This window comes from Danio aesculapii, chromosome 3 (assembly GCF_903798145.1).
Source record: "Danio aesculapii chromosome 3, fDanAes4.1, whole genome shotgun sequence".
NCBI lineage: Eukaryota > Metazoa > Chordata > Actinopteri > Cypriniformes > Danionidae > Danio > Danio aesculapii.
The window spans coordinates 46,108,234-46,180,322 of NC_079437.1; the positions used below are offsets into that span (position 1 = coordinate 46,108,234).

Sequence of the window (72,089 nt, forward strand, 5' to 3'; positions counted from 1 at the left end):
AAATATGCAAATTAGTTGTCTTCGCTCAGTCATACCGAATCAGACCTACTCCAATCAGATAACCAGTGCAGCAGACCCTACACAGAGGCAATTGTCTTGGATTAATGGTCATCGGTGTGACAGTCTTTGGAATTTTGAGAGTCAATCTGAGAGTGAATTCATTCAAATTCTGAATGTATTATAACAGGGTTGCCAACTCGCATGCATGTGGCATCAGGGACACTAGACGCTTTCAAGCTCTGTATTACGCTCTCATGCTCAAATTCACTCAAAAATGAAAATTCTGCCATGATTTATTCAGCCTTTACTTCAGCCTTTCAAATCTTTATGAGTTACTTTTTTTCTGATAATTCTTTTGAAAAAATTTGGAAACCTGCAACCATTGACTTCCACAGTATTTGTTTTGTCTACTATTGAAGTCAACGGTGGTTACAGGTTTTCATCTTCCTTCAAAATATCTTGTGTTTATCAGGAGAAAAACCACTTGAGAATGAGTAAACAGTATTTTTTGAGGCGGGGGGAAGGGGTTAAACCTCATGTGGTTTTAAACTACACGTTTCTTTCTTTGGTTGAATACAAAACAAGATATTTTAAAGAATGTTGGTTGCTGGCACCCATTAACTTCCATAGCAGAAAGAAATTTCTCTCTACCAGGAATTTTTAAAACGCCTTAGGGAAAATAAAGTAAGAACATTGTTCTTCATTGTAATTTTTCAGTGAAGAAACCCATTAAGTAATTTTAGCCACTGATTTCTTTAAGTACAATTTTTTTTGGCATCTTTGTGCATGATTACTACTGTCTGACATTTGCAAATACATTTAAAATGAGTTTGTGGGACTCTTTAATTATTATTAAATTTTATAATAATCAGTTAAGTGGTATTTGTACAAGTTAGCATTTTTTAGCCTATATTTTGCTAAAAAGTTATAATAGTTGGTGTAGGAAGAGGAACACAGTAAACATAGTAAAGGTAAAATTTTCTCCATTTTAGATCATTTTTTTGAATGCCACAATCAGATGTTTTCTTGTGTACTGTTGGTACTGTAAATTGTATTGAAAATTTTGGAAATGAGCTGCTGTGTCTGTTTCTTTCATTTAAACATTATTTTCAGCACAACTTTGTCACATCTGTACTTGATCTAGGTCACACCTAAATATGTGGAAAGTGTGAGGGGAACCAATTGCTTCTTATACATTTGAAATAGTAAACTTGAGTTTGCAAAAGACTCGAAATGTGAATGGTCAGTAAAGCTTTCATTGTAGAGCGAGAATGATGTCAATCGCAACCTTTTAGAGTGCACCACACCTGCGGAGTAAGGTTTACTGTTGGAAGTGGAAAAGCAAGCCTGATCAAAGTGACCCATACATGATCGTACTGTATTGTGCCACTTAACAGAAATGAGGCATTATTTAAAAGGGTCATGATCTGGCTTTTTCAAAAAAATATATTTTGTAATGTTTTCTAAGGCCCATTCAAAATGAAATAATAATAATAAAAATAATTTTAAATTGCTGTCCTGTTTTAGAGTGGCACTGTGACTTAGTGGTTAGCGCTGTTGCCTCACAGCAAGAAGGTCGCAGGTTCGAGTCCCGGCTGGGTCAGTTGGCATTTCTGTGTGGAGTTTGCATGTTCTCCTCGCTTTTGCATGGGTTTTCTTCGGGTGTTCCGGTTTCCCCCACAGTCCAAAGACATGCGCTATAACTGAATAAACTAAATTAGCCGAAGTGTTTGTTTGTGAATAAGAGTGTATGGGTGTTTCTCAGTACTGGGTTGCAGCTGGAAGGGCATCCACTGTTTAAAACATATGCTGGATAAGTTGTTGGTTCATTCCGCTGTGGTGACCCATGATTAAGAAAGGGACTAAGCTGAAAAGAAAATGAATGAATGAATGTCCTGTTTTGAGTCCCTCTAACCTGAACACACAGTTTGAATGGGTGAATTGAATTGAAGACTTGAAAGTAAATGCCCCCATTGCAATTGGCTGTCAATTTGCATATTTAACTCCCCCTTTTTTTTATTCGAAAGCACAGCTATGTCTTTAAATCCAAGTTTAAAACAGATGAATATTCAGATATTCAGTACATATCAAATGATCTGTAATCTCAAAGCAGTAATGACCACATCATGAAAACCATTACTCACACTTGTATGGTGTGACAGTCCTGTCAGATCCAATATAAATCAGCACAGCATCTTTCAATCTCCGCTTTTAGACTTTCAGAAAATACTGCATCAAAGTGTGCCATGTTTATAGATGCACATCATCTAGTCACCATTGGAGCATTTTTTCAGGTTTCTTTTTAAAATATTTAATACATTTATTATATTACTTACTAATTTACTAACAGTACTGCAGTGTGAACTAGTGGGCAGAGCTGAACAGGCACAGATGTAAAAGCAGGTGCTGATCATCTTTTGTTGAGTTTAGACAAAATGGGCCCTATCATACACCCGGCGCAATGTGGCGCAAGGTGCAACGCAAATGTCATTTGCTAGTTTCAGCTCGACGCAAGTGTCATTTTGACGTTTTGCACCGCGTTGTTAAAATAGCAAATGCATTTGCACTCATATGTGCACCCTTAGGCGTTCTGGTCTAAAAAAGGAGTTATGCTAAGGCGCATTGCTGGCGCGTTGCTATTTTGAGGAACTAAAATAAACTGCACAATAGTTTATTCGTTTGTTGGAAATTAGAACTGAGTTTAGAAATAGTTTTGAAATAAATCTTTGCGCTTATCAAAAGAAATTAATTATGTAGGCTAATGGATGTCCGTGTGTACAACACGTTTCCTTATGTTTATGTCATGGTGAAAGAGTGACAGATCCGTTTATGTTATAGCCGTTTATATATTATTATGCCATTTTTTGGCGAGTGTGTTTGTTATTGTTTGGCTTACAGAGAATGACAATGGCTTACAGAGGCTTACAATGAAGTTATTGTATTATTATAGTTTTCCTTTTTCGGCTATGTATTTAAAAATGGCACTTCTTGTGCTATTGTTTCTGAATCTTGTTGTACACGCAAGTGATGATTCTCTGTAAGCGTGTTTGGCTGGTTAATGTTATTTTATATTTCATAGAGCACAACATTTTTCTAAATTCCCTGCTCGCTTCCATGTTGTTTGTGTGTTTCTATGGCAAAAGGCAGCAGGACTACTGGAACCCAGAGCATTGCATGTTAGAGTGAAAACCATAGAATGTAAAAGTGAAAACTGATTTTCATTCAGACAATTTGAAGTACACAAAAACTACAAATAAACTACACACTCGAGTTAATCGATAAAATCTATTTATCACTCAGCCCTAGCTAATGGTCTAATCTGATTCAGTGATCTATGCTAAGCTAGAGTGGTCACAGCAGACCTGGAGATTGGCAGAATGGATTAAAAAAACAGTAAAACTCAAGTACTTAACTGTAAGCGAGTTGTAAAATGAGCCAAAAAAGTGGAGTGTTACTTTTAACAAGAAAATTTTGAGTTCTAAAACTTCAAGCATATTTTTGTAATGCATAAAAACCCCATTTTATGACAAAATATAAAAGAAATTTTGATTTCCAAGTCACTGACCTCTTATATAACACATTATATTGCTTAAGCTGTGTCCTAAATGGCACACTATACACTATGCACTTTCACACTCAACAGCATAATATATGTATGTAGTGTCGTCACAAATGGAACACTAATGTATATTTACTAAGCGAAAGTTCAAACTGTTTCCCTTATGATGTTTGACAGTTGCTAAATTAGTGAAATAAATGACCAAAGTACCAAATAATACCTGCCATTAGTAAAACCGCATTCACCATCGGGAGGTTGTATAATCACTCTCATAGGAGAATTTTGCTTTCACAATCCAAAATAAATAAAGTTATCCAATATGAGCGCCCGAAAGCTCGACTCATTTCGCTATGTGGGCAAAGCTGCCGTCACTGAGTGCATGAAATCTCCAACATTACACACTTCACTTTACACTATTTATACTACAAAATGGCGTAGAATGGTGCATAAGTATGCAATTTGGGACGCAGCTTTAGTGAAAAATCAACAAGAACTCAGTATAAAGGCCAGGAAATTAAAACCAGAAAAGAAGAATTTGGAATAAAAATGTTTATTCATTTAATAATTCAGAACTATATTAATACGATTTACTGGGTTTTATTTACCAAAAACCTCTTTGTTCATGAAGGAGTGTCAGGCCACATTCATCCTGCCATATCACACTTGGATAAAGCTTATGTAGTAAAAAACTAAGGCACTTCGCTGTTCACAAAGACACTCGGTATCTTTCAGCTTTCTAAAAATCACTTTGGAGTTAGGCATTTTAATAACGTTCACTTAGTAAAAACTCACGTCTGTTAACATACACTCATTATCATCTTTTCAGGCTTAAAACCTTTCAACTAGCCGGTTTGTAGTAGTTTCAGTCTATAGTGTTATGTCCTAATGGAGTTTTATCTTTTATTCTGTTGGCTTTAGTGTTTGGGTATTTGTTCCGCTCATGTTGGAAGTGCACATTGTATTCTGCTGCCATCAAATCAGAAAAATGCATTAAAATAATAATTCACTCGTACTGCCTATTGCATATTGGGTATATGGTTTGCCTTTCTCAACACAGCTTGTGCTTTCTAGTAGGCTACCGAATCAAAGACGCCTCATCAGATGTAATATTATTCTTTTAAACAATGGTAATGTCTAAATACTAGATGAACAAATCAGTGTGGTTTCTGCTGCATTGCGGTAACACTGTGTGTGTGTTCACAGATTAGGAGAAGACCAGGTTGGTTCAGACTAACTTCTCTCCTGTGTCTAAAGGGAAATCCTGCCTTCTTCAAATGCATTGTACAGCTCCTCGTTGACAAGCTCATAACGCCCCGCTCTGGAGTTTAGGAAGTAGATCTGGTCAGTTGTGAGCCGTGGATCGTATCCTTCCCTTTGCAGTCTGGTCTTCTGGATTTTAAACGTTCCTGTGAACAGGCAAGAGTTGGAAATCTAAATAGGCTTGTTTTTGCTACAGAAAATAAACAATTGTGAAGTTTTATCTCCCATATAACCTAATTTTCGTTCAAGATTTGATCTCTTTATAGTTTTATCTACACTTCTAACTTTCTAGAACTAGTTTCTTTTTAGAATTGTGAGTTTCAATAAAAGGAAATGACATTTTTGGTCTGAACTGCAAGAAAACTTGAAGCACAAGAAATAAACTCACAAAAAGTCAGAATTCAGAGATAAACTAAGAACTGTAAAATGCAAACTCAGATTAATAAAACCTAAAATTAGAATGATCAAATATAAACTCAGTATGAATACATATTCAGAATCGTAAAGTATAAATGCAAACTCAGAACTGAGGAATAATGTTTAAACTAAGAATGACAAAATCGAAGCTTAGAATTGTGATTTGCAAATAAATAAGTTTCATGATGTATGTTTTCAGAAAATATCAGATTTAACCCTTTTGAATCGTTCAAAAGTACTACCTCTTTGTTATGGTCAGGATGAAAACATCCACTAAATTAATCTGCTGCAAAAATGTATCAGATAAATATGTTATTCTTTTTTTCCATAAATCTGTTAATCTACCTTAGTCCTGGGATCCATTCTTCGTAGCTTGCTTAAATGATTTAAGATGATTTTGCAGATCCTGGATCTAAATCTTGATAACTGATCCCTGTCTAATTTGGTGCTTCAAGTTCACGAAAGTGTCGGGATGAACCGATCTAAGATTTGCTGCGCGTGTTGTCAAGGACAGATCTATCGATCCACGAAATCATGATCGGCAATGCACCTATTGGCTTACAGTTCAGCAGCGTAATGACATCTGATTAATATTTAATTATCCATGTGAGCAAAATTATATAAAATTCACAGTAAACGGTTTTTTAAATATGATACGCAATAACTTGTGTGTAAGTGTAAGCTCCAGGCTTTACACTTTCATGTGTCAAGAATTTTAGCAATTTATTTTGTTTTACATTTTAGATAGGATTTTCTTTACTATAGTAGGCTAGGCCCATTGTAGTTTTTTAATCGGCGTAAGGAATTTAAATTAATTTTGCATCAAAAAAAGCATTTTGATATCTGAAAAGGTGTCTGCAACTTTTGCAAAGCATCAAATCACTGGCATATTAACTGTAAAACATGTGCATGACTGCATAAATTATTATTCCTTTATAAAAAACAAACAAACAAAAAACAGTTGAACATTGTGCATGTCTATTATCTTACAGAAATTGTACTAAAGCTTACCTTTAAATAATACGTGTTTGTATCTAAAAAATCCATATTAATAAAAGTTCTTTTTAATCCCTTTTGGGGAGAACCACTGCATTTTTGTACTTTTATTAACTACGTTTTTATTTAATAAGGTATTTATATTTTTTTTTAAGCTTTTAAGCCTGCTACCGAGCAGGTTTGAGCAACTAGAACTGTTGCTATGACAACAACTCTCAGATGAGTTTTGAAGAACGAAACAATCCTGGATCATGTCAAATTGTCAATAACCAAATAGAGCTAATTGAGTAATCCATGTACGAAGAACGGACCCCTAATCAAAAGCACTAAATGTTTTTTTTTTTTTTTTTCACTTTTTAATTGCCAAGTTTATAAATGATGTCACTGATTTGGAAAAAAACCCCACAAAAAATGACTTACTTTCTATATAAAAGGTAATTGTGGACTGGGCATATATTGTACCTTTTATTAATCTGTCTTAGACATGTGAAAGATTAGTTACAACACTGGCTTTGATGCTTTCTTCAGTTTTGTGCAGTATCAGATTTAAAAATGTTCTCCCTCATTTACCATTTGTGGCTGTTTTTGCTTCATTGACTTCCATTATAATGACATTTTTTGATTGCAAAGCCATGACACCATATAATTATGCATTCTTGATTGTTGGTAGTTTTCCCTGTTGGGAAGTGGTACAATTTGTCATTTTTACTGTTGATCATCATTTGGCACCATTAACCCTTTAGATGGCATTTATATGGAGTATGACAGCAAATTACGGTGTGCGTGTGGGTGTAAGTGAGACCTTTGCGCACCTCAGACCTTAATGCATCTTGATGAGAAAATCTAAATATGCACCTCACCTCTCAGAGCTACAATACATTTTAAGGCCTTTTTTAATACAATTTACATACAATTTAAGACCTCATGACCATTTTAGGTTTCAACGGTAACATTAGTGACATTTTAGCTTACCTTATATACACTAAATACTGATTGTAAGAAACACTATTCTTACAGTATAATAAATAAAAATGCTAATCCAGCAGGCTGCCCCTATAGACAAAATTACAGAATACACAACACTTGGGGGAACGGGGAAAAGTCAATATGGCAAATAAAGCCCCACCTTCTAGTACAGGAGCCAATCATCGATCGCTAATAGACTATGATTCTGATGATGATGACTAATGATAGTGAGATGGCTCAGACCAGAAGTGAGTTTCAGCAGATTTTGATGAATTCAAATGTTTAGAAATGAACCTAAAAAAAACTGTTGTTGGTTTAATTTTATTGATGATTCCTGATATGAAATTTAATTGCAAGTTTGGCAAGCAATTTTGGAGAATTTGATGTTTTGCCATTCAAACAGATTGTCCGAGAGGTGTTTTAAAGATGGCCGCATAAAGTAACTTGCCTCAAAGGGACTTTGAATAGCAAGAATATCAGCATTGCCTTAATTACTACAGTAAACAAAGCAACGTGATGTTAAACCTAGTGGGATTTTATCTATTAAACTTTATCATACAACTACACATTGTATAATTCAAAATTTTATTTTTAACGACTTTTAAGGGCCTTTATTTTCTCTGAATTGGTTCATCAATTTTTGATACTTTTTAAAGACCCGCGGACACCCTGGTATCAGATGTAAGAGGAAGAAGACCATCATTATCATTTCTAAAACTTTGGTACAAGTAAAGTTCTTTCTCATGTTGCTTGCTGCTCTTATTATCAAATGACCAGGAGAAGGGCAACCAAGTGTTTAAATCCACTTATCTTGTTTTTGTTTAGTCTGTACTTCTCACCATCAAAAGGCAGCTGGTACATAAACACAGGCAGTATGTTTTTGTTTACTCCATGTAGCTGAGGTGCTTATTTGGATTTTTTCAGATGTATAAAGGTAACTGTGCAAAGGTCACCTCTCATACTTACACTCACATTCAAATATGCTGTTATACTCCATGTAAAAGCCAAACACACAGCTTTTTTTGTACAGCCATATCTAAAGGGTTGATGGTGCCAATGATGATCCAAAATTACAAATATTACCTCTTATCAACAGGGAAAACCACCGACAATCAAGAATGTATAGTTATATGCTGTCGGCTTTGCAATCAAAAATGCCATTATAACAGAGGTCAATCGGGCAAATACAGCCACCAACAGTAAATGAGGGAGAAAAATTTAAATCTGATGCTGCACAAAAACAAATAATGTACAGTATCAAAGCCAATGTTATTTCAAATGTCCAAGACTGTGATAAAAGGTTAAAAAATATCCAGTCCACAATCACTTTTTATATTAAAAATAAGTAATTAATTTGGAAGCTAAGGTGTGAAAACATATAGTGGTTTTGATTAGGACTGAGGTTGAGTAACAGTTTATGCAAAACAATTTGAAAAATACATTTATCGGAGCAATTTAATTCTGTAGATGTTTTCATCGCGAGCATAACAGAAGGGTAGTAATTTTGCCCACAGTGTATTGTTGAGTTTTTGAAAATTTTCACAGCATTTTCCCAAAATATGGGTCAAAATAAGACTTGTCACCAAAAATCATAAAATTTATGAAAAAAAATGTGAATTTCATGAAAATCGTTGTAAGTTGTGCCCAAATAAAGGCTCAACTGCACCTCATAGTGGATGAAAACTTCACTAACATAACATAAGGGTCGAAGTCTATAAATTGTGGGATATAAATAATTTAAAAAAATAAATAATGTTAGAGCTTCAAAATTTAAATTAAAAACTGAAAAATTGGAAGCAAGCATGGAAGTCAATACTGCACAATATAAATGTTACGTTCCGTGTTGGACCTGGTTATTTTGGTTGTGTTTTTGTGATTTGCAGAGCCTGGTGATTAGTGGATGGGTCATCTCACCTGAGAACCATTATGTGCACTGTATAAAGACCCCCACATTTGACGTGAGAAAGGAGCTCAATTAGCCAGACCCTCCAGCCGTTTTGATAATAGTCGTATTGATAATTTTATTTTGGATCATGAGCTCAGTTCACTACCATGGACAGGGTGTTCATCACTGACTTCCATTTATACTGACTTTGGTTGCTTTAAATATGTTTTGTTAAAGGTGCAGTAGTTGATCTGCCAGAATGCTAGCATTAGCATAATAGCTTAGAAATTTTACGACCCTCCCCTGCTATCCAAAACCACGCCTCCTTAAGTCATGAACGAGCGAACGCACACTGATGTCATTCAACAGTTAGACACTCTATAGAGACACGCACTTTATCAAGCGTAGTTGTTGACAGGTCAGCGGGTGCAGGAATTATATTTCTCCAAAACTGTGTCACAGGCTGTCACTGTTCAAAAATGAACAAATGTGTGACTGTTAATCAAACTTTACCTCAGTAAAGCTGGCTAGGCGGAAGAGCACATTTACTTATATTTTGTTATTAAACTAAATAAAAATTAGATCAGAAAAAAGCAGTGCTAAAAACAGAAATATCCTGTCATCTTTTTACATTACTCTTATGTTTACGTTACCAAGATAATGAAAGACTTTTCATTTTCAATTGTGCTCGCTTTCATCTCCTTTTTCACTTTAAAAGGGCACCTAGGTTAGCCCTTTTTTCAGATTTAATATAAGTGTTTTGTGTCTCCAGAATGTGTCTGTAAAGTTTCAGCTCAAAACACCCATCAGATTTTTCATTATACCTTTTGCAAGATTCTATTTTATACATTTTTGACCTAGGGGGCTGTTTTGTCGTACTGTGCCTTTAAGGCTAGTCCTCCCCGCCCACCGTTTCTACGTGCCTTTCTACGTGCCTTAATCTCCTCACTTGCCTGCGTCAGACAACAGACAGACATGAAGGAAGCAGATCTCACGTAGCATTTGTGAGAAATACTACAGTAAGAACTTTACCAATGAGTATTTGTTGTGCAGTTGGATCAATGAGTCACACAAAGTTCATGCTCGCACACACAGATACACGCGTGCACACACACACACCGCAGCGGACACATACACAGACAGACAGAGCGCCCGTTTAGCTTTGCACTTTTTTGCACGCAAATGTGACAGGATACAGGTTAATATCCACTGCTGTATGGATATCTGTTATGTTAATGTACAAAATAAACCTGATTTAACGTCCACAAACCAGGATTGAAGTGTCTTCCTTTATAATTGTTCTGACACGTTGCTGTCTGATGAAGTAAAGCTGAAGTAAATTGCTGTACTTCATTACACACGTGCACTGTTTTAAAAACATTTTAAACATGTGAAACTTACTCTTGATTACATTTGATGATGAATGATGATCCTAGCAAACTGAACAGACCTTTTATTCCCGGTTGCTTTGCGCACGTCTGGTCTTGTTGATATGATTATACACGTGACTACTGGGACATGTTAATACGCACAGCTGTCAATCAATTCGGTGGGCGGGGGACCGCATTCCTATGTAAAGTTGCGGTTGGTCTGAAAACCGCTCCAATTGGTCCACCGTTTTTATGTTGCTAAATTGAAAAAAAAGGACTGGGTGTGTTTATATCACCCCAATATGATGGCCTATACACCATACCTGCACATATGTCTGTCCAAACAGCTTGAAAAGTAGATTTTTCACCATAGGTGCCAGCTAAACGAAGCTTAGGTCTATTTACCCGACTATATTATCGATCCTGTAAAAGGTACTCCATGAACTTGAAAATAGCCAATCTTTTGCTGGATGTTTTCAGTGGCTGAAAAACACTTCCTGGCATATAAACCCATTCATAAATAAGAACACAAACTACATCAGCTTTGCATGGCTTAAAGAGTTTTAAGACATACCTGTCTAAAACAAATACTTCAGCCGTGGTGTCATCTTTCAGATCGTTGTTTTGAACTGCATAACGTCATTGCCCTCCAGCATGCAAAAGTAATTACGATATTGATTCAGGGTTTAGAAAAAAGTTTTGATTCTGCATTTTTGGCAGATGCCCTTTCAGAAACAATCTTACTTTTCATGCATACAAGGACACGTTGGTCTTTCAGATACAAGTTCAGGTTGATGCAGAGTTTGCATGATGTCTCTCTGTCAGCCATAGATCTGTGCTTCACATGTACGCATGAGTGACGTATCTGTTCGCTTAAAGAGGCTGTGCAGAAATTCAAATGTAAATTTGTTGACAGACAGTTTGAGATACCTGTCATAATTGAGTTTTTTGTCGGTCCGACAATATTTAACTGGATGAACATTTTTTAGCTTTATGCCTTACCCCCCATAAACACATTTAAAATCATTTACTTTAATCATTACTATTGGAATGTGAAGAGACTTTCATCCAGCACAACAAAACATGTTTCTGAAGACAATCACCTACTGCACCTTTAATTATGTCGTTTGCTAATAAATCATTTTTCTTTATGATTTACCTAGTCTTCATTGTCTCTCTTATGTTTAATTTTTGAGCCGCTTGTAACACTAACTTTTTTGTAAATACATTTTGTATAGAAGCACAAAATCTAAGCTCAGAATTCCAAGATACAAACTAAGAATAGCAAAAAAAATTAAGAATTACAAAATCTAAATTTACTTGAAGATAGACTTAGAATTGAGATATAAACTCACAATTGCAAAATATAACATCAACATTGAAACAGAATTCATAATAAGCTACTTATTTCTTCTTCTTATTATTATTCCATTGTGATGTGATTAGACATCCAAAAAAATCAGCTTACAGCACACATTATTTTTGAATTATTAAAATTTGTAAACCATAATTGTACACAAACTGCCAATATGGTTTTGCTCATCAACAATACAATTTTTGAGCATTAAAGCAAACAAATGACTGAATCAGTTGTAAATTGATTCTTTAAATCCGACTATTTGAACAGATTTATGTAATTTATAAAATTAAATTAAACTAATAAGTAGAGCTGCACAATTAATCGGAAAAAAGATTGCGATCTCGATTCGACCCCCTAGACGATCTTCATCCAGCATTTCTTTGATTCTGCCAATCATATTTTTAAGTTCAGGAAAAAAGGCGGCTGCACGAGTCTTTTCATTGTTTCACATACGTTGCTCAGCGACATGGACACCTCCAAATGATGTTGAAAGAGTCACATACTGCATTTATAAGGTATAATTCACCTAAAAATGTCATTTTTGTCTTCATATAATGATGTATACGCGGCCGGATTATCACATGTGACATGAGCTGCTGACCGTGAGCTGTTATCACAGAGAGGGTGGGTGCGCAACCTACTTAATGATGCGCGTCTACTTTAGTAAACAGAACCTGCATAGGCTGTGAGTAACAGGTAATAAAGTTGTAAATAATATTCAGTTTGTGGCACAGAGTGATCGTTTGAGAGCCACGCGCGAAGTATGAACAGCACTTAGCAGTGAAAATGAAACCGAAAGCATGCACATCATTTAATGATCATATCGCATTTTAGAGTTATGATTGCAACAAGCATTTGATATGTTTTTTCTTTCATAGCGAACACACAGTTGTGCATGAAAATAAATGTTTAGTATCAGTATAACTACTCCAGCCTATATAATGTTGATTTTACCACTGAATTAAATGGTCTAATAATGTTGTCTATGACAGATGGCAAGCATAGGCCTATATCTCAAACATAGATCAACATCAGAATTATTATAAGTAGAATAGAATTATTTATAGAAACCAGTAGACCTACACATAATATTATTATTGTTGTTTTACTATATGTTTGAGAAAAAACAATAATAGCAGACTCATATTAAGCTTTATTTTACATCTACAGAATCGCGAGAAAATCGTGATCTTTATTTTAAGCAAAAATAAATAAATAAATCTCGATTCTCATATTAGACAGAATCGTGCAGCTCTACTAATAAGATAGATTATCATAAATTATATTAGAATATCATAATTACTAAATTAAATAAGAGATGGCAATTAATCATCTCTTCAATGTTCTCATATTCACAATTTGTGAGAGAGGGAGATTTTTAATAACTATAATGCATCTATACTCATTATATCACCCAAACATATTACAATGCTGAACAACGTTATCTTACCGGTGGTATCTACACATGGGGAGATGCGTAGAAATATTGGCCGCGCATATGGAGGAAGAGCTTGCTGAACCTCTTTTAGGAAAGAATTACAGTTAAAGCTTCCAGTCGAGTCAGCGATGGCAGCCATTCCTGCTTTTCCCTCCACACCTGTACAAACACACACACATGACCAGGTTTATGAGGACTCAGAGGTTTACACTTTTGAATTATAGAGTAATACTTCATTTGTTTCACCTGGTACGTTTACTCCAAACACTGCCACATCAGTCTGTCCCAACAGGCCACTCAGCGTTCCCTCTACTTCAGTGGTGGACACGTTCTCTCCTTTCCAACGAAACGTGTCTCCGCTTCGGTCTCGGAAATACATGTATCCTAGCTCGTCCATAACCAAAACATCACCTGAGAGACGCCAGAATATAAAAAGTTTACAGAGTGAGTTAAAAAAAATAGCAGAATGAGTTTTTTTCAACATGTTTTATTGATTTTTTTTTGTGGTTTAGCTTAGGGTACATTTAAATAAGTGTGAAATTAGGTGTATGCATATTTTGCACTTCTGATTTTTTTTATCCTTTCTGTCCTCTTGTGGCAATTTGCATGTGATATGTATGATATATGTGCAATATGTGCCTTATTGACCATTTAAACGGTATAAAATACAAAAAAATACAAATTGTTTTTCAAAATAAATGGCTTATATAGATCTTTTTTATTCACTGCTGCATGGAAGCTGCCACAGTGAGAGTGAGAGCAAAAGCAGCATTTCTCAACTGGTGGTTCTCAATCCAATAATAGGTGCAATACTGTTTTGAGTGTGTTATAGAGTGTTTTTATGATGCACAATTTTGATTTTGAAAGATGTGTGTTAAAGCCATTTATGATTCCGTTAAATGCAGTTAAAATGCAAGACAAAACGTTCTCCTAATTCAGTGTCTGCCTTTTTTTGTGCCAAAATTGTGCCAAGACAAGAATGGGTGTTGTTTTGTAGTCTTAGGACAACTTTGATGAAAGGGGATGATTCATTTCAAACGATGATTACTGTATAAATAGGTATAAGCAAAGAAGACTATAACACTATACAGTGGATTGCAATTCAAACCTTACATTTTGTTATTTTGCGGCTTTGTTAAAAAGCTTTAAAGGACTTATTTCTACATAAGTCTACACTTTACACCCCATGATGACAAAGTAAAATCCAGATTTATGACAATAAGTTAATATGTGTGGCATTGTGTTATCTAAAAATGAATAAACATGCCTGGTTTTATGTATTTCGCCGAATTTATTCAAAAAGTTGGAAATTGGAAGAAATGTCATTTGTAGTTTACAAAAAAACAAAAAAAAAATAAGAGTCTGTTTCACTCAAACATATTAAATATTGTAAACTTTCCAAAGAAATGTCCAAGTGGTCCGTTATTTCCCTTTTTCCAAATCCTGTGTTTTTGAAAGAGGTCTTTAGCCTTGTCAGCATTTATTTGATATTGTAAAAAGTGTAATACTGAAAAAAAATATTCTGATTATTATTAAAATCTAGCAATTCTTGTTACTATAATGCAGTTATACCTGTGATTCAAAGCTGATTTTCCAGCATCATTCCTCCAGTCTTCAATCTCACATTATCTTTCAGGAACCAGCCTAATTTAAGGATTTGCTGCTTAATTATTATTCGTGCTCAATTAATAATGGCTTAATAATACTATATGAAGAGTTGTGCTAAGTAAGTCAAAAGATCTATTTGAATTATAAATCTTTTTTAATATAACTAGGACTGCACGATATTGGAAAAATCTGACATTACGATATTTTGTTTTGCTGCAATATGTATTGGGATACCAATATAACTTTTTCAGATGATTTGAATATCTCTATTTGGAAAGAGATAAACATTAATTTAGATCGACTAGGCTGATCAAGTCTTTTTCTATGCAGTGCATCAGTATAAAATATAATAAATTACAGGCATTTACAAATACAACAGAGCAAAAATAAAAAGTTATATAAAACTTTATACTTTGTACTTTATGATTTAATGAGGAGTCTAACAGTATTCAAATAAAAATCGAACAATCAAAAACAACATGGTCATCGCTGTATAAATAATTTTATGCAATAATATAAAGTAATATTAAATAATATCTTTATTAAATAATCTAATCCTGTGATGTGACAATTGCAGATACACACATTTCAATATCAATGCTCAAACGATATATTGTTCAGCCTTAAATATAACACATTTTGGTGATTTGGTACTCTCGGAGCGATGTAGTCCCCAAGAACTCACATTGCTAGTTTTGTGGTGAACAGTTGATCTGTGCATATCATTAAAAAAAAAAAAGTTTGCTCTTCTAATCTTTAATTGAAATCTGAAAATGCACTTCCTGTTTGTTTTCAGTTCAATTGTTTTGAGGTAACGGGCGTGGCTAACAAACTTAACCCTGCTGGTTCAACTGCCAGTTTTGACAACAAACAGAAATGGTGAGCAGGAGAAGTCTGTTAGGTTGTAATACCTCTTCTAAAACCCCTTTCCCGATCTTTCTAAATAAAACGCCTACTTTACTACATCCATTCAGCCTGTGGTAGAAAAAAATAAGCCACACCCAATGTTTGCTCATTTAAATTCTGTTTCTCTAGGAACTGCGTCACAATACAAAATAATATTCGCAGCTTCCAGTTCATTGGGACGTTAAAGATATTTTCAACATTTATGATAAAAATAAATGTTTTTAAGTACTATATAATCAATTGTATTAATTTCTGAAGTGACGTGTGATATTGAAAACTGGTCTAATGATGCTGGCAATTCACGTTTAAAATACAGAAATAACTATAATAATTAGAAATGTATTTTAAAACAACAGTTACTTTAAATTGTAGAAATGCAAGCAAATATTAAAGTTTTTACACTATTTCTGATCAAGCAATTGCAGCTTTAGTGAGCACAAAAGACTTCTTTCAAAATCTGAACTGTAACTCTTGCCTGGTGGTGCAGAAAATCCATCTAGAAAGTTGAACTTCTACACAGAGAGAAACTTTCTGCCACATCTTTGTAGTGTGTAAAGCTGCACCTGACAGATAGGCAGAGTCGTTTTTCCTGAACACATTGTAGGCGATCTTCTTCCTGGTGGCTTCTTGACTCGCGTAGCCGTCAAACCGACGCAGAGGATCCTGCTGATTTATTCTGCCCACCAACAGTCCAGGCTCTCCTGTGAGCAAAAGGAAACACAGCAAGAAGAAAAGCACACAAAGGAACTCTGTTAGAGGAAAACGGCTATTGAATTTTTTGCAATCTAATGCTGTCAATTGCTGGTTTGCTTGTGTCTTTAGATAACACTTTGAAACGATGGATCTAAAATTACATTAAACTTATTGCATTTAACATAGAGCTATGTGATAAAGAAAAATTTACTTAGGTATGGGTTTGATTAAATTGTTAATTTTGTTTTATTCTACAAGGGTCTGATCATATTTCTTCCAAATTTCAAATAAAAACTTGTCATTTATGGTATTGTTCTCTTTTACCCCAGAAAAATGACAACTGTTTTCATTTGAAAAATCAGGATTTGGAAAAATTATGGTTATTCTACAAAAGACAGATTTATTAACTATTCGGAAAATATAAAAATGTTATTGTGTTGTCTAAAAATGTCTAAATACAAGGTACCTTTTGTGATTTTATGCTCTAAATTTAGAAATTCAGAAGATATATTATCAGTAATATATCTAATATAAAATAAAAACGAATGGGGGTCAAATTGACTTTATTAGCACTGTATTAATGACATTTTAGCTTTAATTAGCTACTAACTAGTACTAGTCAATAAACTTGAATGTTGCTCAAATGCCATTATAAACGTATAAATAACTTTACCTTTAGAACATGAGGTTGGACTGAGTTTATTACACTATTTTAGCCATATGTTATTGCAAACCAGCAGTATTTAAACATAATTACTGGCTTGTTGTTCGGTTAACTTACACAATGAATAACAGAAATACTATATGGCTTATCAAATTGTAAACGGTTAAAATGCCTTTACTATATGTTGAGTTAATCTTGAATTATGTGTTTGCTCATGCTTAACTGATGCATAATTGTTAATCATATTGTTAATGCATAAACAAGTTAATCATGATTTACAAGTTTAACTGAGCCTCACTAATGCATAATTTGGGTCTCTTAAAATAATTAGATAACCATTAAATTACTAGTGCCTTTGTTTTTAACCAATGTTCAATTGTGGACAAATTAATCATTAATTAATGCATTATTTTGGATTGTTAAAATAAAATGTTACCAAACTAATATTATTGGTTTACTTAAACACATAGCTATAAATACAGGAGCATCTCAAAGATACTTTAGTGAAACTGCAAAACTACTGAGCAGCTTTTCAAGTATTTAGAAAAAGAGCATGACTACTTATAACTTTTTTCTAAGAAAACTGGGCAGAATAACAAATGTATTCAGGTGTGATTGAAAAATCTGCATTTGTTTTTGCCAGAACATTATTTTTTTCAAGTAAAACCTTGGTATTGTGCTTTCCAAAATGTCACTGTTAAAAACATATATTAATTTAATATTAAAATATTTTAAAACTGGAAAAAAATGTGTAATAAATGTCATCAGTAGTTTGCAAAACAAAACAAATATTTCTCTTTTACTCAAACATATAATTATAAATCATGAATGTGTAAATGTTTTCCATCACTGTATGTTGAAGTGAACTGTGAACTTACCGGGTCTGCAAGACACACATAGTCCTTGCTTGTCCCGAACAAGCTCCATGGTCTCCTCATTCACCTTCACTAGCCGGATCGGGTACACGTTTGGCAGGATGCGACTGTTAAACCCACAAGCTCCAACCTGCCATGGTGAGAGAGAGTTTGTACTATTCAGTGAACTGAAAAATTTCACGAATCATCGCAATATATGCATTCAGTCAGAACAGTGGGTATGGGCGATAAAACTATTTCACAATATTTTCTAGACGTTACTTTACAATAAGATTGATTTAGTTAATGCTAGTTAAAGTATTTTCTAACATGAACAAACTGCAATACATTACAGTATTATTCATTTTCGTTAACGTGAGTTAATGAAAATAAAGTTGTTCATTATTAGTTCATGTAAACTCACAGCACATTAATTAATGTTAAGCATGAAATTGGATTTAAATTATGCATAAGTATATGTATAACTATGATTAATAAATGCTGCACAAGTATTGTTCATTATTAGTTCATGTTTGTAGTTTTTTAAATGAAAGCTTATTGTAAATTGTGACCATTTTATGGTATTTATTGCATGACAGTAATAATGATGACCACATATGTACCCGTTGAGAGATAGAAAAAATTCCCATATATTAAGAAAGAAGTTTTATCTTAAAAAAAGTCATTTATCCTGAAAGCTAGAGGGCGCATAAACTCCACAGATCCATAACAGAAGTACATAGCAGAGTAAAAAGAAGATAAAGCTTAAATTGGTCAAACATTAAGACAATAAATATTATTATGGATTTCTGGCTTCAAGCTTTCCAGGGTACTTTTATAAAAATGAACTATAATGCTTAACAACAGTGCATTTATCACTATATAGAATGCTATAAAACGCTGTAGTTTCTACCTCATTGTGTGACATGAAAGTCAAGTCCTAAATTCATTCAAACACTCAACTGACATTATGAACAAAATTTAGCACTCAAATATGTAAACAGGCTCAAACACATGCACAACTGTACAGTATCTCACATGAGCTTTTATAGCAGTTATTCATTGCACAGACTGACTTTTTGTTGCACTGAAACCACTTTCAGATTGTAGGTTTTAGTGTGTTACTACTGCACAATGTAGTTTTTTTGTCATTTCATTCATTTAATTTAATTTAATTTTCCTTCGACTTTGTCTCTATTTCAGAGGTTTCCACAACGGAATAACCGCCAACTATTCTAGCATACATTTTACGCAGCGGATGCCCTTACAGCTATTCTAGCCAGTACTATCCAGGTGTTAAAGAAAGCCCATCAGATTACATCTGATAGAACACATGCTTTTTTTGATTCATTTCAAATCCTTCCCTCAGGACCTCAGTATATGGTCCCTTTAGCAAGGACCAACAGATTAAAATTTTCATTTGCTCTTTGTGCAATTGATTTGCTGAATTTTAATGGGAAGAGGTAGTTGCTGTTTTTAGTACTATTAATGTTGTTTAATATTTGTTTTAAGTGTGTGGTGTGATATATGTGTTGTAAATCTATTACGCTGCAGAACAAATTGCCCCAAAATGGGACAATAAAGTTTACACTAAGGGTGCTTTCACATCTGTAGTTCGCTTCATTTGGTAGTTTTCACACCACACTGATTGCTTTGGAGCAAACCAGTTGAAAAAAACCAAAATGCAGTCACGTGACAAAATCCACATCACTCATTTGCCAGATGTTGTTGAACATCTTTCCTAAACTGCTTTTTGATTTGATTTGGAAAATGCCAATGGAACTCCGCAAGTAAACAAACCGGCAGACACAAAATGTCGCTTTTGACTATGGAGGGACGACTGCACTGACTGATTGTCTCCCTGCTCATAGTATACTATTTAGTTTGTATACATCACTTTAGACAAACTATACATTTTGAGAATGAAGTGCGACTGCGACATGGTCATCTTCTAGAAATATTACCAACGATCCATCAGGTAATATTTTTCCCCGTCTCTCTCTGTTTAAAATTGGTAAAGCGCTGTCAAAAAATATTTTTCCTCCACATTCCATAATGCACAGCGCATTGCCCTACGGCAGCTGGATTAATCCAAAAAGGTGCAGTACTTTTTGCTGTTGGGTCTGTTTTAGTTCGGATCATATTCTCACCACAAACGAACCGCGCCAGGGTTCGTTTGAAAGCGTACCGAGACCACCTCTTCAAGCAGGTCTCGGTAAGCTTTTTTGGTCCGCTTTTGGTGCACGCTCGAGTACGATTGCTACTTTCACACCTGCCCAAACAAACTGCACCAAGAGAGAAAACGAACTCTAATGTGATTCAACGAACTAAATATGGCAGGTGTGAAAGCTACCTTCATTCACACACACACTCATTCACAACAGACAATTTAGTTCATCCAATTAACCTCTAGAGCATGTCTTTGGACTATGGGGGAAACCGGTACATCCAGAAGAAATGACAACTGGCCCAGCTGAGGCTCAAACCAGTAACCTTCTTGCTGTGAGGCGACAACAGCCAACATTGAGCCAACATTCCGGCCCTTTTTTTGTCATTTTGAGCATTTTAATGTTGTTAACAAGATCAAATTGAAATTGCAAATCTGCTTGCACATCTTCAAGAAAGCACGGTGTGATCTGTACTAAATCATCTTCAAAGGCCAGACGGTGCTCTCGCGGAAACCCATAAACCTGTCCAAATACACATGAAGAAAGCTAGGAAATCCCTTGGTGAAAATAGCAGTTGCTGAATAAACAGATTAAACTGCTTTCATTGATTCAGCATGACTAATAAACACAACAAGTGCTTAACAAGAATTTATTTTAAAAGTTATGAGGTTACTTTGGAGTAAAAAATTATTTAAAGAGAAGTCTGTCGTTGAATGATTATCTCTGTCATTATCGACTAATTAAACACAATTCAAATTTACACCAATTTTTTGCATAGTTATCAGCGTACTGGGACTCTGTTGTAAACTCTGCTCCATCTAAACACAGAATGTGCTGGAGGTTTACTAGAACTGGCTTTATGACAAAATGTGGATGAAAATCTCCTCAAGTAAACCGCCCAGCCCTAGTCCAGTCCCACAGAAATGCATTGAAATCTGACCTTGCCATCCATGTTGGCGATGCTACAGTTGCACTCGGTGGCTCCATAAAACTCGCCGATCTGCTTGACTCTGAAACGCTCAACGAAGGCCTCCCACACACTGGGGCGCAGGCCGTTCCCCACAGCCAAACGAACATGGTGCTCCCGCTCGGAGGATCGCACAGGCTGAGACAGCAGATAACGGCAGATCTCTCCTATATACTGGACAACCTGGAAGAGTTACATTTCACATCAAAAACAGCATTGAGATGTATAAAGAACAGCTTGTGCTTAAGTTGGCTTCAGCAATCAGGTTTTCAGCTTCGGTTTTCTGGAGATTTCACATGAAAACAAACAAAATCTGTGTAATTAAGGTTCTGCCCTTTATTAAATTTTTGACAATCTGAATAAAATAATTCAGTCTGCAAAATGTCGCGAAGCAAATAAATGTGACCTCAGTTTAAGAATGACATCTTCTACATGTATTACTCTGATTATTTACTAATTTAAAATGAAAAACTTAAGCCCTGTTCTCACAGCATTAGAATAAATAGGCAGCAGGATAAATTAAAATGAAATAAAATCTAAATTGCGAAAAAGCTGCCATTATTATCTTGTCTAGGAAGCGCAGCTCTGTGATCAGTAGTAAATCTTCTCTGTAGACCCGAGGTTGCATAGAAACTGTAAATATTCCACAAAAAAAAAAAAAAAAAAACACTCAGAAAATCAAACAGAGGATTTAACTGGTTTAACTTGAAACATGTTATTAAATTTGGCATTTATATGCTTGCAGATATAGCAGAAATACAAAGCAATATTTCACTGAGAATTGCCGCAAACATCTGTCAAATGATGCTAGTTTTGTGTAGTAAACGCTGCTTCATCTGAAAGCAGGTGTTGGAAATTTACAGCTGATAACACAACCAGCTGTACTGACAAAATGTGCATGAAAATGGCTTTCAATTAATCATGCAGCCCTAGTTGACCCTTCGGCGGCGGTTTGATTGACAGCCAATCCAGCCATTCATAAACATGATATTGTGTTCCCCCGTCTTTGTCCACCATGTTGTCCGATAAGCATCATACTAGATTAATAATAGCAAATTACATGAAAAGATTGTGAAAATGAGCTTGTGTGGGTCTTTCAATGCAGACAGTAGGTACCCATAAAGGCTGGGCTATATACAATTTCATCCTTTCCTGTAACCTAGAGAAGTGGATGAGCTGAATGTGTTTGTGTGGATGGATCACCATCCACAGAACTGTAACTTGCTGAACGAATGACTTGAAATGCAAGAACTTGAGTCTGATAAACTATTCTGTTCCGTTACTGGACTGGCACGACCTGAATAATTTAAGCTAACGGATATGTGACTTGTGACATTGTTACAAAACCTGTTAACTACCTGAGGATTCGGAAGATGACAGCTGAGGTAAGCTAACTTAGCACAGTCTGAAGACCCAGATAAACAATAAATTATTCTTTACAGTTGTATATTTCTTTTACTATCTCTTTCATATATGCATTAGCTCTATCTTCTTCAGGAAGCTACTGTTGGCTTGTGTTTGTGAATTTTGTGTCAGGGAATTCATATGTAACATTTTAATTCTATTCAAATGGTCCGAACTGCCCATTACTATAGTTGTAGGCTATAGCTTCAATGTTTTTTGTCAATTTTAAATTTTGAATTACTCTCCCATCCTGAATATTTCCCTCATATGCATATTGCAGACCCAATTCAGTATGCAAATTTTCAAAAAATTATTTACTATTTCTGCACAAGCTGAAGTGCAAAAATTGATAGAGAAGCGCCATGGTTGATACTGTAATTAAAGCTTGTTGGACATAGACAGCTGGGGCAGGGTTTGCGAAGGGTCAACAAGTATTATCTGGGGACATTTTTGCGATTTGTAAATGAACCCCACATCTAAAAGCATTAAGCATTTGTACAAGATAAAATCTTACTCAAATTTACAGAATTATCACCTGGATTATTTCAAGGTGTTCTACGGTCTTGTTGAGTGGATAAAAAAGCAACAAATTTCTTAAATAGAAGAATATTATTTTCTGCACACAGCTATACATATAGATCTAATTTGATTTCAATTTTCAGATGGTTTTCACGGTTTCTTTTAGCAATCCCCAATCCTAACCCTAGCGAGATCACCCTTCACCCATAATACTGCTAAAATACAAAACCATTCCAATGTCAAGGAAAACAAACTGATATATGACTGGCCAAATCCTGGCCAAACTACAGAGATTCCGATTCAAAGGGGACTAATATTATCACATGGCCCCTGTGTTTTACAGAAATTTTTTTTAATAATTGTGTTTCACAGACCTACTTGTGATTTTAATCTTGTCCAAATGTTCCACATCAATGTTTTCCACACACGACCTCTGTAATAATTCCAGAGCAAATGACCTGCTGTTTTTCCACACACCCAGTGAACCTCTCGGAAATCTAATCATGTAACCAATATGAATCTCTGTGATTGCCAATCACAATGTGTTTTAGCCAATGTGACTTTTCATAAAAGCTATTACTACTGCTCTATTTCTACTTTGTGTGCGGCACTCATTTGTGGAGGTAATCATGGAGGTAAACCTGCTTGACACTCAGCGAAGAAACAAAAGATCACAATAAACAAGATCAAGATCTAGGAAATTGCTTAGAAAGGCCACTGTAATACAGATGTCAGATAAGATTAGTCACTTTTTCATTTCCATGTTCTGATTATATAAGCAGGGCCTGACAAATAAAATGCTAGTGGATTTCAGCATAATAGTCATAAGAATAACTGCAGCAACGCAATATTTAGTGAAAACTAGGGAAAGATTTGAATTCAAGTTTAACTTAAGATTTTATATTGATTATTAGTATTGGTCTCTGATGACGTATTTGACTTGGTTGCGTCAATTGAGGTTTATGGGATGGAGCAATGTTTATATTTCTGATCAGTCGCATGACAAAACACAGGCCACTGAAATAAACAAAACTATGTTAGTCTTGTCATTATCGTAAATACATATGTCAGGGGATGATAAATGTAACTCTAATGTCATTTGGAAAACTAGTCCATCTGAATAGGTCTAATGCTCAGATTTATCATTTTTATTTAAGAACAGTAAAAAATACTTATAGTTTATCCAAACAATGAATGATGGCATTTTTTTTATTTAGATTTTAAAACAAATTTTAATATTATATCGAGGAGATTATTATATTAAATGGATGCCAGGTTTGTATAAACAACAATCAGAAAGCCATTTTGTTGTTGAACCATAACTAAAACCATAAAAAATATTTTTAAAATGCATGAAATAAAAGTAAGCTTAAGATAACTGAAATAAAATCAACACAAATTGTACAGATATAAAAAAACTAAAATAAATACTTTACTAAATCATAATTAAATATATATAAAAGTTATTAATTAGAATTAAGGTAATATCTCAATAATATTAAAATAACCCTGATCCCCCCAAAAAATAACTAACCAAATAAATTCATATAATAAAATACAATTAAATAAGAAAAAAATGAAAGCCTAAGACACACATCTCTAAGAAAATAATTATTTAATTACCATTTTATTTCAGGACAGTTTAGTGTAAAATTGGCCAAACCAAAGAAAACTTTGATTCAAAGCAGCTTTTTTTCCCCACATTGATAAATTAAACTGAAATCTGTGCACACATTTACAGGTGCTGGTCATGTAATTAGAATATCTTCAAAAAGTTTATTTATTTCACTAATTCTATTCAAGAAAGGAAACTTGTATAATGTATACATTCATTCCACACTGACTGATACATTTCAAGTGTTTATTTCTTTTAATTTGGATGATTTTGGTGACAACTAATGAAAACTCCAAATTCAGTATCAGAAAATTTGAATATTACCAATACAAAAAAAGGATTTTTAGAAATCTTGGCCAACTAAAAAGTATAAAACATGAAATGCACAGCCTGCACAGCACTCAATACTTAGTGAAGGCTCCTTTAGCAGCAATGCAGCGTGCCATGGAGTGGATCAGTCTGTGGCACTGCTCAGGTGTCATGAGAGCCTGATAGTGGCCTTCAGCTCTTCTGCATTGTTGGGTCTGGCATACCACATCTTCCTATTTACAATACCCCATAGTTTTTTCTATGGGGTTAAGGTCAGACAAGTTTGCTGGCCAATTAAGAACTGAGATGTGGAGGTTCCAAGTTCTGTTGGAAAATTAAATCTGCATTTCCATAAAGTTGGTCAGCAACAGGAAGCATAAAGTGCTCGAAAACATCCTAGTATACAGCTGCGCTGACGTTGGACCTCAGAAAACACAGTGGAGAAACACCAGCAGATGACATGGCACCCCAAACCATCACTGACTTTGGAAACTTTATACTGTACCTCAAGCAAAGTGGATTGTGTGCCTCTCTCTTCCTCCAGGGACCCTGATTTTCAAAGGAAATGCAAAATTTACTTTCATCAGCAACAGTCCAGTCTTTATGCTGTCCGTTGTTCAGGAGTGGCTTCGCACAAGGAAATTGACAGCTAACACATACGTCTGTGAGTAGTGGTTCTTGAAGCACTGACTTCAGCTGCAGTCCACTCTTTGTAAATCTCCCACACAATTTTGAATGGATTTAGTTTCACAATTTCCTCCAGGATGTAGTTATTCCTATTGCTTGTACACTTTCTTTCTACCACATCTTTTCCTTCCTCCACCTCTTTATTAATGTGCTTAGACACAGAGCTCTGTGAACAGCCAGCCTCTTTTGCAATGACCTTTTGCATCTTGTCTTACTTATGCAAGGTGTCAATGTTAATCTTTTGGACAATTGTCAAATCAGCCGTCTTACCTATGATTGCGTAACCTACAGAACGAGACTGAGGGAGCATTAAGGCCTTTGCATGTGTTTTAAGTTAATTAGCCGATTAAAGTGTGGCACCAGGTGTCTTTAATACTAAACCTTTTCACAATATTATATGACCAGCACCAGCATATTTAAAGGGGTGGTCCACTACGATATCATATTTAAAAATTTAGTTGACGTGTAATGTAGCTGTGTGAACATAAACAACATCTCTAAAGGTAATATGCACAAAGTTCAATGCCAAGGGAGACACTGGCTTCTACAGAGTTAGCTTAGCAAAGCCTACAGCGAACGAAGTTTGGGGATTACAAAAAAATACATCTGGGCTAGTGAGATCACAAAGGCTTCCAGTTACGTGCATTCACCTTGCGCACACACCCTGCGCAGTGAAGGGGCATGGCCAGAGGTGCTGTAATGTTAAAGCAGTGAAAGGTAAAATGCCATTTCCACAGAGCTTGTTCTGTTTCTGTATTTGGGCTTCCAAAGGACACAAAGAGAGAAGTGCTTACAGTTTAATGTCAATTATGTTCCAGAGAATTATAAAAAAAGAAGAACTTCCAGAATCTCTCCCAGTTCAGTGCTGGATGTGGCTAAAAACTCCTCCAACCAATGAAGCTGTAGATCAAGGGTGTCCAAACATTTTGGGCCAAGGGCCAGATGCAAAAAAAAAAAAAAAAAAAAACGTTGTCCCGGGCCAAATTTTACATTCATCACACATATATATATTTAATTCGTCATCCAACTGTGTTTCTAGAAAGACTTACGCTTTTAAAATCTTGAACCAAATTACAGTTGCAACACTCATCAGACACTACTATATAAATTCTCCTTCAGTGAAGGGTTTCCTGTGCTGTGCGATTAGCTGAGCTACCTCATAACTAGCCAGCGTAGAATTTTATTGCACTTTATTAGCATGAAAAAACTGCTGTTGTTGAGCTGATAGGGCAGCTGCTAATTGTTTTACTTTTAGATCTCGTTCGGCACCAGTGTAAGAGCTGAAGCCCTGATGTTTTGTTTCATAATGTCTTTTAATATTATATTCCTTTATTACTGCAACTGATTCCTGGCAAATTAAACAAACACATATTACGCTGACCTCTGTGAAGAAATATTCTTTGCCCCAACGTGACTGAAATTTCCTGCACTCACTGTTGATTTAACTTTTTTCTTGGTTGTGCCATGGCTCGCCAAAACGTGATTTTTAACTATGTTTCCTTCTTTTTGTTCGGTTCGTTTTACTTCATAACAGGAACTGCTGCCTAAATGACGACTAGATGGTGGAGCGTTCAGATCGCGAGGCCCAGCGTCTCTCCAGTTTCTGCAATCACCAGAACACCCGAGCCCGAGAGCCCTACCCGGCCGGGCGGAAGTGCTCGAAGGCGGCGCAGAGAACGTAAACAAAGACGGGGAAGCGCGGCCGACTAAGAGCTAAGCTAAAGCTAACACCACACCGGCTCTCTTTACCCAGCATCTTTCTCGCTAATGTATGGTCACTGGTGAACAACATGGATGAGATTTGACTGCGCATCAACCACAGCAAAAGATTATGGAACTGTAATGTCATGATTTTCACAGAAACATGGCTAAACAGCGGGATACCAGACAACGCTATATCGCTAACGGAGCATCAAACATTCCGAGCAGACAGAACGGCGGATGACTCCGGTAAGACCAGAGGTGGAGGATTATGCATTTATATTAACAAAGCTTGGTGCACAAACTCTGTCGTCGTTGGGAGACATTGCTCTGCTAACCTGGAATTTCTAATGGTTAAATGTAGACCGTTTTATCTGCCACGGGAGTTCACCTCCACCATAATAACTGCTGCCTATATTCCTCCCGATGCTGATGCCAAGCTCGCTATGAATGAACTTCATGCAGCCATCAGCAAACAACAGACTGCTCACCCGGAGGCTGCTTTTATTGTTGCAGGGGATTTTAATCACTCAAACTTAAAGACGGTGCTCCCCAAATTCCATCAAAACATTTTCTGCCACACAAGGGGAAACAAAACTTTAGACCAAGTTTACACAAACATGGCTGAAGCATACGCTGTGACCCCCCTCCCCCACTTGGGTCAATCAGATCACCTTTCTTTGTTCCTGACCCCCAAGTACTCACCCCGCATTAACCGTGTGAAGCCATCAGTAAGGACCATCAAAGTGTGGCCAGCGGGGGTGGACTCCACACTCCAGGACAGGTTTGAACACACAGATTGGAGTATGTTTGCTTCCCAGGCCACATGTGGCTCTCACACAGACATTGACAGTTACACTTCCTCTGTTCTGGAATATATCAACACCACCATAGACAGTGTTACAACCCAGAAACAGATCACCACATACCCAAATCAAAAGCCATGGATGAACAAGGAGGTGCGCCTCCTGCTGAAGGCACGCAACACTGCCTTCAGATCAGGGGATGCACAGGCCTACAGCACTTCCAGGGCTAATCTGAAGAGAGGCATCAAAAAGGCCAAGCACTGTTACAAGCTAAAGCAAGAGGAGCACTTTTCCAACTCTGATCCTCGGCTGATGCCAAGCTCGCTATGAATGAACTTCATGCAGCCATCAGCAAACAACAGACTGCTCACCCGGAGGCTACTTTTATTGTTGCGGGGGTTTTTAATCACTCAAACTTAAAGACAGTGCTCCCCAAATTCCATCAAAACATTTTCTGCCACACAAGGGGAAACAAAACTTTAGACCAAGTTTACACAAACATGGCTGAAGCATATGCTGTGACCCCCCTCCCCCACTTGGGTCAATCAGATCAACTTTCTTTGTTTCTCACCCCTAAGTACTCACCCACCGTCAACCATGTGAAGCCATAAGTAAGGACCATCAAAGTGTGGCCAGCGGGGGTGGACTCCACACTCCAGGACAGGTTTGAACACACAGACTGGAGTATGTTTGCTTCCCAGGCCACATGTGGCTCTCACACAGACATTGACAGTTACACTTCCTCTGTTCTGGAATATATCAACACCACCATAGACAGTGTTATAACCCAGAAACAGATCACCACATACCCAAATCAAAAGCCATGGATGAACAAGGAGGTGCGCGTCCTGCTGAAGGCACGCAACACTGCCTTCAGATCAGGGGATGCACAGGCCTACAGCACTTCCAGGGCTAATCTGAAGAGGGGCATCAAAAAGGCCAAGCACTGCTACAAGCTAAAGCTAGAGGAGCACTTTTTCAACTCTGATCCTCGGCGCATGTGGCAGGGCATCCAGGCCATCAGCAACTACAAACCCAGCCAGTCCACCCCCACAGCCACAAATGTCTCCTTCCTGAACGAGCTAAATGACTTTTATGCCCGCTTTGAAAGAGACAATACAGAACCCTACGCCAGGAACACTTCCTCCACCGACCACTCACCTATCACACTCACCTCCTCAAAAGTCTACACCTCACTGAGTCGGATCAATGTGCGTAAGGCTGCTGGACCAAACGGTATTCCTGGGCGCGTCCTCAAAGCATGTGCAGAACAGTTCGCTAGGGTATTCACAGACATTTTCAACCTGTCGCTTAACCTAGCAACTGTGCCAACATGCTTTAAAACCACATCTATTGTGCCAGTGCCGAAACACTCCAGCCCAACATGCCTGAATGACTACCGCCCTGTAGCACTCACACCCATCATCATGAAGTGATGGGCTACCACAGGGCTGCGTGCTGAGCCCCTTCCTCTACTCGCTTTTTACCATAGACTGTAGGCCTGTGAACAGATCCAACACCATCATCAAATTTGCAGATGACACCACAGTGATTGGTCTAATCAGCAATAATGATGAGACTGCCTACAGGGAGGAGATACAGCATCTGGCCACTTGGTGCACCGACAATAATCTGCTCCTTAACACCAGCAAGACCAAGGAGCTCATTGTGGACTTTCAGGAAGGGACGAACAGGCTCACATGATCCAATCCACATTAATGGGATGGCCGTTGAGCCTGTCTCATCCTTCAAGTTCCTGAGGACCCACATCTCTAAGGACCTTTCCTGGACCACCAACACCTCCAGCCTGGTCAAGAAGGCTCACCAGCGCCTATTCTTCTTGAGGCAACTAAAGAAAAACCAGCTTTCATCAGCCGTCTTGGTGAACTTCTACCGCTGCACAATAGAAAGCATCCTGACCAATTGCGTCACAGTCTGGTATGGAAGCTGCTCTGTTGCTGAGCGTAAGGCACTGCAGCGGGTGGTGAAAACTGCCCAACGCATCACAGGGACTACACTGCCAGCCATAGAGGACTTCTGGATAGAAGAAACACTGTCTGCGCCGGGCACGCAGTATTCTTAAGGACACCTCTCACCCTGCTTACAGACTGTTTTCTCTCCTGCCTTCCGGCAGGCGCTTCAGGCTCCCCCGGACAAAAACCAGCAGACTGAGGAACAGCTTTTTCCCCAGAGCTGTCTTCCTTTTGAACTCTGCCCCTCACTGACTCTTTTGCCCCCCCAATACACCCCCCACACTCCTCTAACTTATACTCCTCACAATCACTGCACTATTTAACATTTGCACATTTAAAGTTTGCACATATTCATTGCACTGATTCATTTATTTGAACTGGACATACCCACTGCACATGGACATTTGTAATTATGTTTATCTATCTGCACACTTCTGCTAATAATAGTATCCTGTACATATATTCATTTATTGTAAATCTGTTCATAGCTAATACAACCTGTATATAATGTTCATAGTACATCCATCTGTAAATATCACCATCATTTTTCTATAACTGCACTTTATAACTTATACCTGTATCCTGCACTTGCTGCTATTGCACTGCTGGTTAGACCTAAACTGCATTTCGTTGCCTTGTACTTGTACATGTGTAATGACAATAACGTTGAATCTAATCTAATCTAATCTAATCATGTGGCAGGGCATCCAGGCCATCAGCAACTACAAACCCAGCCAGTCTACACCCACAGCCACAAATGTCACCTTCCTGAACGAGCTAAATGACTTTTATGCCCGCTTTGAAAGAGACAATACAGAACCCTACACCAGGAACACTACACATCATCATGAAGTGCTTTGAGCGGTTGGTCCTGGCACATCTGAAAGACTCTCTGCCATCCACACTGGACCCATATCAGTTTGCCTACCGTGGCAACAGGAGCACAGAAGATGCCGTCTCCATAGCACTGCACTCGGTCCTCACACACCTGGAAAATAAAAACACTTATGCACGAATGCTGTTTGTTGACTTCAGCTCAGCATTCAACACTGTCATACCCTCTAAGCTAATGATCAAACTTAGAGACCTGGATATCAACGCGTCTCTCTGCAACTGGGTTATGGACTTTCTGACTAACAGACCTCAGAATGTTAGATCAGGCCACATCTGCTCAACCACCGTCACACTCAACACTGGTGTACCACAGGGCTGCGTGCTGAGCCCCTTCCTCTACTCGCTTTTTACCATTGACTGTAGGCCTGTAAACAGATCCAACACCATCATCAAATTTGCAGAGGACACCACAGTGATTGGTCTAATCAGCAATAATGATGAGACTGCCTACAGGGAGGAGATACAGCATCTGGCCACTTGGTGCACCGACAATAATCTGCTCCTTAACACCAACAAGACCAAGGAGCTCATTGTGGACTTCAGGAAGGGACGAACAGGCTCGCATGATCCCATCCACATTAATGGGATGGCCGTTGAGCCTGTCTCATCCTTCAAGTTCCTGGGGACCCACATCTCTAAGGACCTTTCCTGGACCACCAACACCTCCAGCCTGGTCAAGAAGGCTCACCAGCGCCTATTCTTCTTGAGGCAACTTAAGAAGAACCAGCTTTCATCAGCCGTCTTGGTGAACTTCTACCGCTGCACAATAGAAAGCATCCTGACCAACTGCGTCACAGTCTGGTATGGAAGCTGCTCTGTTGCTGAGCATAAGGTACCGCAGCGGGTGGTGAAAACTGCCCAACGCATCACAGGGACTACACTGCCAGCCATTGAGGACATCCAGAAGAAACACTGTCTGCGCAGAGCACGCAGTATTCTTAAGGACACCTCTCACCCTGCTCACAGACTGTTTTCTCTCCTGCCTTCCGGCAGGCGCTTCAGGCTCCCAGCAGACTGAGGAACAGCTTTTTTCCCAGAGCTGTCTAACTTTTGAACTCTGCCCCTCACTGACTCTTTTGCCCCCCCAATACACCCCCCACACTCCTCTTACTTATACTCCTCACAATCACTGCACTATTTAACATTTGCACATTTAAAGTTTGCACATATTCATTGCACTACATTGCACTGATTCATTTATTTGAACTGTACATACTCACTGCACATGGACATTTGTAATTATGTTTATCTATCTGCACACTTCTGATTATTAATAGCATCCTGTACATATATTCATTTATTGTAAATCTGTTCATAGCTAATACAACCTGTATATAATGTTCATGGTACATCCATCTGTAAATATTACCAGTTTTTCTATAACTGCACTTTATAACTTATACCTGTATCCTGCACTTGCTGCTATTGCACTGCTGGTTAGACCGAAACTGCATTTCGTTGCCTTGTACTTGTACATGTGTAATGACAATAAAGTTGAATCTAATCTAATCTAATCTAATCTAATTGAAGGCACGTCATAGCGACACCCGGTGGTTGTTTATTGAATTACGTTCATTTTTGTATAGCGGGCCAGATTCTATTGATATTTATAAAAAGCCTTGCGGGACGTCACAAAACTGATGGCAGGCCACAACCTGCAAGTATTTTTATTTGTTAAAATTGATCAACTACAGGCACAGTTTCTAGCGTTAACGGTATGTTGTAGCGAGGATGTAAACAAGGATGTAAACAACATGAAATGCTGTTTGGCACCACTAACAATTTAGCTACAAATTCATATTTATCAGTCAAACTGCTGTAAACACACACAATCTGCGTGCCTCTCCATGTGGCCACTTTCCGTGCATTCTACATCTCAAATAACAAATTCCCAAAAGATATGAGAACGTTTTTTATTACTTACACATGCTTATTCCAAATATATGTGAAAGACAATTGTCAGATTTTATTTCAGAAAGCAGGCGTAAGCCGTGCGCTTTTAATTTCTGTCTGATTCAGCTGCTCTGACTGGACTGCTTACACAGTGCAAAAGCGTGCACTTGTAGGGGAGTGACGTGGAGCCAATCCGCGAATCACAGCACATTATGTTAGCAAACCAATCAGAGCCTCTTGAGGGCGGGCCTTTCAGAGGAATTCATGTTAGCAGAGTAGCTGTATATAATCAAAGTGAGATATATGAAAAAAAAACAACGTGATTTTCTACAAGTGAAGCATGTGCACACATTGCTTTGCATCAAACACAACCAAGCCTTAAAAATACACTGTGGACAAGCCCTTTAATGTGCCAGGAAAATATAAAAATGTAAAGGCGTTTTCATAAAACATATAAACTTTTTCTCAGACTTTATTATTATTTTTATAATCTGGGACATTCTTATAAGCTATTACTGACCAAAACACCAGTGACTTACAGTGCAGTTGTGTTTGATGCAGTCTTCCCAAAAGCGACTTGCTGAAAACTTCCTCTTGACCACCACAGTTAAACCATGAATCAGACACTGGCCCACCCCCATTATATTACCTGTTCAAGAGTAAAAACAGCATACAGAGAACTACATGTAAGTATATTAATGCCAGCAACTGAGCAAAAAGTGTTTGCTGTTTCTATAGTGCGTTTTATACAAGAAAAGCTGTGTCAAACCAGCTTTTCAGAGAAAATATAAGAGGAAAAATAAGTAAAAAAAATAAAAATTAAAAATAAACAAAATGCTGCTGATATTGTTCTAGTTAGTACAACTATGTTTGTGAAATGGTCCATACCTGCTGAGTGGTAAAGGGGTAAACAGTCATAAATGATGTCATCTGGCCGCATACGAAAAGAAAGGTAGCCGAAAGCAGCAATCCTGTAATACCTAGAAAATAAAATAAGTTTATTATAAAACTGGTGTGAAAGTTTTCCTCTGTCAGGCCGATCTATATGTGGCATGTCTGCGAGCAGGTTACCGGCTGTGCACCACTATAGCAGCTTTAGGGAGTCCTGTGGTGCCAGACGTGTAGATGTAGAACAAATGATCTGAGGGAGAAAAGAGGAAAACTGATAAGACGTGGATTCAGTGAGTGACAATTTCTTCATCTATAGGGTGATGATACTGTGATAAGTGTTGGAAATTGATAGGCATTGACTTTATTTTTTTTTCCTACTATGGATTTTGATTGCAGTTTCCAACATTCTTCAAAATATCTTTTGTGTTGTTCAATTAAAAAAAGAAAGTTATAAAAGTTTTAGGATCACTTGAAGGTGAGTAAATGGTGAGTGAATTTCATTTTTGAGTGAATGATCCATTTAACTGTTAGCAGTCTGACCAGATAATTTAATTTAAAAAAATGTTTATTACAAATACACTGTAAAAAATATCTGTAAAATTGACACTTTTTCTGTTTTTTGTGATTTATGTTTTTTAATTGCATTAGGAGACCTTCTTCCAACAAGTTTTGATCTTGAAATGTTTGACAATGTGACTTTTATGAACATTTTTAATAGTTTAATGTGATATATTGTCAGGGTTGGTGTTGTATATTATGCTGCAGAAACCTTGTAATAGACTGCCAGTACATTTTTTGTTATTTTACAAACTTGGCTCTCTATATATTATTTCTTTAACAATATCTTGTCTCAAACTATTAAAATGTCAATAAAAGTCACTTTACTAAACTGAAAGTTGAATCCTCAGCATCAAAACCTGACAGAGCAGAGATACACATCCCATAATTCCATTCACAACCGTAAATAAATGGAAACACAAAATGCGGAAACTGTTAATTAACAGATTTTTTTTACGGTGTAAATTATTGCTAAAGAAATGACTAACCATACACTTATACAACAATACACAATAATAATAATAATAATAATAATTTGTTATATTTATATTGCCTTTTTCTGGACACTCAAAGCGCTTTTACACAATTTTAGGGGGAATCTCTCCTCATCCAACAACCAGTGTGCAGCATCCACCTGGATGACGCAATGGCAGCCATTATGCGCCAGACTGCACACCAGCTGATTGGTGGAGAGAAGCCAGAGTGATAAAGCCAATAATGATATGGGGATGGTTAGGAGGCCATGATGGACAGAGGCCAGTGGGCAAATTTGGGGATTTTTAAGACCACAGAGAGTCACGATCTCGGTTTAACATCTCATCCAAAAGACGGTGCACACTGAGCAGTATAGAGTCCCCATCAATATACTGGGGCGTTAGGACCCACTTAGACTGCAGTGGGTGACCATGTGAGAGTTGCAGAGAGCTAGCTGCCGGCATAATACTATAAATTTTATTCAGCAAGGACATTAAACTAACTGAATACAGTTCTTTGTATTTAATATTGATTAAGAAATCCTTTTAAAAATTTAACCCTCTACCACATGGTGTTGCCATATGGTGTAGCCAATGATGTGCTTTGGCTAAGTTACATGACATAAAGTGTTTTTCTGTAGCATGATTTCTGACAGACTAGCGTTTATTTACTGCATTATACCCTACAACATCTTGACAAACCAGGGAACTACGCAAGGATTCTGTTTGTGGACTTCAGTTCTGCCTTTAACACCATCGTCCCATCACTGCTTGAGTACAAACTGGCCCAGCTCTCTGTTCCTAGCTCTGTCTGTCAATGGATCACCAGCTTTCTGACAAATAGACAACAGCTAGTCAGAATGGGCAAAATCACATCCGACAGCCATACCATCAGCACTGGTGCCCCCCAGGGATGTGTTCTCTCCCCACTGCTTTTCTCCCTGTACACCAACGACCCTGCACTGCAAAAGACCCCTCATCAAACTCATTAAGTTTGCAGACGACACTAATGTTATTGGCCTCATCCAGAACGGTGACGAGTCTGCATACAGACAGGAGGTGGAGCGGCTGGCGTTTATGGTGCAGAACACATACCTGGAGCTGAACACGCTCAAAACAGTGGAGATGATAGTGGACTTCAGGAGAAACTCCCCTGCACTCCCCCCACTCACCATCATGAACAGCACTGTGGCTGCAGTAGAGTCATTCAGGTACCTGGGCACCACCATCTCTCAGGATCTGAAGTGGGACATTCACATAGACTCTTGTGAAGAAAGCCCAGCAGAGACTGTACTTCCTTCATCAGCTGAGGAAGTTCAACCTGCCACAGGAGCTGCTTGTACAGTTCTACTCAGCTGTCATCCAATCCATCCTCTGCATTTCAATCACCGTCTGGTTCGGCTCAGCTGTCAAAACCGACCTCCGTAGACTACAGCGAATAGTCCGGACTGCTGAACGAATCACTGGCACAACCCTTCCTACACTTCAAGAACTGTACTCTTCCAGAGTGAGTAAAAGGGCTCGCAAAATCACTCTGGACGCCTCACACCCAGCACACTACCTGTTCGAACTGTTACTGTCTGGTTGCGCTTCAGAGCACCAAGCACAAAAACAGCCAGACACAGGAAGTTTCTTTCCTCAGACTGTCTACCTTATGAACAGTTAAATATTCCCCTACTGTGGAATAAATATGTGCAATACTTTCTAATACGCACTTGTACACAGCACCTTATATCAATATACAATGCAATACTTTCTACATTCGCACTTGTACACAGCACCTTATAGTCTGTATATTTATAACAATCTGTACATACAACTCAACATCCAGGTTTATTTTGTGTTGTCACTTTATGTACACTGAAAGCTTCTGTAGCCAAAACAAATTCCTTGTGTGTGTGAAGCACACTTGGCAATAAAACTGATTCTGATTGTGAATAGTTGCTGAATGCAAATGTAAACATCAATAAAAAGGATCAAATTATGTCAGATCCACAAAAAAATCTTTTTCAACACTGGAAGGTGCAATATTGCAATGGGTTAGCTAGCTAGCAGGGTCAGCTGTGAACTTTTAAGCTGTAACAATAACAACATGAATGCAAGTAATATAATGTTGATTAGTTGTATGTTAATGGCATTTACATTATGGATAAAATCAAATTTAATTGGCAATACTACTTTTGAATAGATATGAATACAGGGAACAGTGTATTAGCGAGCACCCCCATATTCTATGGTAAGTGAAACAAGAAAGGACAAGACTGGCTCTTCCTGCAGATGAAAGTGAGGATGAGATGATGCAGATTGGACATTTGATAAGAGCAGTGATGGAGACAGTTCAATTAAGTTAACTCAGAGGCAGATGAGACAGGCATAGTAAAGTATATAGTATAATTCATTCATTTTCTTTTCGGCTTAGTCCCTTTATTATGCTGGGTCGCCAGAGCGGAATGAACCGCCAACTTATCCCGCATTTCGTTTTATGCAGCGGATGCCCTTCCAGCCGCAACCCATCACTGGGAAACACATACACACTTATTCGCACACACATACACTGCGGACAATTTAGCCTACCCAATTCACCTGCACAGCATGTCTTTGGACTGTGGAGGAAACTGGAGCACCTGGAGGAAACCCATGCGAACGCAGGGAGAATATGCAAACTCCACACAGAAACGACAACTGACCCAGCCGAGGCTCGAACCAGCGACCTTCTTGCTGTGAGGCGACAGCACAACCTACTATAAACATTTTTATCTAGTAGCTACATTAATCTGATGCATCTGGATATATTAGACTTGTCATTTATTTGTTATACCAAATTTATTGGAGGAAATATTTATACCTACTGTGTGTTGTATACATGATAATAAAACATTGTTTGTTTTTAATCATATTCAGTAAAAAGGATGACAAATGAAAGCTGTTGGATTATGAGTTGTTGTAAAGTATGTATAAGGTGTAATTTATACGTTCTGTGCTAAAGCTTATTATACTGCAACACCAATTAAATTATTATAAACAACAAAATTATTAATTATGGGGAAAGTTCTAAACTAGAAATTTCTAAGTTAGATCCACTGTTGGACATTGTTGCCATATGGCAACATTTCATAAAGTCCCTTAAAAAATGAAATTTTTCTTTTCATTTTCATTTTCAAATTCTTTTTTTTTTAACGTCATTAAAGCCATTTTAAGAAAAGAAAAAGTTTTTTATAAATCTATCATAATGCGTGCAGTAGAGGGTTAAGCAGCACAATATTTTTAACACTGAAAGCTGATGTAATGTACTGAAAATTCAGCTTTACATCTCAAAAATGAATGAAATTGTAAAATATATTAAAATATACATACAAATAATTTTTTTTTTTTTTAAATTATAAAATACATAGTTCAATTATTTTAAACTAGGGCTGCAGACTGCAATGTTTTGATTTGCTGCAACAAAGATTGTGTTATGAATATAATTTCACCAGACGATTTGAATAGCTCTATTTGGAAAGATTTCAATAATTTAAATTGACAATTATAATCAAGTGTTTTTTTATGCAATGCATCTGCATAAATTACAAACACAATAAATAAATAAACGGTACTTTATGGCTTTCTGGAGAGTCTAACAGTATTCAAGTACAACAATTGAATAATCAAATGTCAAATAACGTGGTCACTATTGTATTAAAAAAAATCTAAATAATATTCTAATCCTGCAATGTGACTATTGCAGATACTCAAATTGCGATATCGATGCTCAAACGATATATTGTGCAGCCCTAATTAAAACAGTTGTGCTGTACAAATATTTCACAATGTTTTTAATGGCGTTTCATGTACATTTGATCAAATAAATGCAGTCTTGTTGACAAAAACTTTTGACCACAAACTTTTAGTGTACATACATGGAGACATTTGAATAATTGTTCAGGTAAAATAATACATAACTGTCAATTTTTTACTTCTCAGTTTCTTAATATTTATTATGTAGTTAACCATTTATAATAGTCCATATTAGAAAACTGAAGGCAAAATCTCAGCAACTTCACTCAGACATCTTGCCACTTTTCTAACCGAATTTAGTTATAAGCATAGGTCTCAAACTCAATTCCTGAAAGGCCACAGCTCTGCATATTTTGCTCCAACCCTATCAAACACAGCTGATCAAAATAATTACGGTGTTTAAAAAGAGTCATAAACACCTTCATAAGTTGAAACAGCTGTGTTTGAAAGGTATTAACATTGAAACGGTGAAACATTTAGGAAACATTAATCACTGAAACATTTTGAAACGGTGATATCCCTAAGGCACAATATACTGTAGATATTACATAATGGATAAAGTATTCCAAATTGGCCATCCTGAGCACAATTTAACTATGTAATTCTGATATTCTCGAATATGACTTTATCTCATTACCATCCCGTCACTGAAGCACTTGATTCAGACAGATTATAGTCTCATTTAATCAAAAGAGCTCTCAAACGGAACAGAGGGCTATTCGACAGATCGCCATCACTTCACAAGTGTGGAAACCATTTATTCAAGCAAACGGAACTCCATGATGTGCAATTAAAAATCTAATTAATATGCTACTCAAAGTTGTGGCTGATTCAGGGCTATTACACAAAGAAACCAATTCCACTGCCAGCGGCATATTCTCAAGTGTTTCAATAACGGCTTCATGTAATAGGCAAACCACCATTTTTGCAACGAATAAAGAGCGAATGTGGTCAAGGTGAAGTGGAATGATTTCTTCTGATTAGGGAAAGACATCAAAAATATACTTTACAGACTAGTAACTGACAATAAACACAACTAGCCAACATTGGTCCTTTATATGCACTCGCACCAATTGTCTAGGAATTACTGACTTACCTTCGTAAAAACGGCCCACAACGCTTTATTATTTTTCTACAGAACTGCAGCAGCAAAGGTCGTAAAAGCACAAGACATGAAATAAATGTAATACCCCAGTGCATTGATAGTCAAAGTAATGTGCACATAAAAATGCTAAAAACACCATCTGCCGACCTCTTGATATGACTCTCTACAGCTGGCTGTTTCTACTTTTTATCATGCAGGGAAGGAGTTAAACGTCTACTTAAGCCCTGTTCAGTTATATATATTGATATATATTACACAAACATACATATATATACATATATATACACATATATATATATATATATATATATATATATACACACACACACACATATATATACATACATACATATACATACATATACATACATTATATATAATATATATATATATATATATATATATATATATATATATATATATATATATATATATATATATATATATATATATATATATATATATATATATATATATATATATATAGATAGATAGATAGATAGATAGAAGCACTTGAGCGATAACTACAGAGTCATTAGTAATGTATGTGGCTTCTTAATTACAGATTTCACATTGTAGATGTCACACAATGATTGATCTCAAAGCAACGTGGAGCCTGGCATATATGGTACCAATGACAAGTAAAATTTTATCTAGACAAAAATAGCATACTCTGACATAGTGACTGTTGCAACTGAAAAAAAAAATCTGAATGGGGGTTTATATAGCCTACTACTTTCAAATATGTATATTGGCAATCTCAAGATGTAAAAGGAGATACTTTCTGTCCAAGGTTGTGCGATATTGACTAAAAATATAGATGATATTTAGCTGAGTGCATTTATGTGGATATTTTAGGCCTGCCATGGACAGATGTCTCCAAAAGTTTTTCATGTACTTTATATTCTCTTCAGTGGTTAATTCACCGAAGTGACAAATAATGTGTTTGTTCACTCCTAAATTAATTTTCCTCATCATTTACTCACATTCAAATGCTTGTATACATTTTTTAAAATTGTGTTGAACACGAAGTAATGGACATTCTGAAAAATGTTCAAGCCATTGAAATTGCTTAACTTTTCCATTAAGGCACAATATTTTGCCATTTACAAAGGAAGGGGTGTGCTGTATTGACAAAAAACTTGGTTCTGGACTGCAATTAAATAGCCACATTTTGTAACCTCTTCAAAAAGCATAGAAACATGCCATGGACCATTGATGATGGACCATTTAAAAATTTCACAGACCAATCAACAGGAAAAAGCAGTGCTGGTTAAACTAGAGTTAATGTGGTTGACTGGATCAGATATTCATGCCCACTAATCAAAGCTAGTCGAGTTCATTACATATTTCTCCAATATGATCCACAAATTAATGACGCAACAAACAACTGAAACACTGTCCAACAATTATCTTGGGAAGCTTGGGAAGTTTATTTACTCATGTTTTTTCTGTGGTGTTTGCGCTCAGTCTCAGAGACAAGCATAACATATACGTGTAAAGTCATTTTTTTACCTTCAGAAGTGCACCTAATGGTCAAAAACATACAAAAAAAAGTGTCAAAATGCAGTGCTTAGTCATTATTCACATAAACCAAGCTTCCAAGTTCAGACTGATTTTCAAAGTAGTCGCGTCACAGATGTTTTCACACTGCATGACTATCTGGAATAGCTATACTGCGTTCACACTGCAAGATGGATCGGCGACAGGGGGTTTCACTGCATGACTTTACAATAGGAAGAATAGCAGACAAATTTGTCTCACTCTGAAACTACGTCTTACAACCAAACACACGCAAGAAGTGAAACGGAAACAATGCAAGTTCACGTAGTATATTTCTTGTTATTAACTACATAATGAGAAAGAAGCCTTTAGTGGAGTACAAAATTTACTTATTTTCCTGAATTTTGAAGGGAATTAGCAATTTCTCTCAAACTTTTTTTTCTTTTTTGACCCAGTAGCTGTATTGCTCAGATGACCCGTCAAGCAGACACGGGTGCTCCTGCCAAATTTACACTAGTTTTTCCTCCATTTTTTGAGTCTAAACAGACCAAAAAAAACCTCTTTTGTCAACTGAAGCCAGGCTTGTTGATATTGTGTAAAAAAAATTGTATTTATCATCATCAACTGCATAGGAAAATAAATAATCGTCAGATAAATTATGGATTATTCCCCCTAGCTAAACCATGAAGGATTTTACTGGTATGAAGTCAAAAGATCAGTATAATATGAAAAGTACTTAAAATATTATAAACAAGTATGACTTTAAACTAAAACCAGCTATCTGTTGTATTTGTTTGCATTTTGTTTTTGTAATCAAGCTCAAGTATTCATATTATGATTTATATTTATGAATATCAGTTACTGGCTTCCATATATAAATGTCCAAATCCTATCACAAACTTTACATTTCACACAACCCTAGCCAACATAATAAATAAAACTCTTCCTACAAGCTTGGACTCCTACACAAGCCATATTTAACTAATGGTTCATGTGTTCGACAACTCAGCTCAACAGGAAACCCTGGTAGTGTGAATCTCACCGTTGAAGCCCTTGGACACAGTGCAGGATGGTGGGTGTCGAGGGGCAGCTGCCAGGATGGGATCAAGAGGCTGACACTTCAGAGCGACCATCAGGTCTGGTTTGAGGTCTCCTGTGCTGAACCGTACCATGGTCTGACTCAAGGAGTGGCTCACTTCAGACACAGCTATATAAACACAGGAAGGCATTTGCCATTAGTTGCATGGTCCAGTGGTCAAACAGTAAAAGAGAATATAGAAATGCACAGATTTACTGGTCAGAAACTGGAACTGTCTGGATGATGTTTTTGCCTGTTTTATAGGTTTCAATTTGCCCTCAAACTGCATTGCAAAAAATGCATAATATAAAGTCTATAAACCAGACAGAGACGCTGAAGATGTGGAACAGATGTGGTCTCAAAGGTATTGAAATTTGATACTAGTCAGAGCTGAAATTCCAACATTTGGAGAACAATTGAGTAGATTTGTTGAGATCTGTCAATTGAGTAGATTTTAAACACCACCGATTGGCCGGTGTATCAATTACACTCAACAGATATGACTGTGATTGGGTACAATGATTATCACTTCATGCTTTTTTACAGAGCGCTTATACATATAAAGAGTTTGCTTATTGGCACTCAAGTGATAGCAAGAAATGGCTGCTTTTAAAGTTACAGTACTTATTGGTATCGTGGTTGGCACTTTTGACAATACACTGTACTTTGACAATCCAGCTCTACGTGACAATGGTTGAGCGTATAATGAAAAAAAAAATCTGCCATTCTGCAATAAAAAATACTTACCTTTGTTCAAATAACTTACAATTTACTATTCTGAAAAAGTCAAGTCAAATAAAGCCATCTTTATTTTATAGTACAGATGCAACGATTAACCAATTTCACTATTAACCATGCTTTTATTCATCACGGTTAATTAATCAGAAAGGCTTTTCAACACCATGTTTCTGCATGGAACAAAACTACTGCAGCTAAACAAAGCTATGCCAATTGTGTGCTAGTTTAAAGTTCTGAGCTTGTACAGCAAGGATAATACGCACACACACTAGATTAACTATGGCTGAGGCTATTAACTAAGAGCCATTCACATATCGTGTCTTTTGTACATGCAACATTATTTCTAATGGAGGTGCATGGCTTGCCTGCACATTGGGAGCGGTGCGCTCACGCCTTCCAGGAGCTCCTATTTGAAAGAATGCCATGAGTGCACCGCGAGTAAAGTAAGCGGCTGCTTAGGGCCCTAGGAATCTGAGGGCCCCCCAAATAAATACCTAGAAGTATAAATTATACCTATAAATTATATATAACGTCGTTTTCATACTTTCATATTTTGTTTGGTGAGGCTATAAAAATGTTATTTGAACATAATTATTACATCTGCGCAAACGTGTCCCCCACCCTGAATCATGGAGCAGTCCAGCTGTCAAATCAGTAAAGATTTAGTTTTAAAAAAACAAAATAGTTCATTTATTACTTTTAATTGTGATTTCTTTTTTAGAAAACAAATCATTTAACATGTTTTACAAGATGTTTAACATGTAATTTATATTCAGCATTAAAGGTAAAATGTAGAAAAGGAGATTGAGTGATAATAGAAAAGAAAAAAAAAAAAACAGCAAAAAGGTGCATTTTAGGAATTTTGGGCCCCATTGGCTGGAATTGCATAGGGCCCCCAAATTACTAAATCTGCCCGTGACCACAAGTCACGTGACAAGAACTGACTGTTCAGCTTCATACTGTGTATGTTATATGCATATTTCTACTTCAAAGGCAGAGAAAAAATACAAAAGGAAAATCCAATCAAGTTTGTAATATAGTTGATCAAAAAATGCCTTTTACACATACAGTAGGTTCAGCAGCCTTTGACAACATTTGTTCTCTTTAAAAGAGAAATACTTAGCTAATATGTAGCAAAGATTTACATTAGACAAATAATACTTTATTTATTCTTATTTTTAGTTATTTTTTTAGTTATTGTTCTGTCATTTATTTTCAGTGTAAAATTACTAATGTTTAAATGACAAAACTTTTTTTCACTTATTTTTAGGTCCAAGGAGAAATGGACTATTGTTTGTTTTTATTATTCATTTATGCGGTGTTATTTGGTTACTGAGCAATAAATAACACTTTAAATTTAACATTTTAAGTATGTCATGTGGTTTTTTTAAACTAGTAGTGTTTATTGAATGCATAATAATTGTGATAACCATAAAATCGTGATTATTCCTCAGACTATAATCGTACAACCAAAATCTATAAATCGCTGCAACCCCATTCTATAGCACTTTATAAAATGTAGATTGTGTCAAAGATGCTTTACATGGATGAACCGAAAAAAGTCATTTATCATGTCAGGCAGGTAGAATTTTGGTTTATTATTATATATTAGATTAAAACTCAGCCACAATAAATAAGATGAACTGATTCAGTTTAGTTTAATATGAATGCCTCTGCTGAAAAACGATCCCCTGAAAAGCTCTTTAGAGGTTACAGTGGCAAAGAACCAAATATTTCCACCAATTGATGGAAACGGAGTCCACATTTTGGCTCAGTTGGGAGAGCAATTCTCATCTGGCTAAACATAAAGGGGCAGAGCTGCAGTCTAAAAAATTTGAAGGCCTTGAAACTGATCATGCTTTCCATTTTAATCAGATTATAGATCAAATTTATGTGATTGTGAAGTTTTATTATAGCTCCGGTTTACGTTATCACTTGGGGTTTATATGTTTTAAAGTCTAGCAAAAAAAGAATAATATCTAATCATTTAAACAGATTTCTATCTAAAGTTAGCGTAAATATCTGTACATAATGTACTATACGTTGTGCTTCATTAAATATACTTGCTGATTTGACTCTATAGTTGTATTTGAAAAACCAACAGGGAAATACTTTAACTGTTGCTCATAACAGAATGAGCAGCGACGTATTTCTGATAATTGAAGTACAAGAATAAAGTCCTTATTATTGCTGTGGGGGTTTCACAAGGTGTTTATGAATGGAACCCAGTGTCTTTGCAAAAGGTTTTTTTTTTTTTACATATTCTTAGTATAGACCACATTAAAACCATATTTAAAGCACAACCCTAAAACCCTCTGCAATTCTTCCTGTTGCCTAACAAGATGCACAGAATGCTCAAATTTCTATGCTGCCCGTCTAACATTTTTGATTTGTGCAGACATGTTTTTGTAGCATTATTTCACAAAGCTATGGTCGAATAATTATGTTTTTGCACATTTACCGGTTCCTGACTCTTTCTTCCTTAAACGATTGTTAGGTTGAGCTACTTCTACAGGAAGTAAGCATTTTACAAATTTCTGATGTAAACTCTAAACACACTCAAAGAAACTTAACACAGAGGAACAATTAAAACTTAAGCATAATCAGACATAAGCATAATAAATCTGAAAGCTTTTTCAATACTTTGATGTTCAAAATTTATATATTACATAATATATTAATATTAATAACTTAATATTTATATGATTACATAATAAATTATATAATACTAATATATATATATATATATATATATATATATATATATATATATATATATATATATATATATATATATATATATATATATATATATATATATATATAATAAAATAAGATTTATATAATAATAAACAATATTATATAAATAATGTTTATTATTGTTATTATTATTATTATTATTATTATTATTATTATTATTATTACTACTACTACTACTACATTAAACCGTGGTTGAAAAATACTTGTTATAAAGTATTATATTGTTTTTTCAGTACGCAGATGCTATATAATACAATAAAATGTTTTAGAAGTGTAGGTATTGGTTTTTAGGGCGGCACAGTGGTGCAGTAGCTGTGACACTGTCGCCTCACAGCAAGTCAGTTGGCGTTTCTGTGTGGAGTTTGCATGTTCTCTCCTTGTTCATGTGGGTTTGCTCCAGGTGCTCCGGTAGACATGCGCTATAGGTGAAATGGGTCAACTAAATTGTCTGTAGTGTATATGTGTATGTCTCGGTCCCAGGTGGGGGTTTGAGCGTTGGGCTAATAAAAATTTGATGTTAAAAAACACCAACATAGTGCGGCTAAATATCAAATTCGATATAAACGGCCCTGGCAGTGAGTAAATAAGGTATTGGTTTTTGTCTTTACTAAAATGTTTTAGTTAAGCTAACTTGATAATTTTAGGGCAATAGTTTTCCTAATATTTTGCTAGTAATGTGAACAGAAATAAGAAGTTAAGACAACTAATTATTTTACATTTACATTTACATTTAGTCATTTAGCAGACGCTTTTATCCAAAGCGACTTACAAATGAGGACAATTTTGAGTCAACGTACTGAAGTTTACTTTTTTTAAGAAGTTGTAAATACAAACTGTTTCAACTTATGTTCACTTAAAATAATACACTACTTTGTCCACTATTTACATTTTACAGTTGGCGGCAAGGCATGCGCTGTCGATTACTCAACAAAGTAGTATAATTCAGCCTAAAACTAACATGTGTGACACCTTTGTGTGAATCTTGAATTAAATGCATTGGTTGTCTCTGATTTTAAATCACTGCAGATATTTCAGAAGAAAATGAAGCAAATAAACATTTTGTTCACATACAAATTCTTTTGTTTTTAGAAACTAAAAATTTGAAATCTGTCATTTTGCCTGTAAAAAAATCTGCAATTGGATTTGGCCATGAAAAAAAAAGAGCACATTTTCTACTCACCGTCTGCCAGCTCTGCTCCAAAAACAATTCCCCTGGAAGCTGAAACACCCACACAGTGCAGGAGTGAATCCCGTCGCAGGTTGAAGTTAATGAGTGCAGCTTCCACACCGACTTTGGCCAGGCCCAGCCAGAGCGCCACCTGAAGGGGTCTGCTCTCCAAGAACAGCGCCACCACATCTCCTGAGGTCCAGCCCTGGCTCAGTGCCCAGTGGGCCACAGCATTGGAGATCTGGTCTAACTGAGAGAAAGTCCAAGCCTCCCCAGTGGCTTCATAGACAAGCGCAGGCTTATCTGGGTGCTGAGCCACAGTTTGTGCAAAGATGGAGGGTATGGTGTTTCGGTTGCGCATATGATGCCATAGTGCCAGTTTAACCCTCAGCAGCACATAAAGACCACTGATGGACAAGAGGAAGAGAGATTGGTTATTAAAGCATTTGAGATATTAATTTATACAGTTGTTTCTCTTCTATCTCAATTCAGCCACAACAGATTCATTGTCTTTGACGCTGTTGTGATAATATTTAAAATTGTCTGCATAATCCAGGCATTTCAAGAGAAACCAAAGGAATTTCCCTACAAAAAATTGCAATGGGTTAAAGTTGTATTCTTCTAATTGACCAACAGAAAGCTGATTTTTATTACTTGACATTGGCATGAAAGAGTTCAAATCAAATTGACGTACAAAGTGGAACAACTGTTGAAAAGTGCAGAATTGAACTTTGTTAATAAGAGAAGCATAATCACCTTATAGGCTACATTCACACGGCATCCCAAATCAGACTTTTTCATGACAGAATGATTGTTTTTGTCATGACAGTATGAAAAGCTCTTTTCAATTCCGATTTGTGCCACTTTTATTTCTGGTGTTAAATTCAATAAAGATCTAATGTTTTGAATATTGAACATTAGAAAATGAATGGCAGTATGAATGGTTGTGCTGGAATTTAAAACTACAGTTTAAACAGGTTTGCCAAAAATCCAATCTAAAAAAAATCTTATTTGAGCATTAGGTCTCGGAGTGTGAACGAAGCCTATGATTACAAAGTTACATAAAAATGAATGGATGAACAGTTTACAACAAAACCAGTGTTGTGCATTAAGAATATAAAATAATTGCTTAAAGAAATGGCAGCAAACATTTCAATAGAAAAGATCACATTTAGTGTAAAAAGAAAACTAAATGTTTTTGATGTCTGGAGACTAGGGCTGTGCAATTAATTGAAACTGTATCGAAATCACCGTTTGAACATGCAAGATTTCTAAATCGCCTTACAATTTGATTTTCCTGTTGCATGCTATTTGAACCAATCATAAGGCAGCGCACCTAAACCGAGTGCGTCAACAGGAGTCTGAGCTTAATGACAAATAGGCTGCACGAACAGGGATGATGAGTTCAGCACAGGAGGACTTGGTTGTTTGGGTGTCCTTTGTTTGTCTGAGGTAAATAGTCTACCAAAATCTGTTCATCCCATGCAAAGCATGAAAATGATCGGTCAGTTTTTTGTTACGTAAGAATGTCGCAGTGAGGCATTCTAAAAAGTGTTTTGAACTCGGTTCACCTATAAGCGTATCCCAATTAGGCCTGTCAGCATATCTATTTTTGCTGTATAATATATTGCACCAAAACATATTGTGATAAACCATTTTATTGTCATTTTAAGACCACTTTATGCTACTAATTACAAAATGCCAGAATGACTATTTAATATAATCACAATGCAAGTATACATTTTCAAAGAACAGATAATATTTCAATATATTACGAATATTTTATTTAATTATAGTCATTTCAACAATTCAATAATTAGGCTTTAGAATCTGAATGTGAAACCTTATTCCAGGAATGTGAAAAATCCTCATTCATTCCTCTTGGTGTAAGTGATTTTAATTTATAAATCCAGAACGTTTCTTTTTGTAACAATCTTTTATTCAGATTACCTTCTCTATGTGACTGAAATACTTCTTTGATTCCTATGCATTCTAGTTGTTTAACGTCATGTCCAAAATCTATAAAATGTCTTGCTACTGCCGAAGTTATATCTTGTCATTATATACTTGATTTGTTTATTTGTTTTGCCATAGGTCTATTTCAGAGACAATTTGTTACACCTTTACTAGGTGTTTTTTATGTCTGTTGTGGAGACATATTACCGGTCTTTCATAAAGATCTAATTGGTTTTTTTTTTTTGGAAAAATGTTTCAGATTCTCACTCTCTGTTTGTCAAAATCGTGATTAAAATCGAAATCTCAATATTGTTCAAGAAAATCATGATAGTTTTCTTTTGCCTATATCACACAGCCCTACTGGAGACCTTTTTATTATTTCTTAAATTCCCCAAGAAATCCAAACTAACCATATGATTTTGTTAGCTCACATTGCTAGTTTTGTGCTGAACAGTTCATCTGTGCTTGTCATTAAGAAAAAAAAAAGACTTCACCCTTCTAATCTTTAATTGAAATCTGCAAATGCTTTTCCTGTTTGTTTTCAGTTAATTTATCAGATGATGTGATTGAGGAAATGGGTGTGGCTAACATACTTAACCACACTGGTTCAACTGTGAGTTTTGACAACAAACAGAAATGGTGAGCAGGAGGTGTCTGTTAGGTTGTAAAATCTTTCTGAATGAAATACCTACTTTTCATTCCATTCAGCCCTGGATAGAAAAATCAAGCCACGCCCACTGTTTGCTCATTTAATATTCTGCTTCTCTAGGAACTGCGTCACAATATGAAAAAAATATCATTCGCAGCTTCCATTTCATTGATAAGTAACCTGCTGATATGTAACCTGTCTACAGTGGTCAAAATTTGAAGTGGATCATCAACTTTCATCAAAGTTGTCCTTAAACGATTGTAAAAAACCCATTCTTTTCCAAGGATAAGTTTGAAAGAAACATTTTTGATTCACTTCGAATGCCGACTACTGTAATGTTGCTAACCTGCTACAACAAGCTCTGCATGATTAGAGATCACAATCGTTTTTGGTAAAATGTTTGTTGTGTTAACATAATTGTTATATACTGTGTAACCTGTAGTAATTCTAAAAAACTAATAAATATATTGTAAAATAATAATAATAAAAATAATAATAAACTAATAATTTCGTCTTTAGCCCTTGTTTGTCATTGCTTTTCTTTCTTTTTTTTTTTTTAAGTGTTAATGTGAACAGCATCTGGTTTGACAAAAATGTATATTTTATTGCAAATTGAATATTTTTCCCTTAATATTTCACTCATTTCCTTTTATAAATTTATAATATTAGGTATATAAAAACCTTTACACTCAAGAAGATTTGTTAACAGCCTGTATTGTTTTACACTGTTTCTCTCAAATGTGGCCTAGAGAGCAAAAACAGCCACTTTTCAGCCTCTAAGCAATGCAAACATTTATAATTATATATATTTGAGTATATTGGTTGTGGTTTGCATGCATGTACTCAGCCAGGGTACCTATTTAAAACCTTTTAAAGACCTTCTAAGAATATTTAAAGACCACATCACCACTTCAAGTTCTACATGTGAAGAGTGTCACATCGTCACAAATTACGTGACCACCCAGAGGAAGGAGCTTGGCCGGACACACCCCGGCCTAAACCAATCATGTGGTTCGAGCACACCATTGTTAATATTAGGAGGAAAATAAATATATTTATTATGTTTTTTTTTGAGTGAAAAACTTTGGACAACACTTGAACAAAATTTAAGACCTCGTAGAAACGTGATTAAGACTTTTTAATAGCCTTTAAGGGCCTTACTTTTCCTCAGAATTGATTGATTAACATTTAATTCTTAAGACCCTGCAGACACACTGGTACTAATAAATTTGTACTTGTTGGGTAATTTTATTTTACTGCTTCATAAAATTCCTATATGCGAACAATAAAACTTTAATTTTATTACGAATGAAGTTGGACAACATATGGATTCTTCTTTAAAGAGCCCATATTATGGGTTTTTGAAAATTCCCTTCCATGTAGTGTGTAACATAGCTCTAAGTGAAGTGAAATATCCAGCTAAGGCTTAAATCTGTAAGTGTACAGTGTTTAAAACTGTTGATTCATCTATAAAAGAGTCGACTCATAGTGCTTCAAACGAGTCATTAGGTGTTTCATGATGACACGGCTACGAAACCCAAGTAGTTGCGAGCGCAAACCCGGGAGATTTGAAACCTGCGGCCCCGCCCACTATCAGAAAAAAAGTCTCACACACACACACACACACACACGCACACACGCACACACGCACACACGCACACACACACGCACACACACGCACACGCACACGCACACACACACACACACACACACACACACGTCGAATGAAGTCAAGCTGTGCAGATGGATATTATTGACAGTCCACCCAAAGATGAAACCTCAGCAATATAGCCCAGCCTTGAGCAGTTCGAGTGCTTCTGGAAACTACATGCTTACACAGAAGACTTCATCGGTTTGTTAAAGGAAGTATCAGTATAGACTGTCAGAACATGGATCAGTGCATCATGAATCAGTTTCTTCCTCCATTTCACAAGTGTAAGTACGTGCGATTAAAATTGTTGCCTAGTTTACTCTAGCTTGCAAATGATGTATTTAGTTGTGTTTTGTTACTTGTAACCGCGTGTGCTGTATCAGGTTAACTCTTTATTCTCATTTTGCGTGTAAAGCCATGCTGAAAACGCGACTCGTGCTGCTTTGTTTACGGACCGTCAGCTGTTCCAACACACATGCAACGGTCAAGTTTCAAAATAGTTCAGCTCGGGTTCGAGGTGAGGTGTCTAAATTGCACCCAGCAAGCTGAACTGGCGCTCTAGGCGTGTGTCGTGTTCTCTGGGGAGGAGGGTAATGTGTGTGCGTGTTGTCTCCTCTGAGGAGGGTAATGTGTGTGTGTGTGCAGGACCGGAGCAAGCTGAACTGCCGCTCTAGGCAAAGGACCCGAAAGTGAAAACGCAGGTGGACTGTGACGGGCTAGGAGATCTCCTCGCCAGTTCTTGGACTTTTTGCTTAATAAAATAGTCGTCGATATTTTCTAGTCCATCGTCTGTTTTTACATTCACCCACTGGCAGCCAAAATCCACTATGAAGCTTGTCCACTATGAAGCTTGTATGCACTGTGACTACTTTTATATTGTTGATTAGCAGCTGGCCATTTCACTCTGTCTCGCGCTGAAGCCTGTCAGTGTCGACCAATCGCAGCAGGCTGTCATCGGTCCAATCAGTGCAGATTAGCTTCGTGCTGAGGAGGGGTTTGGAAACAAATGAATCGCTGAACAATTCATATGGGAGTTGCTGGGATAATTAGGTAAAAATAAATGCAGATTATAAGACCATGAAAGTGTTTTTTGACCTTGCATGCATATTAGATTATTGTTGGAGACCCTTACAACCAAAATATGACCCTATTTCATGTATAATAGGGGCTCTTTAAATCATGACGCCTGTGCCACAGTGGACTTTATTTATTCCATTACATGAAACAAAAAAAATGCACAAAAACTATCCAGACATAAAAATGTAAAGATGCCAAGGGAAAAATGCTGAAAAGAAGAATCAGTGGGCTGAAGAACAAAGTATAGGATCTCTGAACAGCCTGGCTGAACAGCTAGGAGAAAATGTCAAACAGAACGTTCTGAATGTTTGCGAGGCTGCCATCCCTTACTGATGTGGTATATCTTTCGGGAAAGGTGAGGACTGACAGCGCTTTATCCTCTTGGACTAAAACCTTGCAGAATTATTCTACAGTTTACAATGCGTCATTTTAGTGACATGCTCTGGGAAGCTGCAAGGAACTCTCAGCATTTGGCAAAACGTCAACTTGCGTTTCACAGAAGATCTGCTCTCCCGAAAAACAACAAGGCCACTGCAACCTAGTATGTTGGTCGCATATTGAGTAAAATGATTGTTTAGCATGGAGCACACGCAGAGTGAGTTGCATTTGAATCAGTTAGCGACTCTGCTGTATTATTTTGACTTGTTTTCGGCTTGACAAAATGGAGGATTGGAGAGATGAAGGTCTTCAAATGAGCAGTTAAAGGTTTAACAACTTCATAGAAATAACACATTTTGACATATTAAACATTAAAAACTATGAAAATAAATGCTGAATTCTTTACTAAAATTCATGACAATTATAACTGTTGTCTAGATAATTGGGAATTTGATCAATGTAGCTACCCTGAAAAAAATATTTTTGCAAAATTGTTGCATTTAGTAATGTTCTACTTAATTTGCTTGTATAAATTCAGCCCAAATCAATTGTTTGCAACCACTTAACTTAAAACATTTTGGTAAATCCAATGAATCATTTTTTTTTCTGTGTAATTACAGTATTTCCATCTCCTTCTGTTTAAAGACACAAATTATCTTAATTGTGTTTTTGACTTTTTAAATTAATATTAATTAATGAAGGAAATCAAAAGAATAATTTGTTTTGGTGATGGAAAATAGGAACCTTTCACTGTAACTTCATAACAAATCATTTTATTATTTATTTCAATTATTAACTAATAATTTATATTTGTATTAATACTTTATTATTTATATTTATAAATTACTAATATATACATTTATATTAATAATTTATATTAATTTTTAAATAAACTACTTCATTTATTTATTATTTCTTGCCAAATTTAGCAAAACTTTTCATAAAAAATGTCAAAAATTAAGACAGATATCGATGTATAATTGATTACAGAATTCAAACAAATCAATCAGAACGTAAAACTTATGGGGTGTGATATACATACTTTTGTATTGTTCGTTTTTGTCTTTGTAATTAAAAAATAATGTTTTATCTTGCATGATTATAAAAATGTAATTGAAAAAAAAAAAGCATCATAACATTTTTTTAAATAAAAGTAAACTTTTCCCAGTACTGGGTTGCAGCTGGAAGGGCATTTGCTGTGTAAAACATGCTGGATAAGCTGGCGGTTCATTCCGCTGTGGTGACTCGCAGATTAATAAAGGGACTAAGCCGAAAAGAAAATGAACAAATGAACGAATAAAAGTAAACTTAAAACCTTTAAAAAACAAGTAAAGAAAAATTTAAGGAATAAAGTGAAGGAAATTAATAATGTCAAAGAACATATTTTCAAATTTAAAAATGAAACATCTCACAAATCTCCATTGCTTTTATATCAATAAGAATATATATTTCCCAACAACTAGAATTTCGTTAATTTTGATTATACTGTAAAAAAAGATTCTTAAATGATGGGATAAGCAAGTTAATAAATGTCTTCTAAAAAAACTAAAAACATTAAGTACTTATTCTGAAACAAGAATGAATGCAAGTCAAAGCTTAAACCAAAACCAACAGTTATACACTTGTGTTGTAGTTTTAATTGCAAAAACAATATTTAAAATCTTCATTCTGCTCTTCCGGTATCGTGATACATGGATGTTTACTCATTTCTATAGGAGTAAGATACTAAAAATATCGAGGTAAAGTTGATTTTATATTCGCATTCAGACTTTCACCTTTTTAATATAATTTCAGAAAACTGTTCTTTGCAAATTCTAAGTACAATATTGCTCACAGTTCAATAAATAGTACTAATGTTGATTTGAAGTCTATATGTAGGACCGAATATTCAAAGTAGCATGTCACAAGTTGTCACTGTTCAAAAATGAACAAATGTGTGAATATAAAACCAACTTTACCCCAATCTGCAAAACACTGCAGGGCACTCAAACTTTAATTCCTCGACTTTAAGAATTCAGGACTTTGTGCCCTGATTTAACACCTCTTTAAAGCCTTAATTTTGTGAGAGGGCGAATTAAGACCCACTGAAACATTGCAAACAAGACGACACTGTGTGCTGGGTTTCACACAATTCCTTCATGTTGTCCCAACACAAATCGATTAGTTAAATTAATCGTTTTACCAATTTTAGCGAATTGAACATAAAACAACTAAGTTGCCCCCCTAAAAAACTTAAAGGGTTTATAAGTGTTTATAAGATGCAAAGCTTTGATTATATACAGCTACTCAGCTAACATGAAAACGACTGTCATATTTCCTAGTTCCTCTGAAGACCCACCCTCAAGAGGCTCTGTTTGGTCAGCTAATATAATGTTCTGTAATTCGCAGATCAGCTCTACATCATCAGGAAGCATCTCTGTTATAACATTACAGCGCCTCTGGCCACACCCCTTTGCTGTGCGGGGTGTATGTGCGTAACCTGAAGGGTTTATGACATCATTAACCCAGGTGTATTTTTTTGTAGTCCCCAAACTTCTTTTGCTGTAAGCTTCGCTAAGCTAACTCTGTAAAAGCCAATGTCTCCCTTTGCATTGAACTTTGAGTGTCTTGGATTCAAAGATGTTGTTTATGTTCACACAGCTACATCACACATCAACTAAAGTTTAAAATATGACATCGCAGTGGACCACCCCTTTAAAAATGGTGTAATCTCAACTAATTTTAAATAAGTAGTTTGAACAAGCAGCAAAAGTCATTTTTTGAGTGAAGTATTTAGAAAACAGACAAAACGAATTTTACATTTCACGCTTGAAAACACTAAGGGTAAAGTTGGTATTATATTCGCACATTCAGACTATCTCCTTAATATAATTTCAGAAAAGTCAATGACTATCAAAACACAAGTAGTTCACAGTAGTGCTACACTGTAAAACCCAAAAAGTTAAGGTAACCCAAACCATTTGAGGGAACCGATTGCAACAAACCATTGAAGTTCAAAAACTAATCCTAATGAGTACTGTGAACTTACTCCACTTGAGTAAATGAAGCAATTTGAGCACAACCCAATAAATGAAGAGAACTCAAACGAACTGAGTACTGTAAAACCCAATAAATTAAGGCAACTTAAACTGTTTGAGGAAACAGATTGCAACAAACCATTTGAGTTAAAAAAAAAAAAACATCAATCTATACGAGCACTGTGAACTTACTACATTTAAGTTGAAGTAATGAGGTATTTAATTGACTCATTACCTTCAACACGGAGTTCAAAACTCTTTTCCATTGAGTAGAATTAACTTTCATTACTTTTGAGTTAACTACATTCATTTCATTTGATAAAGATGACTGTTGGGTTTACAGTGTAATGTTGTTTTGAAGTCACAATTACATGAGATTGAATATTCAAAGTATAATATATAGAGACCGTGTCACAAATGGGTTAAAAATTAATGAATGTGCGCAAATAAAACCAACTTTACCTCATTCTTCAAAACAACTGAAAGCACTTGACGTGACAGTGACTCACTTGATATCCCTTTTAGCCGTCCGAACCACCACATAGAGGTACCGCCAGCCTCCAGTCCCCAAATAAACACTCAGACCTGCTGCCAGGCTCCAGGACCAGGATGCCCCAAACAGACGGAGCAGGCCCAGGGACCCCAAAGACAGGGAGCCACTCGCCACATAGTGCATCCTGAAACAGTTATCACTTTTTTATCAACTCAAGCAAACATGTTGGAAATTCTTATATATCACTTTCAGACAGTGTCATCTTGCAGTTGTTGTGACACACTATCATTTAACTGTTTACGGCGGTGTCATAAAGCAATAAAACTGCTTACCTACGGTAGACAGATACAGTTCAGCCTGCCCCGATCTGTCAAGACATGGGACGACCTTGCTGTGCGGTTAGAGGTTGACTGACCACAGATATGTCCAAAACACTGACCCCTATGAAAAGGAACGCGAGCGTCCGACAACACGGAGAGCGGGGAAAACTCGCTAGGATAGTTGGTGTTATTAAAAAAGTAGAGTACGCGGTAAATATGTTCACTTCACGTGCAGCGTGTGTTTGACAAACTATGTGTTTACTACACAACTACTGTGGTTTTAAAGTAGCACGAAGCTGGGGGTTGGCGAGAAAGCTTTTCAAAATGGCTGAATGAGGGCGTTTTTCACAATAAAAGCGTGAAAGTTGTTGCTGTTAAAAATCGAAAGTTGCTTTCATTCATTTATTATTTATTTATCTGTCATTTTTCCGTTCTCAAATAACGTCTTGCACACACGCAGCTTTTTATATTTTAAAATTAAGTCATTTTTAAGCAACAGGTTCAGCATTGTGCCATAGCAGACGGTATTACACACAAATAATAATAATAATAATAATAATAATAATAATAATAATAATAATAATAATATTTATTATTAATATTAATATAATTAATAATAATAATAATAATAATAATAATAATACTTATTATTATTATTATTATTACTATTGTTGTTGTTATTTATTTATTTTTAAACGTATTATCAATTTATGTAAGAATAATCTCAAAATATGGGTCAACTAATGTTGTCACTCACCGTAACAGATATGTAAAAATAAAACACTATACAAAACAACGTATATAAAACAACTTAATATCACTAATCATATAGTAATCAACGCTAGTATTTTTAATCAGAAAATAATAATAATAATAAATAAGCTGCGCACACTGTAATATATTTACATATATATTTTTAAAAAAGTATATTGATTCTCGAAAACCCCTTTCACCTTTGTTCTATTCATTATAGAAATAATATACTTTGAGCGAATATATTTAAACGCAAACTGAATGTAATGTTTTTTTTCAGATGGCATATTCACAAAATTAAGTAATATTATTAGCTGAACTTTGCATTGCTTACAGTGTTTTGCTTGGCTAATTTAATTAGGACCTAATTATGTAATTTCAGACATCTTCTGGTAGGCTAAATTAAAATAAAAAAATGTAAATAAAAAGGTTTATAATGATTTTGTAATTTATAATGATGTAATTTATAATGATTAATCTGCAATATAAAGCATTTAAAATATGTTATTATTAACAGTATATTGAACAACATACACTGTAAAAATAAATTGCTGAGAAAACATAAAAAAACAAGGCAACTTGATGCAGTAAGAACTTTAAGTTGTGTCAACAACTGTTTTTAGTTCTTCTCAGACACAATATTTTGTTCAGCTAACATAATTTGGTTTATTCATGCAATGTTGATTATTGTATTTTACTAATAAAATTGAGTCAATTAATTTTTTTCTGTTTAGTGAATGATTTTTTTTCAAATTTGTAAAATAAGTAATTAGTACTAGTTAGCATATCATCCTGTTTTAATCCTTTTACTTACAAATGACAAACACACAAATTAATTAATTAATTAATTAATTTTCCTTCGGAATAATTAATTAATTAATTAATTTCCCTTTATTCATAAGGGGTCGCCACAGTGGAATGAACAGCTAACTTATCCAGCATATATTTTACACAGCAGATGCATTTCCGGCTGCAACCCAGTACTGGGAAACACCCTTTCACACTCAGACACCTGTACCGCATGTCTTTGAACTAAACCCACACGAACACAGGGATGCCAACTGAATCAGCTGGGGCTCGTACCAGCGACCTTCTTGCTGTGAGGCAACTGTGCTACCCATTGGCCCACTGTGTCACCCCTCTTACAACTTCTCAAATTTATTTCCATTAAAAGCAACAGAAAAACAAGCTTAGTCGCGTCACACATGCGCAAATTATTTAAATGTCAACATTCCTCTTCAACACAAAAAATTTTGTCCAGAAAACTCTGTTAAACATGTAAACATACAGTAACATTTTAGCGAATTTTGTTGACATAATATATATTTTTATGTAGATCAATGGTTATTCACAATTCTTAGTATATGTGAAAGGAAAAGTACGGTGTGCTGAACAAATGGTGATTTTATTTTTTACAGTTTAGAGTAATTTTGAAAAGCTATTTCATAAAACATTATTAATAAAGTTCAGTTAGTGCAAAATGCAGCGGCCAGAGTTTTTACCAGGTTTAGAAAATATGATCATATCACCTCAATTTTATCCTCCTTACACTGGCTGCCTGTTAAGTTCTGTATTGATTATAACATATTGCTTCCTACCTATAAAGCTTTAAATGAGCTAGCTCCTGTTTATCTAACCAACCTTCTGTCTTGCTACAATCCAACTTACTATTTAAGATATCAAAACTCAGGGTTTCTGGTTGTACCCAGAATAACAAAGTCCACTAAAGGAGGTCAGCCTTTTCATTTATGGCTCTCTGGAATAGGCTTCATGATAATGTCCGAGGCTCAGACACTCTCACAGTTCAAAGCTAGATTAAAGACCGTTTAGTAAAGCATACACACAATGCTCCACGTAATGGTATGATGCATAAGTGTGCTCTACGCAGGTGAGTGGGTGCGATAAACCACCTGTAGAACACACTCCTTAATGCACCAGACATTTTGTTAGAAATACTCATATGCTTTACATGTTTGTTTACATATAGTAAGTACTATTTTCATTTATAGCACTTCAGTTTTGTATCTTGTGTTTAAGTATATTAAGAACAGCAGCAATGCTAATTATTTTCATTATTCCCTATTTCCACCTGGGGATACTCATCCCAAGGCCTCTAGAGACTATGCAGCGCCATTGATGTGATCAAAGACCTGTGAAGAAATGATGCCAAGGTATCCACAATCCTGGACCAGGCCGTATCCTGAGCTGATGCTGTGGTTGTCATGGAGGAGCGGAGAGCATGACACTGACTTCTGAAAGATCACAGTGACAGACGAGTCCCTGCATTGATCTCGTGGGCCAGTCTGACCCACACCTGCAGCTTCTCCACAGTGGGCGTCCAGTGTTCTCCAGCCTCCAGTGCCCAGACTGCAGCTCTGAACAGAAAGTTAGGCTAGAGGAAAAATGGTTGTGCCCAACTGAGCCTGGTTTCTCTTGAGGTTTTTTCCTTCACTTTCGTCAATTGGTGAAGTTTTTTCCTCGCCACTGGCTTGCTTGGTTTTCGACTTGTGGAGCTTTGCATTGATGGATTTGCTCTTCAGTGTTTGGACTTTCAGCGGTGAAAATTAAACCACAATTAAACTGAATTAACTGAACTAAACTCTGAAAACTGGACTGACACAGTTTTAATTTACTAGAACTTCTATGTTAAGCTGCTTTGACACAATCTACACTGTAAAAGTGCTATAGAATAAAACATGAATTGAATTGAATATTTAAAGGTAAGAAACATTTAAAAGTACACTTTCTTTGAGTACACCTTTTATTTTGTTAATTAAAATCATATTATCTGCGAGTACAGTTTGTAAAAAATATATAATTTTAAGATTTGAAGTACACACAGATTTCACAATTTAACAACAATTGGTTTTCACAAGGAAAAACCACACAGATTTGAACATTTTATAAATATTTGATTCCATATCATTTTTTTTGGCAAGTGACCACAAGTAAACATGTACAATCAACACATTGCTTTCTTAGCCTTTTTGTCTCGTCTCTAGTCCATATATATATATATATATATATATATATATATATATATATATATATATATATATATATATATATATATATATATATATATATATATATATATATAACAAATCTTAAATCAAGAAGCGTTTGCTAGACATGGAAAAAATATTGTCTTGTTTCCAGAAATGTCAAAATTGGAAACAAGCAAAACAGTTTGCCAATGGTGTAATCAAAGAAACCTTATTTCACAGCAAAAACAAGATTTTATTGCTTCGCCCATTGACAGATTGTATTTTTCATGTTATAATGAAAACCAAAATTTTAACATTATATCTGAAAACTAGACAATTTTGCTTTACTCGTTCAGGAAATGCTTTTTGATTTAAGAATTTTTAGATATTTGGACCTTACAACTCTATGTACACTGAAAAAAAACCTTAAATTAGCAGTTTTCCATATTTTGTGATTCATGTTCTTATTCTGCCTTTGAATTGCATTTTGGGACCTTGATCTTTTTTCTTCAAACAACTTTTAAACTTGAAAGGTGTGAAAAGTGACTTTTATAAACATGTTTAGTAATTTAGAGTGCTATATTTTCTGAGTTGGTGTTGTATATTATGCTACAAAAACCTCGTACATTTTCTTTTCTTTTTCTATATATTATTTCTTACACATCATATCATTTCAGAGTTAACCACTAAAATGTCAAAAGAAAAAGTCACTTTGTTAAACTGTAGAGTTGAAATTTTACCATCAAAAGTCAACACAGCAGAGAGCAAGGTCCCATCATGCAATTCACAACCATAAATAAACAGAAAATATGGAAACTGTTAATCAACAGATATCTTTTACAGTGTAGTCAAGGCATATTTTTTGCATTGTGTATGATCAGCTAATGGTCTTTCTGTGGGAGTCTCTGTAGGAACTGCTTTGTGTGTACATGGCTCTGTCCGGCTGCAGCAGCTGAAGGACTCTGCGCAGGACCGCTCGCCGCAGGAGGATGTAAACCCAAGGGTCCAGAATCTGGTTCCAGCTCGCCAAACGCAGAGCCAAGAGAAGTAGCTTCTCACACTGATGCTTCGGTCTGCTGACTCCTTCATAAAACCTGCTAACGGACATGAGGATGTAAATCTGTGAAACAAGAGGGAAACAGTCAAAGAGTCTAGAACAGGCTGTGAAACGTAAGGGTTTGTCAAAAGCACAACACTATAGAGTTGTAACTGGGTAATGAACACTGAGAGGGATCATTTTTTTATTAATTATTTTTTTATTGGGGGGTGGGGGGTGGGGGGGGGTGAAAGAATGTTGTTGCAGTCTTTTTAAAAAAAAGAATTAAACAAGTTAAATGGTTTAATGCATTTAAAAGATTAGCTGGTAACACTTTACAATTAGATTGACTTAGTTTTTGTTAGTTAATGCATTTAGATGAACAAACAATGGACAATACATTTATTAGAGTATTTATAACATTAGTAAATGAAAATACAGTCATTCTTTTTTAGTTCACGTTAACAAACAGTGCATTAACTAATGTTAAGCATGAATTTGGATGTTACTAATGCAAAAGTGAATGTTGAACTATATGGTTAATAAATACAGTACACTCTAAGAAATAAAGGTAAACCTTTTTAAAGTATAAAATTATATATAAAATTATATTTAAATATTAATTCCTCAAGGGTACATATTAGTAGTACATAAAAAGTACAAAAGAGTTCCTCTCAAAATTTTTAGGGACTAAAATACACGTTTGAGGTACTAATAAGAACCCTTTAGGTATAAATGTGTACCTTTTGAAAAGGTACCACCCCAGAGACAGCTTGCATGCCTTTATTTCTGAGAGTGTACAAGTATTGTTCATTAGATAGTGTTAGGGAATAATATAAGTAACATTAATTAATGAAACTTTATTTGTAAAGTGTGACCGATTAGTTCATTCCAAAATGAAGACTCCAATCCAAATGAATGATCCAAACAGCTTAGAATTATGCTCATCTTCAAAAATCAAAGAATCTTTTTAAATTAAATCAGGGAGATTTCCGCCAGGCCATTAAAAGTCTATTCAACAATAACTCTGACTATTAAAATGACAATTAAATTTTCTGGCAATTCACAGAGATCAAATAAATAAATCCCTGTCAATCAAAACATGATTGCTTTACATATTAACTGATAACAGATTTAATTTTGGCTTATTTTTTTTCACTGATGTTAACATTGATAAATAAACAGTGTTTACAAAATTTAGATTGGAGTAAATGTGCCAGGTTTTAAGTTTTGAAAACATTTTTATAGATTTAGCTGAGCAGATTTTCAATCAAAAGATGAAATCTATCAGCTTTGACTAGAATTATAATATTTTGTGTTCCAAAGACAAATTTAAAGTCTTTTGGGTTTGGAACAACAGGACAGGAGCAAGAGTAAATGTTAACATAATTAATATATTATATATAGTGGGCTGTTTTATGCATTTTTTTTCATTATGCAGTTATAAAATATTAAATACTTTGCTACTGATGTCCTACTTCTCCATTAATGTTCTAATACGTTTGCCAATCTCAGTCATTTTGACATTGATAAACTGTTAAAAGGATAGGTTTCCCAAAAAACAGAAAATTCAATCCTTATTTACTCACCCTTATGTTGTTTCAGTGTCACATGTAATTTCTTGTAAAGACAATAAAAGGGAGAAATCGTAAAAAAGTCATACTTGCACTTGTTCATATAATAGCAGTGAATAGCTTTTTTAACTTTTTACAAATGCTGCAAAATAACAGGATGGTTCCATGTGACATGTGCCCTGCATTCCAAGTGTTCTTGTGGAAAAAAACCCCATAAAGAACTATAGTCATTGGTGAAAAACAAACCTAAATTTAAAGCAATACTTAATAAAAATCATTACCTTGATAATTTTGCCAAATGCGCAATCATAAAACTCTACGAGCATCCCAGATCACTCTGACCGTGCCAGGAAAAGCACACAGGTGATCCAAAGTTGATAAAACATGAAATCTTATTCCTTTAAACACCCCCAAAAAGTATCTGTGTTGTAAATATCTGTGGACAAGAGCTTTGGGCTGCGTTTCTCAAAACCTTTTAAGGCTACGTTATTCTTAAGTTGCACCTTAAGCTGTACCTTCATCAATATGTGTTTCCTGAAGCTTTCTTACACTAAAAAGTGTTGAGGGTCACACAATTCTTATGTTGTCCCAACACAAAGCGATCAAGGGAGTGGATTGAACATAAAACAATTAAATGAATTCAAGAAAGAATTGTGTTTATTCAGCTCTTTTAAATATGTAGTTTCAACAACCAGCAAAAATATATATTTTTGAGTGTAGTTAAACCTCATTAAGTCATACTTTTGCAAAGTTGATCTGAACCACTCATTGCTGCTTTTTTACTTTTAAGTCTAAGTGAAGTTTATTCATAAACTAATTTCGAGAGGATCACATGCTTATGATTTATCACAGCCGGTCTGAGCCATAAGCTACTATAAATAACCACAGTTTTCAGGCCACTTTATCTTCGTTTGAAAGAAACCCCCCTTCCTCCCCGTTCTCCTCCTTCACTATAGATCGGGCGGCACGGAGGCCCAGTGGTTAGCACTGTTAGCCCCACAGCAAGAACACTGCCAGCCCTGGTCCTGCCAGGTCGGTAGGTGTTTCTGTGAGGAGTTTGTATATTCTCCCTGTGTCTGCGTGGGTTTTCCCCGGGTTCTCCGGTTTCCTCCCACCATCCAAATATATACATAATGCATAACAATCAAGCATTTGTCTAGCCCCCTTTTTTTCCTCACATGTTTCCTTAGCTACTGCAGACGGGGAGTTCTGACATCCACCGAGCTCAGGCTCCCCTCTCGCTCTGCAAACGGGAGGAAGCCCCGGGCTCGAGGATCCCTTGAGCTCAGGGCTCTCTCCCGGGACAGCATGCCAAACAAGCTTTTGATGAATCATCAGCTAAGTGTGAACTCTTGAAATACTGTAACAGTTTAGGTTGTTTATACACCCAGTGTTTAATTGGGCTATATTAAAAAGTTGTCCTGCAAAGATCAAACTTCATTTAAAGGGATTTTTTTGATTGGATATTATGTGACAGCAGTACAGTGCTTACAGTAATTATTGAAAAAAATATTACAAAGTATTACAAAACAATATGGTAATTTGCAGGTCTAAAAAGTTAGAAGATAAATTATCAGATAAACAACATCACAAGAATCTCACACCGTGTCAATGTATTTTTTTGTAACTCAAATAGAGCCAATTTAGAAAAGCCATGAGTTACCCCTGACTTAAATTAATAATTTTTCTGTAGGACTTTATCAGATCATTCTGGAGGATACACACACACCTGAGAGCTTCAGACCAACAAACTGATCAAACTTCTGCTGATGATCAGTTCAGGCATTTGATTAGCACTGCCTATCTTATTTTTGTTAATGCTATGCTGTTGTTCAAGTTTTATTTCATTTTTTTCTTCAGCCTACCAAAGATCTAATAAGGTAATTTTTTATGTCTTAAAATGGTAAAATAGGAGTTTCATATGTTATCTTTTTGCATGAATGCATTTACATCAGAGACAAAAGCAGATTAACTTTATTTTGTGCCAATTTTTTAAATCTTAATTTCTTCCCAATTTTCTGGTGAGTCAGTATATGACATTATTCTTAAATCCAACGTCAAAGACACAACACAAAGACCTATTTTTCACCAAACCTTTTTGTGTACACTAAAAATATTTGAGGCTTCACTAAGAGTTATGCTGTTCCAACAGGGAGATATTTAGTGCTGCTACTGGAGGGCCACTGTCCTATATTATACATTCTAATTAACAATAAAAAACAGAATGTTTTTAAACCAGCAAAAATCTTCCAGTGAAAGGGTTGGTGTGACTTTATAATTTAAATGAGATTCCTATAATAGCACTGCTAATGTGATACTTAGTTTATAATCAGAATAAAGTCATTAAAATAGACCTAAGTATTCATTTTATTGTTCAACCATAAAATGAGATGTAAATTAAAGCATAGTGACTGGAAACAACTGAGCACTGCATGTCCATCCATGGAAAACACTGTTAAAATAAACGCTCATATTTTGAAGACATGGTGCAGCACAGTGCAATTTAATGCAGTGCTTCTTATCCGGCATGTGACACACTTTAAATCAACCCAAACTCATTGGGAAATGTGCCCAGGCCTACATATTTTAGAACTGCAAAATATGCACCCAGGGCTACGCATGGCTGCATTTTGTTTGTAAAACAAACACTGTGGGGCTTTTTGTGCTATTACACTTACTGCTTACCTCCATATTGATGGCTTTTCCAGAGTGACCAGTTTGCTCGGTAGCTTGCCAGGTAAATTAGATAAAACAAAACCAAAAACTAACAAAAAAAAAGGCAGTGTGAAACTGTGGTAAAAACACGCAGCCGTGATGGTTTTTCTCTTCTATTTTGCTTTTGAAAACATGGTTAGGTTAAGGGAAGGGGATTGGTGTCGATAGCAAGGTGATACATGCACAACAAGTGTACCAAATTCTCTCATGTATGCACTCAAGATGGACATTGAAATACAGAAATGTACACAGCGCCTCTGGTGGATTTCCAAGAAATAGGACGTGTGAGAAAATGCACCTCATTAACGCATTTGAGATTGTCAAAAATGTACATGTAAAGCACACGTAACCCAGGATACAAATTTTGCAGTATGGGAAGAGCTGGGTTGGCTTACCAAAGTTCACAGCAATGGCTCGGTCACACTAAAGTATGAGCATGCAAAATTCTGTCGTACAGCACTGTGAAAAGGAGTGGAATTAAACAAGTTGATTAGACAATCAAAAAAAAAAAAAAAAAAAAGCAAGCGGTTGCTCCATAGTTTAAATTTCTGTATAAAGAGGTCATGTTTTGATCTTCTATTGGTCTCATGCAGCCATGTGATGTGATTTCATAGGTCAGAGTTCACCAAGCTTGGACTCTGCAAAGCAGCAAACTGTGAAACTTGCAGCACGAGCTTGCATTTTAGGTCTGTTGCATTCGCATGAATTGAAGTCTATGGGACAAAAAGTCCAGTGTGGTCAAAGCTTTAAGCTGCGGTCACACTAGAGTTTGAGCATGTGAAATTCTGTCATACGGCGCTGCGAAAAGGGGCGGGATTAAACAAGATGATTAGACATTTAAAAAAGCGAGCGATTGCTCCACAATTAAAATATCTGTCCATAGAGGTCATGTTTTGATCCTCGATTGGTCTTACGCAATCATGTGATGGTCAGAGTTCACCAAGCTTGAACTTTCCAACGCAGCGATCGGCGAAATTTGACGCACAACCTTGTGTTTCTGGTCTGACGCATTCGCATGCATATGAATGGAAGTCTATGGGGAGAAAAGTCCAGTGTGACCGCAGCTTTACTGTGCAAATGGTCAATTAAACACCTGAATCTTGCTAAGCATTTTACAAACTTTGAAACAGGTGTAATTTGCAGTATGCAGAACAGTGGGCCTCCAGGTCTAAGTTTGGAGACCATTCTGCTATATTTTTGCAACTTAAAAAAAACAATACTGTTTGTTATTCACTGCCATAATATGTGTGAACAGGACTTTTTGTTAAAACTTTTTTGTTTGTGGTTAAACAACAATAACAAACAAACAAACAAACAAACAAACAAACAAACAAACAAACAAACAAACAAACAAACAAACAAACAAAACCAAGAAAGGAATATGGCAAACGAACAATACCAGGAAGATTAAAAAAAGACTAAATACATTTTTGGGTGAACTACGCCTTTAGGGCCAATTCACACAGACAACAGACAACAATAGACACTGACCGATCGTAACAGGCGCTTTGGTGTTTCTAAAAAGTAATTAATTGCTTATTAATATTTAATAACATCATAATATTTGTATTTAAATGAGATTTAATTTCATTTCAATAATTCATAGTATATTATATTATATTATATTATAGTATTATATTACATTATATTATATTATATTTTTTATCTGTTTGATGAACTTTTACAGATATAACAAAGCAGTTTTACAGAGAAATTTAATTAAATATTATTCCCACCCCTACCCTCTAAACAAGTTGAAATTACATTTACCTAAGAGAGAAAAGAAAAAAAAATGTAATAAATAAATTACAAAATAAAATAATTAATATTATATTATATTATACTATATTAAATTATAATTTTAGTCAGTGCTATAAATTTAAATGCACAGACAATAGAAATGAAGGGTTCAGATGAAAAAGTGCTGTCTAAAATGAACCTTTTTCTCATCTTATTTTGGTTCAAATATTTTACTTTAAAGGCAATGAAAAGAACCTACCAGTCCCTTTAAAAGTGAAATTACTGATCGTGCACACAGGAGCCCGACAAAAATAAAAAAATTTCAATAACAAAAAAAAAAAAAAAAAAAAAAAAAAAAAAAAAAATTGCTGAATCTCAAGTTTTTCTGCAAAATTGCTTCTCTGAAGTGATTTACACAGAACTGTGGAATTTTATATTTTAGTATTTTTGGCAAGTACATTTTAAGTATGTTGAAACTGTAATACAAAACAATTTACTAAAAATATTACATTAACTAGTTACTTTGTAACTGATTACAACCAATACTGCTGAGAAGTGACACTTTGCAATCTGGCAATTGTTCTTGTTGGTCATTGTCTGTTGTGAAATGGCTTTTAACATTGTAACACAGCAAGTCGACCTTGTTGAAAATAAAGGGTCTCCTCACAATGGTTGCATCTTGGCCACAATTTTTAGCTTGAACTCAGCAAAATGCAAAATGACTGCAATTTACTCTGCACCTGCTTATAAAGAATTATCTGTCGATATCAGCAGTGGCCAATTGTATAAAGTGCTTAGACTCGTCTAAAAAAATAAACATTTATAGACCGCTTGTAGCTTATCAATAGGTAGATTTGGGTAACTTTTATCTATAAAGTAAGATCGATTACGTTTCAACTTTAAGTTGGCAAAACTACTACTTAAGAGCAATGAAATGTTAATGTTTAATTATCTGGAACTGTGCATACACAAACTTTAATCAAAGCAGTGCTTGCCAACCATTTTGAATTTCAATCACGTCGATCACTTTCTTCCTTACAAGTGACTAATATTGTGCATATTGAAATTCTCAGGTAAGCTGACATTCACTTTCTTGTCACCGTCTTAGTCACTGTCTTGTCACTTTCTCGTTTATTCTTGCACACTGACAGTCTGTCTCACTAATAGCCTGACACCAATTCTTTGGGTGAACTCAGTCTGATGGGAGTAGAACTCATGTGTAAAATTGCAAAAAAAGTCCTGCAATACAGGGTTATTGGAAATATGTGCTTCGGCCTACATTTTGTGAAGCCACAAAAATGCTCTTCAAAACTGTCTGCAGTCTCATTGTAGAATAAATATTAAAGGGCAGTGTGACGCTAACAACTTTTGTTCCTTTTCGCACAAATTATATTTACAGGTACATATTACTGATGAATAAAGTAAAATTTTCATGCAGTACAACATCAAAAACCTTAACAGTGTCTTCGATATTTGTAATTGAATACATTTGCCTCACCTCCATATGTTCAACGTTTCTAGCATGCCCTGTTTGGTCAGTTGCTCACTGTGTAAGTTGTCGTCGTAACACAGAGCACTTGGGTGTTCAAAAACAGCTCAGCTCCACAAAAGAGATAAAAGCAATGTAAATCAAAGTAAAACTATGATTGCAGTGCACTTTTCTCTTACTCTTGCTTTTGAAAACACTATTAGTTTCTCTAGGGCAAAGTTTAGCTCAGTGGTTTATTAGGTGATCTGTAAACAAGCTTCTAGTAGGTGTCTACAAGAAGGTCGTGTATCTAAAACACACAACAACACATACCCTCAAAAAATGTAGACAGCACCCTCTAGTGGATTCGCCATCTGAAATGGGCAATAAAAGCAATCCATTTAAAGTGCACCTACACTCTCAGAAATAAAGGTACAGGAGCTGTCAATGTGGCAGTACATTTTCAAAAGATAAATATTTGTCCCCAAAGAGTCCACAGTGGTACCTCAAAGTTGCATTTTAGTGCCCAAATGTACTGTACATATAAAGTACCTTTGCGGTACCATTATGGACCCTTCAGGTACAAATATGTATTAAAAAAAAAAAAAAAAAAAAAAGAGGTTCTGCCCCAGTGATAGCTCCTGTACCTTTATTTCTGAGAGTGTATGATGCAAAATCAACTTTTTGAAACTATTTGGACAGAACGGTGTGTAGGTATAGTGTGTTCACTTTCATATTAGAGTTCAGTGGTCTCTTGCTATAACACGGTTCACCTTTCACGGTTTTGCAGATTTTTTAAGTGCATTTTGACATGCTTTTTTTTTTTTTTTTGCTAGCAGTGTGACTCTGAGGTGCTGTACTGTATTTTTGCAAGTTTTCTCCCCAACAAACCCTATAGTGTTGACGAAACATTCTGAAGATGCTAACCATCACACAAAAAGTTGGACTTTTGAACAAAAAAGGTAGAAGTTACTTGAGAGTTTAAACAAGAGAGTGTGAAAAAAGTGTGAAAATGTTAATGCCTTTTTGAGAAAATAGTGTAGTGTAAGGTTTTACAGCTTTGAAAAATCTATAATTGTACAAATTAAAGCAGACTACTTTGCAGAATTCAAATATTGCGGCATATTTTTTTATGTAACTCCTGCGATTAATGAGGGACCACTGTAATATAAAAACAACAGGTCTTTCTCTCTTTTTTTTAAATTTCCTGACTTTAAAATAGGATCCAAACCCCAGCAATTTTGAAACCACCGCAACGTGACATAGGAGTGTGGTTTTCCCCGCACACCAAATTACACGTCTACACATGTCCACAAAATAGGAGTTGCAAATGAATCTGGGATTAAAAGACCTGTTGCAACTCTCTGTGATCATCTGCACATCAAAAATGAGTTTTACAAGTTTAAAACACTTTTAAAACAGTGCATGTTTGTAATAAAGAAAAAGCATATACGAGGCTATACGAGAACAACAATTAGAAGTGCAAAAACAGCGTGAATTAAAAGTGTGTGTACTGTGAACTTTGTAATGTCATTAGTAACTCAGTGTTGCATCAATTACTTGATTTACTCCAACACAAAAATATCAAATAAACCAAATCCTCATCCTGCTTCATCAGTGTCTGTCATTGTCACTGTGCTGTTTATGACTTAGTTCTGTAGAAGCTGACACACACAATGGTGAGTGGGGAAAACCAGCTCATTTGCATTAAAGGCACAGGCTATAAAAACAGCTACTCTGGCATAATTCAGTCTAAAATTGGCATAATCTGGAGTGTATAATACATTATCTGATGGGTAATTTAAGCGAAGACTTTACAGACACATTCTGGTGACACCAAAGATCTTGCATCTTGTAAAAGGGGTAAAATCTGAGTCTTTTAAGGTTTCCCAAAAATGTAGGCTGAGGCACATATTACGAATGAGCCTGGGCTCAGACGTTCTGTGATGATCCCAAATCCAGCCAATGGCTCTCTGTGTTACAGCTATTATATGAGGCAGAGCAGCCAAAACATCTAAAGGTTTTTATCTTGATAACATCAAATGGAGCAGTATTAGTTTCAACAGCACTGGTATTGATCCCCTCAGTGTTAGTGCGGGTTACATCCCTGACTCACTCACAAGAAAGGGACTCCAGCAGACACAGGAGACCACGGTTATCACAGCCAACTGCGTCATCATCTCCACATCCAGCGAGTGCAGAGACGAAGACGAGAAAGATCCATGTCTCCGAGCGGCACTTGTCTTCACACATCCATCCTTAATCCTCGCCTGGAGCAATTTCAGCCCGCTTAAAGTGTTAGAAACTAATGAGACAGTCAACGTTACAAGCCCCAGTATTGAGAACGCCAAAGTGAGACTGACATCAGCAATGGAGAGCGGGCCGTTCACGGGAAGGAAACACCAGGTGCCAGGAAATTGTGGTTTGTAATTGCCCACGTTCAGCAGAGGGAGTCCAGCTAAAGTGAGCGCCATTGAGGTGATGAGGAGCACCGAGAGCCGCACACGGGTCATGGTGACGACCGTCGAATGCAGAAGAGGTTGAGTGATGCCAATGCAACGCTCCACTGCCATGACACTTCCAAGAAGTAACGGACAAAGGCCGAAAAACACCATGCAAGCCCCGAATAGCTTGCAGTAAATCCGAGGAGGCTCCACTTCCACTGCCTGCCCGTGATGCTTCACCCTTTCCAGATGGAGGTGAAGAGCAAGAGCCCCGGTAATCAAGTGACCCGCCAAATCGCTCAGAAGAAGGGTCGACGCTAATAGCAGAAATGGCACTTTGGCCCGTCTGCGAAAGCGGGCATAGGAGTGGGCCAGGATTACAAGCGCGGTTAGGTTTGAGAGTGCGCCGAGAGTCATGGTGAAGTAGGACATCCCGAACGCTGGAGGGTTAACCAGAGAGGGAGATGTTGAGTTCAGTGTTTGGTTGTCAGCACAGAGGGTTGTATAGTTGTGGTCTCTAGAGTCCTGGCATAAAACTGGGAATGAAGAGGTGAAAAAGATATCCATGGTGTGACGGGCCGTTGTGATGAAAGTCTGTCTGCGGGAAACACTCTGCTCGGAGCCGTATTGCAGCTGTGGTCAATAAAAATGGATTCATCTACTGTCACTGCAAGAATAATAATTCAGAGAGAGAGAGAGAGAGATAGAGAGAAATTCAGACTGTATATTTTGTTTTGTAGTCTAATGTTAAATATCAAGACTGGAATCATGCTTTAGGAAAACATCCTGGCATTTTTTGCACTCCAAATTAGGCTGGATCAGTGAATAATAATAACTCTTGCTGACAACAAGGCACAACCGAACAATC

The 72,089-nt window shown here is 36.0% G+C and overlaps 3 protein-coding genes across 3 annotated transcripts in view; 1 reads left to right on the forward strand and 2 right to left on the reverse strand.

Annotated features, from left to right (window-relative positions):
- trim35-13 (tripartite motif containing 35-13) overlaps positions 1 to 1,227 on the forward strand; it is a 12,555-nt gene extending 11,328 nt beyond the window's left edge. Inside the window, exon 7 of the mRNA XM_056454121.1 lies at positions 1 to 1,227. This exon is cut by the window's left edge and continues 1,858 nt beyond it. The gene's annotated coding sequence lies outside the window, so the exon portion shown is untranslated.
- Positions 1,228 to 4,093: 2,866 nt separating this feature from the next.
- On the reverse strand, positions 4,094 to 56,827 carry slc27a1a (solute carrier family 27 member 1a). Its single transcript, XM_056454120.1, has 13 exons — positions 56,517 to 56,827; positions 56,201 to 56,368; positions 46,976 to 47,370; positions 42,262 to 42,426; positions 33,984 to 34,053; positions 33,801 to 33,892; positions 33,452 to 33,561; positions 21,085 to 21,294; positions 18,001 to 18,127; positions 16,329 to 16,466; positions 13,498 to 13,662; positions 13,264 to 13,410; positions 4,094 to 4,965 (listed from the first exon to the last, which is right to left on the reverse strand). Exons 2-13 carry the CDS (start codon positions 56,365 to 56,367, stop codon positions 4,808 to 4,810), a joined length of 1,944 nt encoding a protein of 647 aa, XP_056310095.1. The 5' UTR covers position 56,368; positions 56,517 to 56,827; the 3' UTR covers positions 4,094 to 4,807.
- Positions 56,828 to 60,958: 4,131 nt separating this feature from the next.
- ptger1c (prostaglandin E receptor 1c (subtype EP1)) overlaps positions 60,959 to 72,089 on the reverse strand; it is a 23,391-nt gene continuing 12,260 nt past the window's right edge. The window contains exons 2-3 of the mRNA XM_056452129.1: positions 70,898 to 71,888; positions 60,959 to 61,364 (exon numbers count right to left, since the gene is read on the reverse strand). Of these exons, the coding sequence (XP_056308104.1) occupies positions 61,122 to 61,364; positions 70,898 to 71,788 (1,134 nt within the window). The 5' untranslated portion in view covers positions 71,789 to 71,888 and the 3' untranslated portion in view covers positions 60,959 to 61,121. The remainder of the gene's footprint in view (positions 61,365 to 70,897; positions 71,889 to 72,089) is intronic.

Bases quoted from the DNA above. Each gene is read 5' to 3' on its own strand.
- slc27a1a (XM_056454120.1), bottom strand. From the start codon at position 56,367: ATGCACTATGTGGCGAGTGGCTCCCTGTCTTTGGGGTCCCTGGGCCTG. The intron at 34,054-42,261 runs GTGAGATTCACA...TTTCTCCCTCAG, and splicing joins TGTGTCCAAGGGCTTCAACG to ATCATTTGTTCTACATCTAC. The intron at 4,966-13,263 runs GTAAGATAACGT...GCCTGTTCACAG, and splicing joins CCCATGTGTAGATACCACCG to GAACGTTTAAAATCCAGAAG.